We start from the raw sequence: 69,909 nt of genomic DNA, 5'->3' as shown, positions 1-69,909 counted from the left end.
GAAAACAGCGTGAGTGGAGAGGCAGTAGGGAGATTAAAAACAGCGCGAGTGGAGAGGCAGTTGGGAGATCGTAAACAGCGCGAGTGGAGAGGCAGACGGGAGATGGAAAATAGCGCGAGTGGAGAGGCAGTCGGGAGATTGAAAACAGTGGGAATGGAGAGGCAGTCGGAAGATTGAAAACAGCGCGAGTGGAGAGGCAGTCGGGAGATTGAATACAGTGCGTTTGGAGAGGCATACGGTAGATTGAAAACAGTGGGAATGGAGAGGCAGTCGGAAGATTGAAAACAGCGCGAGTGGAGAGGCAGTTGGGAGATTGAAAACAGTGCGAGTGGAGAGGCAGTCGGGAGATTGAAAACAGCCCGAGTGGAGAGGCAGGCGGGAGATTGAAATCTCCGCGAGTGGAGAGGCAGTCGGGAGATTGAAAACAGCGTGAGTGGAGAGGCAGTCGGGAGATTGAAAACAGCGCGAGTGGAGAGGCAGTCGGGAGATTGAAAACCGCCCGAGTGGAGAGGCAGTCGGGTGATGGAAAACAGCGCGAGTGGAGAGGCAGTCGGGAGATTGAAAACAGCGCGAGTGGAGAGGCAGTCGGGTGATGGAAAACAGCGCGAGTGGAGAGGCAGTCGCGAGATCGAAAACAGCCCGAGTGGAGAGGCAGTCGGGAGGTTGAAAACAGCCCGAGTGGAGAGGCAGTCCGTTGATGGAAAACAGCACGAGTGGAGAGGCAATCGGGAGATTGGAAACAGCCCGAGTGTAGAGGCAGTCGGGAGATTGAAGACAGCGGGAATGGAGAGGCAGTCGGGGGATTGAAAAGAGCGGGAATGGAGAGGCAGTCATGAGATTGAAAACAACGCGAGTGGAGAGGCAGTCGGGAGATCGTAAACAGCGCGAGTGGAAAGGCAGTCGGGAGATCGAAAAAAAGCGGGATTGGAGAGGTAGTCGGAAGACTGAATACAGCACGTCTGGAGAGGCAGTCGGGAGATTGAAAACAGCGGGAATGGAGATGCCGTCGGGAGATTGAAAACAGCCCGAGTGGAGAGGCAGACGGGAGATGGAAAATAGCCCGAGTGGAGAGGCAGTCGGGAGATTGAAAACAGCCTGAGTGGAGAGGCAGTCGGGAAATCGAAAAGAGCGCGAGTGGAGAGGCAGTCGGAAAATCGAAAAGAGCGCGAGTGGAGAGGCAGTCGGGAGATGGAAAACAGTGCGTTTGGAGAGGCATACGGGATATTGAAAACAGCGGGAATGGAGAGGCAGTCGGGAGATTGAAAACAGCATGAGTGGAGAGGCAGTCGGGAGATTGGAAAGAGCGCGAGTGGAGAGGCAGTCGGGAGATTGGAAACAGCGCGAGTGGAGAGGCAGTCGGGAGATCGTAAACATCGCGAGTGGAGAGGCAGTCGGGAGATTGAAAACAGCTGTAGTGGGGAGGCAGTCGGGAAATTGAAAGCAGCCCGAATGGAGAGGCAGTCGGGTGATGGAAAACAGCGTGAGTGGAGAGGCAGTTGGGAGATCGTAAACAGCGCGAGTGGAGAGGCAGACAGGAGATGGAAAATAGCGTGAGTGGAGAGGCAGTCGGGAGATTGAAAACAGCGCGAGTGGAGAGGCAGTCGGGAGATTGAAAACCGCACGAGTGGAGAGGCAGTCGGGTGATGGAAAACAGCGCGAGTGGAGAGGCAGTCGGGAGATTGAAAACAGCGCGAGTGGAGAGGCAGTCGGGTGATGGAAAACAGCGCGAGTGGAGAGGCAGTCGCGAGATCGAAAACAGCCCAAGTGGAGAGGCAGTCGGGAGGTTGAAAACATCCCGAGTGGAGAGGCAGTCCGTTGATGGAAAACAGCACGAGTGGAGAGGCAATCGGGAGATTGGAAACAGCCCGAGTGTAGAGGCAGTCGGGAGATTGAAGACAGCGGGAATGGAGAGGCAGTCGGGGGATTGAAAAGAGCGGGAATGGAGAGGCAGTCATGAGATTGAAAACAACGCGAGTGGAGAGGCAGTCGGGAGATTGAAAACAGCCCGAGTGTAGAGGCAGTCGGGAGATTGAAGACAGCGGGAATGGAGAGGCAGTCGGGGGATTGAAAAGAGCGGGAATGGAGAGGCAGTCATGAGATTGAAAACAACGCGAGTGGAGAGGCAGTCGGGAGATTGGAAACAGCGCGAGTGCAGAGGCAGTCGGGAGATTGGAAACAGCGCGAGTGGAGAGGCAGTCGGGAGATCGTAAACATCGCGAGTGGAGAGGCAGTCGGGAGATTAAAAACAGCTGTAGTGGGGAGGCAGTCGGGAAATTGAAAGCAGCCCGAGTGGAGAGGCAGTCGGGTGATGGAAAACAGCGTGAGTGGAGAGGCGGTCGGGAGATTAAAAACAGCGCGAGTGGAGAGGCAGTTGGGAGATCGTAAACAGCGCGAGTGGAGAGGCAGACGGGAGATGGAAAATAGCGCGAGTGGAGAGGCAGTCGGGAGATTGAAAACAGTGGGAATGGAGAGGCAGTCGGAAGATTGAAAACAGCGCGAGTGGAGAGGCAGTCGGGAGATTGAAAACAGCCCGAGTGGAGAGGCAGGCAGGAGATTGAAATCTGCGCGAGTGGAGAGGCAGTCGGGAGATTGAAAACAGCGTGAGTGGAGAGGCAGTCGGGAGATTGAAAACAGCATGAGTGGAGAGGCAGTCGGGAGATTGGAAAGAGCGCGAGTGGAGAGGCAGTCGGGAGATTGGAAACAGCGCGAGTGGAGAGGCAGTCGGGAGATCGTAAACATCGCGAGTGGAGAGGCAGTCGGGAGATTGAAAACAGCTGTAGTGGGGAGGCAGTCGTGAAATTGAAAGCAGCCCGAATGGAGAGGCAGTCGGGTGATGGAAAACAGCGTGAGTGGAGAGGCAGTTGGGAGATCGTAAACAGCGCGAGTGGACAGGCAGACAGGAGATGGAAAATAGCGCGAGTGGAGAGGCAGTCGGGAGATTGAATACAGTGCGTTTGGAGAGGCAGTCGGGAGATTGAAAACGGCCCGAGTGGAGAGGCAGGCAGGAGATTGAAATCTGCGCGAGTGGAGAGGCAGTCGGGAGATTGAAAACAGCGTGAGTGGAGAGGCAGTCGGGAGATTGAAAACAGCGCGAGTGGAGAGGCAGTCGGGAGATTGAAAACCGCACGAGTGGAGAGGCAGTCGGGAGATTGAAAACAGCGCGAGTGGAGAGGCAGTCGGGTGATGGAAAACAGCGCGAGTGGAGAGGCAGTCGCGAGATCGAAAACAGCCCAAGTGGAGAGGCAGTCGGGAGGTTGAAAACAGCCCGACTGGAGAGGCAGTCCGTTGATGGAAAACAGCACGAGTGGAGAGGCAATCAGGAGATTGGAAACAGCCCGAGTGTAGAGGCAGTCGGGAGATTGAAGACAGCGGGAATGGAGAGGCAGTCGGGGGATTGAAAAGAGCGGGAATGGAGAGGCAGTCATGAGATTGAAAACAACGCGAGTGGAGAGGCAGTCGGGAGATCGTAAACAGCGCGGGTGGAAAGGCAGTCGGGAGATTGAAAACAGCGGGAATGGAGATGCCGTCGGGAGATTGACAACAGCCCGAGTGGAGAGGCAGACGGGAGATTGAAATCTGCGCGAGTGGAGAGGCAGTTGGGATATTGAAAACAGCCCGAGTGGAGAGGCAGTCGGGAGATTGAAAACAGCCTGAGTGGAGAGGCAGTCAGGAAATCGAAAAGAGCGCGAGTGGAGAGGCAGTCGGGAAATCGAAAAGAGCGCGAGTGGAGAGGCAGTTGGGAGATTGAAAACAGCGTGAGTGGAGTGGCAGTCGGGAGATTGAAATCTGCGCGAGTGGAGAGGCAGTTGGGATATTGAAAACAGTGCGAGTGGAGAGGCAGTCGGGAGATTGAAAACAGCCCGAGTGGAGAGGCAGGCGGGAGATTGAAATCTCCGCGAGTGGAGAGGCAGTCGGGAGATTGAAAACAGCGTGAGTGGAGAGGCAGTCGGGAGATTGAAAACAGCGCGAGTGGAGAGGCAGTCGGGAGATTGAAAACCGCCCGAGTGGAGAGGCAGTCGGGTGATGGAAAACAGCGCGAGTGGAGAGGCAGTCGGGAGATTGAAAACAGCGCGAGTGGAGAGGCAGTCGGGTGATGGAAAACAGCGCGAGTGGAGAGGCAGTCGCGAGATCGAAAACAGCCCGAGTGGAGAGGCAGTCGGGAGGTTGAAAACAGCCCGAGTGGAGAGGCAGTCCGTTGATGGAAAACAGCACGAGTGGAGAGGCAATCGGGAGATTGGAAACAGCCCGAGTGTAGAGGCAGTCGGGAGATTGAAGACAGCGGGAATGGAGAGGCAGTCGGGGGATTGAAAAGAGCGGGAATGGAGAGGCAGTCATGAGATTGAAAACAACGCGAGTGGAGAGGCAGTCGGGAGATCGTAAACAGCGCGAGTGGAAAGGCAGTCGGGAGATCGAAAAAAAGCGGGATTGGAGAGGTAGTCGGAAGACTGAATACAGCACGTCTGGAGAGGCAGTCGGGAGATTGAAAACAGCGGGAATGGAGATGCCGTCGGGAGATTGAAAACAGCCCGAGTGGAGAGGCAGACGGGAGATGGAAAATAGCCCGAGTGGAGAGGCAGTCGGGAGATTGAAAACAGCCTGAGTGGAGAGGCAGTCGGGAAATCGAAAAGAGCGCGAGTGGAGAGGCAGTCGGAAAATCGAAAAGAGCGCGAGTGGAGAGGCAGTCGGGAGATGGAAAACAGTGCGTTTGGAGAGGCATACGGGATATTGAAAACAGCGGGAATGGAGAGGCAGTCGGGAGATTGAAAACAGCATGAGTGGAGAGGCAGTCGGGAGATTGGAAAGAGCGCGAGTGGAGAGGCAGTCGGGAGATTGGAAACAGCGCGAGTGGAGAGGCAGTCGGGAGATCGTAAACATCGCGAGTGGAGAGGCAGTCGGGAGATTGAAAACAGCTGTAGTGGGGAGGCAGTCGGGAAATTGAAAGCAGCCCGAATGGAGAGGCAGTCGGGTGATGGAAAACAGCGTGAGTGGAGAGGCAGTTGGGAGATCGTAAACAGCGCGAGTGGAGAGGCAGACAGGAGATGGAAAATAGCGTGAGTGGAGAGGCAGTCGGGAGATTGAAAACAGCGCGAGTGGAGAGGCAGTCGGGAGATTGAAAACCGCACGAGTGGAGAGGCAGTCGGGTGATGGAAAACAGCGCGAGTGGAGAGGCAGTCGGGAGATTGAAAACAGCGCGAGTGGAGAGGCAGTCGGGTGATGGAAAACAGCGCGAGTGGAGAGGCAGTCGCGAGATCGAAAACAGCCCAAGTGGAGAGGCAGTCGGGAGGTTGAAAACATCCCGAGTGGAGAGGCAGTCCGTTGATGGAAAACAGCACGAGTGGAGAGGCAATCGGGAGATTGGAAACAGCCCGAGTGTAGAGGCAGTCGGGAGATTGAAGACAGCGGGAATGGAGAGGCAGTCGGGGGATTGAAAAGAGCGGGAATGGAGAGGCAGTCATGAGATTGAAAACAACGCGAGTGGAGAGGCAGTCGGGAGATTGAAAACAGCCCGAGTGTAGAGGCAGTCGGGAGATTGAAGACAGCGGGAATGGAGAGGCAGTCGGGGGATTGAAAAGAGCGGGAATGGAGAGGCAGTCATGAGATTGAAAACAACGCGAGTGGAGAGGCAGTCGGGAGATTGGAAACAGCGCGAGTGCAGAGGCAGTCGGGAGATTGGAAACAGCGCGAGTGGAGAGGCAGTCGGGAGATCGTAAACATCGCGAGTGGAGAGGCAGTCGGGAGATTAAAAACAGCTGTAGTGGGGAGGCAGTCGGGAAATTGAAAGCAGCCCGAGTGGAGAGGCAGTCGGGTGATGGAAAACAGCGTGAGTGGAGAGGCGGTCGGGAGATTAAAAACAGCGCGAGTGGAGAGGCAGTTGGGAGATCGTAAACAGCGCGAGTGGAGAGGCAGACGGGAGATGGAAAATAGCGCGAGTGGAGAGGCAGTCGGGAGATTGAAAACAGTGGGAATGGAGAGGCAGTCGGAAGATTGAAAACAGCGCGAGTGGAGAGGCAGTCGGGAGATTGAAAACAGCCCGAGTGGAGAGGCAGGCAGGAGATTGAAATCTGCGCGAGTGGAGAGGCAGTCGGGAGATTGAAAACAGCGTGAGTGGAGAGGCAGTCGGGAGATTGAAAACAGCATGAGTGGAGAGGCAGTCGGGAGATTGGAAAGAGCGCGAGTGGAGAGGCAGTCGGGAGATTGGAAACAGCGCGAGTGGAGAGGCAGTCGGGAGATCGTAAACATCGCGAGTGGAGAGGCAGTCGGGAGATTGAAAACAGCTGTAGTGGGGAGGCAGTCGTGAAATTGAAAGCAGCCCGAATGGAGAGGCAGTCGGGTGATGGAAAACAGCGTGAGTGGAGAGGCAGTTGGGAGATCGTAAACAGCGCGAGTGGACAGGCAGACAGGAGATGGAAAATAGCGCGAGTGGAGAGGCAGTCGGGAGATTGAATACAGTGCGTTTGGAGAGGCAGTCGGGAGATTGAAAACGGCCCGAGTGGAGAGGCAGGCAGGAGATTGAAATCTGCGCGAGTGGAGAGGCAGTCGGGAGATTGAAAACAGCGTGAGTGGAGAGGCAGTCGGGAGATTGAAAACAGCGCGAGTGGAGAGGCAGTCGGGAGATTGAAAACCGCACGAGTGGAGAGGCAGTCGGGAGATTGAAAACAGCGCGAGTGGAGAGGCAGTCGGGTGATGGAAAACAGCGCGAGTGGAGAGGCAGTCGCGAGATCGAAAACAGCCCAAGTGGAGAGGCAGTCGGGAGGTTGAAAACAGCCCGACTGGAGAGGCAGTCCGTTGATGGAAAACAGCACGAGTGGAGAGGCAATCAGGAGATTGGAAACAGCCCGAGTGTAGAGGCAGTCGGGAGATTGAAGACAGCGGGAATGGAGAGGCAGTCGGGGGATTGAAAAGAGCGGGAATGGAGAGGCAGTCATGAGATTGAAAACAACGCGAGTGGAGAGGCAGTCGGGAGATCGTAAACAGCGCGGGTGGAAAGGCAGTCGGGAGATTGAAAACAGCGGGAATGGAGATGCCGTCGGGAGATTGACAACAGCCCGAGTGGAGAGGCAGACGGGAGATTGAAATCTGCGCGAGTGGAGAGGCAGTTGGGATATTGAAAACAGCCCGAGTGGAGAGGCAGTCGGGAGATTGAAAACAGCCTGAGTGGAGAGGCAGTCAGGAAATCGAAAAGAGCGCGAGTGGAGAGGCAGTCGGGAAATCGAAAAGAGCGCGAGTGGAGAGGCAGTTGGGAGATTGAAAACAGCGTGAGTGGAGTGGCAGTCGGGAGATTGAAATCTGCGCGAGTGGAGAGGCAGTTGGGATATTGAAAACAGCGCGAGTGGAGACGCAGTCGGGAGATTGAAAAATGCCTGAGTGGAGAGGCAGGCAGGAGATTGAAAACAGCAGTAGTGGGGAGTCAATCGGGAGATTGAAAGCAGCGCGAGTGGAGAGGCAGTCGGGAGATTGAAAACAGCTATAGTGGGGAGTCAGTCGGGAGATTGAAAGCAGCGCGAGTGGAGAGGCAGTCGGGAGATGGAAAATAGCACGAGTGGAGAGGAAATCGGGAGATTGGAAACAGCGCAAGTGGAGAGGCAGTCGGGAGATTGGAAACAGCGCGAGTGGAGAGGCAGTCGGGAGATTAAAAACAGCGCGAGTGGTGAGGCAGTCAGGAGATTGGAAACAGCGCGAGTGGATAGGCAGTCGGGAGATTAAAAACAGCCTGAGTGGAGAAGCAGACGGGAGATCGTAAACAGCCCGAGCGGAGAGGCAGTCGGGAGATTGGACAGAGCGCGAATGGAGAGGCAGTCGGGAGATCGGAAACAGCGCGAGTGGAGAGGCAGTCGGGAGTTGAAAAGAGCGCGAGTGGAGAGGCAGTCAGGAGATTGAAAACAGCGCGAGTGGAGAGGCAGTCGGGAGATTGAACACAGCGTGAGTGGACAGCCAGTCGGGAGATAGAAAACAGCGCGAGTGGAGAGGCAGTCGGGAGATTGAAAACAGCGCGAGTGGAGAGGCAGTTGGGAGATTGAAAACAGCGCGAGTGGAGAGGCAGTCGGGAGATGGAAAACAGCGCGAGTGGAGAGGTAGTCGGGAGATTGAAAACAGCGCGAGTGGAGAGTCAGTCGGGTGATGGAAAACAGCGCGAGTGGAGAGGCAGTCGCGAGATCGAAAACAGCCCGAGTGGAGAGGCAGTCGGGAGGTTGAAAACAGCCCGAGTGGAGAGGCAGTCCGTTGATGGAAAACAGCCCGAGTGGAGAGGCAGACGGGAGATGGAAAATAGCCCGAGTGGAGAGGCAGTGGGGAGATTGAAAACAGCCTGAGTGAAGAGGCAGTCGGGAAATCGAAAAGAGCGTGAGTGGAGAGGCAGTTGGGAAATCGAAAAGAGCGCGAGTGGAGAGGCAGTCGGGAGATGGAAAACAGTGCGTTTGGAGAGGCATACGGGATATTAAAAACAGCGGGAATGGAGAGGCAGTCGGGAGATTGAAAACAGCGTGAGTGGAGAGGCAGTCGGGAGATTGGAAAGAGCGCGAGTGGAGAGGCAGTCGGGTGATTGGAAACAGCGCGAGTGGAGAGGCAGTCGGGAGATTGGAAACAGCGCGAGTGGAGAGGCAGTCGGGAGATCGTAAACATCGCGAGTGGAGAGGCAGTCGGGAGATTGAAAACAGCTGTAGTGGGGAGGCAGTCGGGAAATTGAAAGCAGCCCGAGTGGAGAGGCATACGGGATATTGAAAACAGCGGGAATGGAGAGGCAGTCGGGAGATTGAAAACAGCGTGAGTGGAGAGGCAGTCGGGAGATTGGAAAGAGCTGTAGTGGGGAGGCAGTCGGGAAATTGAAAGCAGCCCGAGTGGAGAGGCAGTCGGGTGATGGAAAACAGCGTGAGTGGAGAGGCAGTCGGGAGATTAAAAACAGCGCGAGTGGAGAGGCAGTTGGGAGATCGTAAACAGCGCGAGTGGAGAGGCAGACGGGAGATGGAAAATAGCGCGAGTGGAGAGGCAGTGGGGAGATTGAAAACAGTGGGAATGGAGAGGCAGTCGGAAGATTGAAAACAGCGCGAGTGGAGAGGCAGTCGGGAGATTGAATACAGTGCGTTTGGAGAGGCATACGGTAGATTGAAAACAGTGGGAATGGAGAGGCAGTCGGAAGATTGAAAACAGCGCGAGTGGAGACGTAGTCGGGAGATTGAAAACAGCGCGAGTGGAGAGTCAGTCGGGTGATGGAAAACAGCGCGAGTGGAGAGGCAGTCGCGAGATCGAAAACAGCCCGAGTGGAGAGGCAGTCGGGAGGTTGAAAACAGCCCGAGTGGAGAGGCAGTCCGTTGATGGAAAACAGCCCGAGTGGAGAGGCAGACGGGAGATGGAAAATAGCCCGAGTGGAGAGGCAGTCGGGAGATTGAAAACAGCCTGAGTGAAGAGGCAGTCGGGAAATCGAAAAGAGCGCGAGTGGAGAGGCAGTCGGGAAATCGAAAAGAGCGCGAGTGGAGAGGCAGTCGGGAGATGGAAAACAGTGCGTTTGGAGAGGCATACGGGATATTAAAAACAGCGGGAATGGAGAGGCAGTCGGGAGATTGAAAACAGCGTGAGTGGAGAGGCAGTCGGGAGATTGGAAAGAGCGCGAGTGGAGAGGCAGTCGGGTGATTGGAAACAGCGCGAGTGCAGAGGTAGTCGGGAGATTGGAAACAGCGCGAGTGGAGAGGCAGTCGAGAGATCGTAAACATCGCGAGTGGAGAGGCAGTCGGGAGATTGAAAACAGCTGTAGTGGGGAGCCAGTCGGGAAATTGAAAGCAGCCCGAGTGGAGAGGCAGTCGGGTGATGGAAAACAGCGTGAGTGGAGAGGCAGTCGGGAGATTGAAAACAGTGGGAATGGAGAGGCAGTCGGAAGATTGAAAACAGTGGGAATGGAGAGGAAGTCGGAAGATTGAAAACAGCGCCAGTGGAGAGGCAGTCGGGAGATTGAATACAGTGCGTTTGGAGAGGCATACGGTAGATTGAAAACAGTGGGAATGCAGAGGCAGTCGGAAGATTGAAAACAGCGCGAGTGGAGAGGCAGTCGGGAGATTGAAAACAGCACGACTGGAGAGGCAGTCGGGAGATTGAAAACAGCCCGAGTGGAGAGGCAGGCAGGAGATTGAAATCTGCGCGAGTGGAGAGGCAGTCGGGAGATTGAAAACCGCCCGAGTGGAGAGGCAGTCGGGTGATGGAAAACAGCGCGAGTGGAGAGGCAGTCGGGTGATGGAAAACAGCGCGAGTGGAGAGGCAGTCAGGAGATTGAAAACAGCGCGAGTGGAGAGGCAGTCGGGAGATTGAAAACCGCCCGAGTGGAGAGGCAGTCGGGTGATGGAAAACAGCGCGAGTGGAGAGGCAGTCGGGTGATGGAAAACAGCGCGAGTGGAGAGGCAGTCGCGAGATCGAAAACAGCCCGAGTGGAGAGGCAGTCGGGAGGTTGAAAACAGCCCGAGTGGAGAGGCAGTCCGTTGATGGAAAACAGCACGAGTGGAGAGGCAATTGGGAGATTGGAAACAGCCCGAGTGTAGAGGCAGTCGGGAGATTGAAGACAGCGGGAATGGAGAGGCAGTCGGGGGATTGAAAAGAGCGGGAATGGAGAGGCAGTCATGAGATTGAAAACAACGCGAGTGGAGAGGCAGTCGGGAGATCGTAAACAGCGCGAGTGGAAAGGCAGTCGGGAGATTGAAAAAAAGCGGGATTGGAGAGGTAGTCGGAAGACTGAATACAGCACGTCTGGAGAGACAGTCGGGAGATTGAAAACAGCGGGAATGGAGATGCAGTCGGGAGATTGAAAACAGCCCGAGTGGAGAGGCAGACGGGAGATGGAAAATAGCCCGAGTGGAGAGGCAGTCGGGAGATTGAAAACAGCCTGAGTGGAGAGGCAGTCGGGAAATCGAAAAGAGCGCGAGTGGAGAGGCAGTCGGGAAATCGAAAAGAGCGCGAGTGGAGAAGCAGTCGGGAGATGGAAAACAGTGCGTTTGGAGAGGCATACGGGATATTGAAAACAGCGGGAATGGAGAGGCAGTCGGGAGATTGAAAACAGCATGAGTGGAGAGGCAGTCGGGAGATTGGAAAGAGCGCGAGTGGAGAGGCAGTCGGGAGATTGGAAACAGCGCGAGTGGAGAGGCAGTCGGGAGATCGTAAACATCGCGAGTGGAGAGGCAGTCGGGAGATTGAAAACAGCTGTAGTGCGGAGGCAGTCGGGAAATTGAAAGCAGCCCGAATGGAGAGGCAGTCCGTTGATGGAAAACAGCGCGAGTGGAAAGGCACTCGCGAATTCGGAAACAGCGCGAGTGGAGAGGCAGTCGGGAGATTGAACACAGCGTGAGTGGAGAGGCAGTCGGGAGATGGAAAACAGCGCGAATGGAGAGGCAGTCAGGAGATTGAAAACAGCCCGAGTGGAGAATCAGTCGGGAGATTGAAAACAGCGCGAGTGGAGAGGCAGTCGGGAGATTGAACACAGCGTGAGTGGACATCCAGTCGGGAGATTGAAAACAGCGCGAGTGGAGAGGCAGTCGGGAGATTGAAAACAGCGCGAGTGGAGAGGCAGTCGGGAGATGGAAAACAGCGAGAGTGGAGAGGCAGTCGGGAGATTGAAATCTGCGCGAGTGGAGAGGCAGTCGGGAGATTGAAAACAGCGCGAGTGGAGAGGCAGTCAGGAGATTGAAAACAGCGTGAGTGGAAAGGCAGTCGGGAGATTGAAAACCGCCCGAGTGGAGAGGCAGTCAGGTGATGGAAAACAGCGCGAGTGGAGAGGTAGTCGGGAGATTGAAAACAGCGCGAGTGGAGAGTCAGTCGGGTGATGGAAAACAGCGCGAGTGGAGAGGCAGTCGGGAGGTTGAAAAGAGCCCAAGTGGAGAGGCAGTCCGTTGATGGAAAACAGACGGAGTGGAGAGGCAGACGGGAGATGGAAAATAGCCCGAGTGGAGAGGCAGTCGGGAGATTGAAAACAGCCTGAGTGGAGAGGCAGTCGGGAAATCGAAAAGAGCGCGAGTGGAGAAGCAGTCGGGAGATGGAAAACAGTGCGTTTGGAGAGGCATACGGGATATTAAAAACAGCGGGAATGGAGAGGCAGTCGGGAGATTGAAAACAGCGTGAGTGGAGCGGCAGTCGGGAGATTGGAAAGAGCGCGAGTGGAGAGGCAGTCGGGTGATTGGAAACAGCGCGAGTGGAGAGGCAGTCGGGAGATTGGAAACAGCGCGAGTGGAGAGGCAGTCGAGAGATCGTAAACATCGCGAGTGGAGAGGCAGTCGGGAGATTGAAAACAGCTGTAGTGGGGAGGCAGTCGGGAAATTGAAAGCAGCCCGAGTGGAGAGGCATACGGGATATTGAAAACAGCGGGAATGGAGAGGCAGTCGGGAGATTGAAAACAGCGTGAGTGGAGAGGCAGTCGGGAGATTGGAAAGAGCGCGAGTGGAGAGGCAGTCGGGTGATTGGAAACAGCGCGAGTGCAGAGGCAGTCGGGAGATTGGAAACAGCGCGAGTGGAGAGGCAGTCGGGAGATCGTAAACATCGCGAGTGGAGAGGCAGTCGGGAGATTGAAAACAGCTGTAGTGGGGAGGCAGTCGGGAAATTGAAAGCAGCTCGAGTGGAGAGGCAGTCGGGTGATGGAAAACAGCGTGAGTGGAGAGGCAGTAGGGAGATTAAAAACAGCGCGAGTGGAGAGGCAGTTGGGAGATCGTAAACAGCGCGAGTGGAGAGGCAGACGGGAGATGGAAAATAGCGCGAGTGGAGAGGCAGTCGGGAGATTGAAAACAGTGGGAATGGAGAGGCAGTCGGAAGATTGAAAACAGCGCGAGTGGAGAGGCAGTCGGGAGATTGAATACAGTGCGTTTGGAGAGGCATACGGTAGATTGAAAACAGTGGGAATGGAGAGGCAGTCGGAAGATTGAAAACAGCGCGAGTGGAGAGGCAGTTGGGAGATTGAAAACAGTGCGAGTGGAGAGGCAGTCGGGAGATTGAAAACAGCCCGAGTGGAGAGGCAGGCGGGAGATTGAAATCTCCGCGAGTGGAGAGGCAGTCGGGAGATTGAAAACAGCGTGAGTGGAGAGGCAGTCGGGAGATTGAAAACAGCGCGAGTGGAGAGGCAGTCGGGAGATTGAAAACCGCCCGAGTGGAGAGGCAGTCGGGTGATGGAAAACAGCGCGAGTGGAGAGGCAGTCGGGAGATTGAAAACAGCGCGAGTGGAGAGGCAGTCGGGTGATGGAAAACAGCGCGAGTGGAGAGGCAGTCGCGAGATCGAAAACAGCCCGAGTGGAGAGGCAGTCGGGAGGTTGAAAACAGCCCGAGTGGAGAGGCAGTCCGTTGATGGAAAACAGCACGAGTGGAGAGGCAATCGGGAGATTGGAAACAGCCCGAGTGTAGAGGCAGTCGGGAGATTGAAGACAGCGGGAATGGAGAGGCAGTCGGGGGATTGAAAAGAGCGGGAATGGAGAGGCAGTCATGAGATTGAAAACAACGCGAGTGGAGAGGCAGTCGGGAGATCGTAAACAGCGCGAGTGGAAAGGCAGTCGGGAGATTGAAAAAAAGCGGGATTGGAGAGGTAGTCGGAAGACTGAATACAGCACGTCTGGAGAGGCAGTCGGGAGATTGAAAACAGCGGGAATGGAGATGCCGTCGGGAGATTGAAAACAGCCCGAGTGGAGAGGCAGACGGGAGATGGAAAATAGCCCGAGTGGAGAGGCAGTCGGGAGATTGAAAACAGCCTGAGTGGAGAGGCAGTCGGGAAATCGAAAAGAGCGCGAGTGGAGAGGCAGTCGGAAAATCGAAAAGAGCGCGAGTGGAGAGGCAGTCGGGAGATGGAAAACAGTGCGTTTGGAGAGGCATACGGGATATTGAAAACAGCGGGAATGGAGAGGCAGTCGGGAGATTGAAAACAGCATGAGTGGAGAGGCAGTCGGGAGATTGGAAAGAGCGCGAGTGGAGAGGCAGTCGGGAGATTGGAAACAGCGCGAGTGGAGAGGCAGTCGGGAGATCGTAAACATCGCGAGTGGAGAGGCAGTCGGGAGATTGAAAACAGCTGTAGTGGGGAGGCAGTCGGGAAATTGAAAGCAGCCCGAATGGAGAGGCAGTCGGGTGATGGAAAACAGCGTGAGTGGAGAGGCAGTTGGGAGATCGTAAACAGCGCGAGTGGAGAGGCAGACAGGAGATGGAAAATAGCGTGAGTGGAGAGGCAGTCGGGAGATTGAAAACAGCGCGAGTGGAGAGGCAGTCGGGAGATTGAAAACCGCACGAGTGGAGAGGCAGTCGGGTGATGGAAAACAGCGCGAGTGGAGAGGCAGTCGGGAGATTGAAAACAGCGCGAGTGGAGAGGCAGTCGGGTGATGGAAAACAGCGCGAGTGGAGAGGCAGTCGCGAGATCGAAAACAGCCCAAGTGGAGAGGCAGTCGGGAGGTTGAAAACATCCCGAGTGGAGAGGCAGTCCGTTGATGGAAAACAGCACGAGTGGAGAGGCAATCGGGAGATTGGAAACAGCCCGAGTGTAGAGGCAGTCGGGAGATTGAAGACAGCGGGAATGGAGAGGCAGTCATGAGATTGAAAACAACGCGAGTGGAGAGGCAGTCGGGAGATTGAAAACAGCCCGAGTGTAGAGGCAGTCGGGAGATTGAAGACAGCGGGAATGGAGAGGCAGTCGGGGGATTGAAAAGAGCGGGAATGGAGAGGCAGTCATGAGATTGAAAACAACGCGAGTGGAGAGGCAGTCGGGAGATTGGAAACAGCGCGAGTGCAGAGGCAGTCGGGAGATTGGAAACAGCGCGAGTGGAGAGGCAGTCGGGAGATCGTAAACATCGCGAGTGGAGAGGCAGTCGGGAGATTAAAAACAGCTGTAGTGGGGAGGCAGTCGGGAAATTGAAAGCAGCCCGAGTGGAGAGGCAGTCGGGTGATGGAAAACAGCGTGAGTGGAGAGGCGGTCGGGAGATTAAAAACAGCGCGAGTGGAGAGGCAGTTGGGAGATCGTAAACAGCGCGAGTGGAGAGGCAGACGGGAGATGGAAAATAGCGCGAGTGGAGAGGCAGTCGGGAGATTGAAAACAGTGGGAATGGAGAGGCAGTCGGAAGATTGAAAACAGCGCGAGTGGAGAGGCAGTCGGGAGATTGAAAACAGCCCGAGTGGAGAGGCAGGCAGGAGATTGAAATCTGCGCGAGTGGAGAGGCAGTCGGGAGATTGAAAACAGCGTGAGTGGAGAGGCAGTCGGGAGATTGAAAACAGCATGAGTGGAGAGGCAGTCGGGAGATTGGAAAGAGCGCGAGTGGAGAGGCAGTCGGGAGATTGGAAACAGCGCGAGTGGAGAGGCAGTCGGGAGATCGTAAACATCGCGAGTGGAGAGGCAGTCGGGAGATTGAAAACAGCTGTAGTGGGGAGGCAGTCGTGAAATTGAAAGCAGCCCGAATGGAGAGGCAGTCGGGTGATGGAAAACAGCGTGAGTGGAGAGGCAGTTGGGAGATCGTAAACAGCGCGAGTGGACAGGCAGACAGGAGATGGAAAATAGCGCGAGTGGAGAGGCAGTCGGGAGATTGAATACAGTGCGTTTGGAGAGGCAGTCGGGAGATTGAAAAAGGCCCGAGTGGAGAGGCAGGCAGGAGATTGAAATCTGCGCGAGTGGAGAGGCAGTCGGGAGATTGAAAACAGCGTGAGTGGAGAGGCAGTCGGGAGATTGAAAACAGCGCGAGTGGAGAGGCAGTCGGGAGATTGAAAACCGCACGAGTGGAGAGGCAGTCGGGAGATTGAAAACAGCGCGAGTGGAGAGGCAGTCGGGTGATGGAAAACAGCGCGAGTGGAGAGGCAGTCGCGAGATCGAAAACAGCCCAAGTGGAGAGGCAGTCGGGAGGTTGAAAACAGCCCGACTGGAGAGGCAGTCCGTTGATGGAAAACAGCACGAGTGGAGAGGCAATCGGGAGATTGGAAACAGCCCGAGTGTAGAGGCAGTCGGGAGATTGAAGACAGCGGGAATGGAGAGGCAGTCGGGGGATTGAAAAGAGCGGGAATGGAGAGGCAGTCATGAGATTGAAAACAACGCGAGTGGAGAGGCAGTCGGGAGATCGTAAACAGCGCGGGTGGAAAGGCAGTCGGGAGATTGAAAACAGCGGGAATGGAGATGCCGTCGGGAGATTGACAACAGCCCGAGTGGAGAGGCAGACGGGAGATTGAAATCTGCGCGAGTGGAGAGGCAGTTGGGATATTGAAAACAGCCCGAGTGGAGAGGCAGTCGGGAGATTGAAAACAGCCTGAGTGGAGAGGCAGTCAGGAAATCGAAAAGAGCGCGAGTGGAGAGGCAGTCGGGAAATCGAAAAGAGCGCGAGTGGAGAGGCAGTTGGGAGATTGAAAACAGCGTGAGTGGAGTGGCAGTCGGGAGATTGAAATCTGCGCGAGTGGAGAGGCAGTTGGGATATTGAAAACAGCGCGAGTGGAGACGCAGTCGGGAGATTGAAAAATGCCTGAGTGGAGAGGCAGGCAGGAGATTGAAAACAGCTGTAGTGGGGAGTCAATCGGGAGATTGAAAGCAGCGCGAGTGGAGAGGCAGTCGGGAGATTGAAAACAGCTATAGTGGGGAGTCAGTCGGGAGATTGAAAGCAGCGCGAGTGGAGAGGCAGTCGGGAGATGGAAAATAGCACGAGTGGAGAGGAAATCGGTAGATTGGAAACAGCGCAAGTGGAGAGGCAGTCGGGAGATTGGAAACAGCGCGAGTGGAGAGGCAGTCGGGAGATTAAAAACAGCGCGAGTGGTGAGGCAGTCAGGAGATTGGAAACAGCGCGAGTGGATAGGCAGTCGGGAGATTAAAAACAGCCTGAGTGGAGAAGCAGACGGGAGATCGTAAACAGCCCGAGCGGAGAGGCAGTCGGGAGATTGGACAGAGCGCGAATGGAGAGGCAGTCGGGAGATTGGAAACAGCGCGAGTGGAGAGGCAGTCGGGAGTTGAAAAGAGCGCGAGTGGAGAGGCAGTCAGGAGATTGAAAACAGCGCGAGTGGAGAGGCAGTCGGGAGATTGAACACAGCGTGAGTGGACAGCCAGTCGGGAGATAGAAAACAGCGCGAGTGGAGAGGCAGTCGGGAGATTGAAAACAGCGCGAGTGGAGAGGCAGTTGGGAGATTGAAAACAGCGCGAGTGGAGAGGCAGTCGGGAGATGGAAAACAGCGCGAGTGGAGAGGTAGTCGGGAGATTGAAAACAGCGCGAGTGGAGAGTCAGTCGGGTGATGGAAAACAGCGCGAGTGGAGAGGCAGTCGCGAGATCGAAAACAGCCCGAGTGGAGAGGCAGTCGGGAGGTTGAAAAGAGCCCGAGTGGAGAGGCAGTCCGTTGATGGAAAACAGCCCGAGTGGAGAGGCAGACGGGAGATGGAAAATAGCCCGAGTGGAGAGGCAGTCGGGAGATTGAAAACAGCCTGAGTGAAGAGGCAGTCGGGAAATCGAAAAGAGCGCGAGTGGAGAGGCAGTTGGGAAATCGAAAAGAGCGCGAGTGGAGAGGCAGTCGGGAGATGGAAAACAGTGCGTTTGGAGAGGCATACGGGATATTAAAAACAGCGGGAATGGAGAGGCAGTCGGGAGATTGAAAACAGCGTGAGTGGAGAGGCAGTCGGGAGATTGGAAAGAGCGCGAGTGGAGAGGCAGTCGGGTGATTGGAAACAGCGCGAGTGGAGAGGCAGTCGGGAGATTGGAAACAGCGCGAGTGGAGAGGCAGTCGGGAGATCGTAAACATCGCGAGTGGAGAGGCAGTCGGGAGATTGAAAACAGCTGTAGTGGGGAGGCAGTCGGGAAATTGAAAGCAGCCCGAGTGGAGAGGCATACGGGATATTGAAAACAGCGGGAATGGAGAGGCAGTCGGGAGATTGAAAACAGCGTGAGTGGAGAGGCAGTCGGGAGATTGGAAAGAGCTGTAGTGGGGAGGCAGTCGGGAAATTGAAAGCAGCCCGAGTGGAGAGGCAGTCGGGTGATGGAAAACAGCGTGAGTGGAGAGGCAGTCGGGAGATTAAAAACAGCGCGAGTGGAGAGGCAGTTGGGAGATCGTAAACAGCGCGAGTGGAGAGGCAGACGGGAGATGGAAAATAGCGCGAGTGGAGAGGCAGTGGGGAGATTGAAAACAGTGGGAATGGAGAGGCAGTCGGAAGATTGAAAACAGCGCGAGTGGAGAGGCAGTCGGGAGATTGAATACAGTGCGTTTGGAGAGGCATACGGTAGATTGAAAACAGTGGGAATGGAGAGGCAGTCGGAAGATTGAAAACAGCGTGAGTGGAGAGGCAGTCGGGAGATTGAAAACAGCGCGAGTGGAGAGGCAGTCGGGAGATTGAAAACCGCCCGAGTGGAGAGGCAGTCGGGTGATGGAAAACAGCGCGAGTGGAGACGTAGTCGGGAGATTGAAAACAGCGCGAGTGGAGAGTCAGTCGGGTGATGGAAAACAGCGCGAGTGGAGAGGCAGTCGCGAGATCGAAAACAGCCCGAGTGGAGAGGCAGTCGGGAGGTTGAAAACAGCCCGAGTGGAGAGGCAGTCCGTTGATGGAAAACAGCCCGAGTGGAGAGGCAGACGGGAGATGGAAAATAGCCCGAGTGGAGAGGCAGTCGGGAGATTGAAAACAGCCTGAGTGAAGAGGCAGTCGGGAAATCGAAAAGAGCGCGAGTGGAGAGGCAGTCGGGAAATCGAAAAGAGCGCGAGTGGAGAGGCAGTCGGGAGATGGAAAACAGTGCGTTTGGAGAGGCATACGGGATATTAAAAACAGCGGGAATGGAGAGGCAGTCGGGAGATTGAAAACAGCGTGAGTGGAGAGGCAGTCGGGAGATTGGAAAGAGCGCGAGTGGAGAGGCAGTCGGGTGATTGGAAACAGCGCGAGTGCAGAGGTAGTCGGGAGATTGGAAACAGCGCGAGTGGAGAGGCAGTCGAGAGATCGTAAACATCGCGAGTGGAGAGGCAGTCGGGAGATTGAAAACAGCTGTAGTGGGGAGCCAGTCGGGAAATTGAAAGCAGCCCGAGTGGAGAGGCAGTCGGGTGATGGAAAACAGCGTGAGTGGAGAGGCAGTCGGGAGATTGAAAACAGTGGGAATGGAGAGGCAGTCGGAAGATTGAAAACAGTGGGAATGGAGAGGCAGTCGGAAGATTGAAAACAGCGCCAGTGGAGAGGCAGTCGGGAGATTGAATACAGTGCGTTTGGAGAGGCATACGGTAGATTGAAAACAGTGGGAATGCAGAGGCAGTCGGAAGATTGAAAACAGCGCGAGTGGAGAGGCAGTCGGGAGATTGAAAACAGCACGACTGGAGAGGCAGTCGGGAGATTGAAAACAGCCCGAGTGGAGAGGCAGGCAGGAGATTGAAATCTGCGCGAGTGGAGAGGCAGTCGGGAGATTGAAAACCGCCCGAGTGGAGAGGCAGTCGGGTGATGGAAAACAGCGCGAGTGGAGAGGCAGTCGGGTGATGGAAAACAGCGCGAGTGGAGAGGCAGTCAGGAGATTGAAAACAGCGCGAGTGGAGAGGCAGTCGGGAGATTGAAAACCGCCCGAGTGGAGAGGCAGTCGGGTGATGGAAAACAGCGCGAGTGGAGAGGCAGTCGGGTGATGGAAAACAGCGCGAGTGGAGAGGCAGTCGCGAGATCGAAAACAGCCCGAGTGGAGAGGCAGTCGGGAGGTTGAAAACAGCCCGAGTGGAGAGGCAGTCCGTTGATGGAAAACAGCACGAGTGGAGAGGCAATTGGGAGATTGGAAACAGCCCGAGTGTAGAGGCAGTCGGGAGATTGAAGACAGCGGGAATGGAGAGGCAGTCGGGGGATTGAAAAGAGCGGGAATGGAGAGGCAGTCATGAGATTGAAAACAACGCGAGTGGAGAGGCAGTCGGGAGATCGTAAACAGCGCGAGTGGAAAGGCAGTCGGGAGATTGAAAAAAAGCGGGATTGGAGAGGTAGTCGGAAGACTGAATACAGCACGTCTGGAGAGACAGTCGGGAGATTGAAAACAGCGGGAATGGAGATGCCGTCGGGAGATTGAAAACAGCCCGAGTGGAGAGGCAGACGGGAGATGGAAAATAGCCCGAGTGGAGAGGCAGTCGGGAGATTGAAAACAGCCTGAGTGGAGAGGCAGTCGGGAAATCGAAAAGAGCGCGAGTGGAGAGGCAGTCGGGAAATCGAAAAGAGCGCGAGTGGAGAAGCAGTCGGGAGATGGAAAACAGTGCGTTTGGAGAGGCATACGGGATATTGAAAACAGCGGGAATGGAGAGGCAGTCGGGAGATTGAAAACAGCATGAGTGGAGAGGCAGTCGGGAGATTGGAAAGAGCGCGAGTGGAGAGGCAGTCGGGAGATTGGAAACAGCGCGAGTGGAGAGGCAGTCGGGAGATCGTAAACATCGCGAGTGGAGAGGCAGTCGGGAGATTGAAAACAGCTGTAGTGCGGAGGCAGTCGGGAAATTGAAAGCAGCCCGAATGGAGAGGCAGTCGGGTGATGGAAAACAGCGTGAGTGGAGAGGCAGTCGGGAGATCGTAAACAGCGCGAGTGGACAGGCAGACAGGAGATGGAAAATAGCGCGAGTGGAGAGGCAGTCGGGAGATTGAATACAGTGCGTTTGGAGAGGCAGTCGGGAGATTGAAAACGGCCCGAGTGGAGAGGCAGGCAGGAGATTGAAATCTGCGCGAGTGGAGAGGCAGTCGGGAGATTGAAAACAGCGTGAGTGGAGAGGCAGTCGGGAGATTGAAAACAGCGCGAGTGGAGAGGCAGTCGGGAGATTGAAAACCGCACGAGTGGAGAGGCAGTCGGGTGATGGAAAACAGCGCGAGTGGAGAGGCAGTCGGGAGATTGAAAACAGCGCGAGTGGAGAGGCAGTCGGGAGATTGAAAACAGCGCGAGTGGAGAGGCAGTCGGGTGATGGAAAACAGCGCGAGTGGAGAGGCAGTCGCGAGATCGAAAACAGCCCGAGTGGAGAGGCAGTCGGGAGGTTGAAAACAGCCCGAGTGGAGAGGCAGTCCGTTGATGGAAAACAGCACGAGTGGAGAGGCAATCGGGAGATTGGAAACAGCCCGAGTGTAGAGGCAGTCGGGACATTGAAGACAGCGGGAATGGAGAGGCAGTCGGGGGATTGAAAAGAGCGGGAATGGAGAGGCAGTCATGAGATTGAAAACAACGCGAGTGGAGAGGCAGTCGGGAGATTGAACACAGCGTGAGTGGAGAGGCAGTCGGGAGATGGAAAACAGCGCGAATGGAGAGGCAGTCGCGAGATTGAAAACAGCGCGAGTGGAGAGGCAGTCGGGAGATTGAAAACAGCGCGAGTGGAGAGGCAGTCGGGAGATTGAAAACAGCGCGAGTGCAGAGGCAGTCGGGAAATGGAAAACAGCGAGAGTGGAGAGGCATTCGGGAGATTGAAATCTGCGCGAGTGGAGAGGCAGTCGGGAGATTGAAAACAGCGCGAGTGGAGACGCAGTCGGGAGATTGAAAACAGCCTGAGTGGAGAGGCAGGCAGGAGATTGAAATCTGCGCGAGTGGAGAGGCAGTCGGGAGATTGAAAACAGCTGTAGTGGGGAGTCAGTCGGGAGATTGAAAGCAGCGCGAGTGGAGAGGCAGTCGGGAGATGGAAAATAGCACGAGTGGAGAGGAAATCGGGAGATTGGAAACAGCGCGAGTGGAGAGGCAGTCGGGAGATTGGAAACAGCGCGAGTGGAGAGGCAGTCGGGAGATTCAAAACAGCCCGAGTGGAGAGGCAGTCGGGAGATTGAAATCTGCGCGAGTGGAGAGGCAGTCGGGAGATTGAAAACAACCCGAGTGGAGAGGCAGGCAGGAGATTGAAATCTGTGCGAGTGGAAAGGCAGTCGGGAGATTGAAAACAGCGCGAGTGGAGAGGCAGTCGGGAGATTGAAAACAGCGCGAGTGGAGAGGCAGTCGGGAGATTGAAAACAGCGCGAGTGGAGAGGCAGTCGGGAGATTGAAAACCGCACGAGTGGAGAGGCAGTCGGGTGATGGAAAACAGCGCGAGTGTAGAGGCAGTCGGGAGAATGAAGACAGCGGGAATGGAGAGGCAGTCGGGGGATTGAAAAGAGCGGGAATGGAGAGGCAGTCATGAGATTGAAAACAACGCGAGTGGAGAGGCAGTCGGGAGATTGAAAACAGCCCGAGTGGAGAGGCAGACGGGAGATCGTAAACAGCGCAAGTGGAGAGGCAGTCGCGAGATTGAAAACAGCGCGAGTGGAGAGGCAGTCGGGAGATTGAAAACAGCGCGAGTGGAGAGGCAGTCGGGAGATTGAAAACAGCGCGAGTGGAGAGGCAGTCGGGAAATGGAAAACAGCGAGAGTGGAGAGGCATTCGGGAGATTGAAATCTGCGCGAGTGGAGAGGCAGTCGGGAGATTGAAAACAGCGCGAGTGGAGACGCAGTCGGGACATTGAAAACAGCCTGAGTGGAGAGGCAGGCAGGAGATTGAAATCTGCGCGAGTGGAGAGGCAGTCAGGAGATTGAAAACAGCTGTAGTGGGGAGTCAGTCGGGAGATTGAAAGCAGCGCGAGTGGAGAGGCAGTCGGGAGATGGAAAATAGCACGAGTGGAGAGGAAATCGGGAGATTGGAAACAGCGCGAGTGGAGAGGCAGTCGGGAGATTGGAAACAGCCCGAGTGGAGAGGCAGTCGGGAGATTGGACAGAGCGCGAGTGGAGAGGCAGTCGGGAGATTGGAAACAGCGTGAGTGGAGAGGCAGTCGGGTGATGGAAAACAGCGCGAGTGGAGAGGCAGTTGGGAGAATGAAAACAGCGCGAGTGGAAAGGCAGTCGCGAGATCGGAAACAGCGCGAGTGGAGAGGCAGTCGGGAGATTGAACACAGCGTGAGTGCAGAGGCAGTCGGGAGATGGAAAACAGCGCGAATGGAGAGGCAGTCAGGAGATTGAAAACAGCCCGAGTGGAGGGGCAGTCGGGAGATTGAAAACAGCGTGAGTGGAGAGGCAGTCGGGAGATTGAACACAGCGTGAGTGGACAGGCAGTCGGGAGATAGAAAACAGCGCGAGTGGAGAGGCAGTCGGGAGATTGAAAACAGCGCGAGTGGAGAGGCAGTCGGGAGGTTGAAAACAGCGCGAGTGGAGAGGCAGTCGGGAGATGGAAAACAGCGAGAGTGGAGAGGCAGTCGGGAGATTGAAATCTGCGCGAGTGGAGAGGCAGTCGGGAGATTGAAAACAGCGCGAGTGGAGAGGCAGTCGGGAGATTGAAAACAGCGCGAGTGGAGAGGCAGTCGGGAGATTGAAAACAGCCCGAGTGGAGAGGCAGGCAGGAGATTGAAAACAGCGCGAGTGGAGACGCAGTCGGGAGATTGAAAACAGCCTGAGTGGAGAGGCAGGCAGGAGATTGAAATCTGCGCGAGTGGAGAGGCAGTCGGGAGATTGAAAACAGCTGTAGTGGGGAGTCAGTCGGGAGATTGAAAGCAGCGCGAGTGGAGAGGCAGTCGGGAGATGGAAAATAGCACGAGTGGAGAGGAAATCGGGAGATTGGAAACAGCGCGAGTGGAGAGGCAGTCGGGAGATTGGAAACAGCGCGAGTGGAGAGGCAGTCGGGAGATTCAAAACAGCCCGAGTGGAGAGGCAGTCGGGAGATTGAAATCTGCGCGAGTGGAGAGGCAGTCGGGAGATTGAAAACAACCCGAGTGGAGAGGCAGGCAGGAGATTGAAATCTGTGCGAGTGGAAAGGCAGTCGGGAGATTGAAAACAGCGCGAGTGGAGAGGCAGTCGGGAGATTGAAAACAGCGCGAGTGGAGAGGCAGTCGGGAGATTGAAAACAGCGCGAGTGGAGAGGCAGTCGGGAGATTGAAAACCGCACGAGTGGAGAGGCAGTCGGGTGATGGAAAACAGCGCGAGTGTAGAGGCAGTCGGGAGAATGAAGACAGCGGGAATGGAGAGGCAGTCGGGGGATTGAAAAGAGCGGGAATGGAGAGGCAGTCATGAGATTGAAAACAACGCGAGTGGAGAGGCAGTCGGGAGATTGAAAACAGCCCGAGTGGAGAGGCAGACGGGAGATCGTAAACAGCGCAAGTGGAGAGGCAGTCGCGAGATTGAAAACAGCGCGAGTGGAGAGGCAGTCGGGAGATTGAAAACAGCGCGAGTGGAGAGGCAGTCGGGAGATTGAAAACAGCGCGAGTGGAGAGGCAGTCGGGAAATGGAAAACAGCGAGAGTGGAGAGGCATTCGGGAGATTGAAATCTGCGCGAGTGGAGAGGCAGTCGGGAGATTGAAAACAGCGCGAGTGGAGACGCAGTCGGGACATTGAAAACAGCCTGAGTGGAGAGGCAGGCAGGAGATTGAAATCTGCGCGAGTGGAGAGGCAGTCAGGAGATTGAAAACAGCTGTAGTGGGGAGTCAGTCGGGAGATTGAAAGCAGCGCGAGTGGAGAGGCAGTCGGGAGATGGAAAATAGCACGAGTGGAGAGGAAATCGGGAGATTGGAAACAGCGCGAGTGGAGAGGCAGTCGGGAGATTGGAAACAGCCCGAGTGGAGAGGCAGTCGGGAGATTGGACAGAGCGCGAGTGGAGAGGCAGTCGGGAGATTGGAAACAGCGTGAGTGGAGAGGCAGTCGGGTGATGGAAAACAGCGCGAGTGGAGAGGCAGTTGGGAGAATGAAAACAGCGCGAGTGGAAAGGCAGTCGCGAGATCGGAAACAGCGCGAGTGGAGAGGCAGTCGGGAGATTGAACACAGCGTGAGTGCAGAGGCAGTCGGGAGATGGAAAACAGCGCGAATGGAGAGGCAGTCAGGAGATTGAAAACAGCCCGAGTGGAGGGGCAGTCGGGAGATTGAAAACAGCGTGAGTGGAGAGGCAGTCGGGAGATTGAACACAGCGTGAGTGGACAGGCAGTCGGGAGATAGAAAACAGCGCGAGTGGAGAGGCAGTCGGGAGATTGAAAACAGCGCGAGTGGAGAGGCAGTCGGGAGGTTGAAAACAGCGCGAGTGGAGAGGCAGTCGGGAGATGGAAAACAGCGAGAGTGGAGAGGCAGTCGGGAGATTGAAATCTGCGCGAGTGGAGAGGCAGTCGGGAGATTGAAAACAGCGCGAGTGGAGAGGCAGTCGGGAGATTGAAAACAGCGCGAGTGGAGAGGCAGTCGGGAGATTGAAAACAGCCCGAGTGGAGAGGCAGGCAGGAGATTGAAATCTGCGCGAGTGGAGAGGCAGTCGGGAGATTGAAAACAGCGCGAGTGGAGAGGCAGTCGGGAGATTGAAAATAGCACGAGTGGAGAGGAAATCGGGAGATTGGAAACAGCGCAAGTGGAGAGGCAGTCGGGAGAATGGAAACAGCGCGAGTGGAGAGGCAGTCGGGAGATTAAAAAGAGCCCGAGTGGTGAGGCAGTCGGGAGATTGGAAACAGCGCGAGTGGAGAGGCAGTCGGGAGATTAAAAACAGCCTGAGTGGAGAGGCAGACGGGAGATCGTAAACTGCCCGACTGGAGAGGCAGTCGGGAGATTGGACAGAGCGCGAGTGGAGAGGCAGTCGGGAGATTGGAAACAGCACGAGTGGAGAGGCAGTCGGGAGTTGAAAAGAGCGCGAGTGGAGAGGCAGTCGGGAGATTGAAAACAGCGTGAGTGGAGAGGCAGTCGGGTGATGGAAAACAGCGCGAGTGGAGAGGCAGTTGGGAGAATGAAAACAGCGCGAGTGGAAAGGCAGTCGCGAGATCGGAAACAGCGCGAGTGGAGAGGCAGTCGGGAGATTGAAAACAGCGCGAGTGGAGTGGCAGTCGGGAGATTGAACACAGCGTGAGTGGACAGGCAGTCGGGAGATTGAAAACAGCGCGAGTGGAGAGGCAGTCGGGAGATTGAAAACAGCGCGAGTGGAGAGGCAGTCGGGAGATGGAAAACAGCGAGAGTGGAGAGGCAGTCGGGAGATTGAAATCTGCGCGAGTGGAGAGGTAGTCGGGAGATTGAAAACAGCGCGAGTGGAGAGGCAGTCAGGAGATTGAAAACAGCCCGAGTGGAGAGGCAGGCAGGAGATTGAAATCTATGCGAGTGGAAAGGCAGTCGGGAGATTGAAAACAGCGCGAGTGGAGAGGCAGTCGGGAGATTGAAAACAGCGCGAGTGGAGAGGCAGTCGGGAGTTGGAAAATAGCACGAGTGGAGAGGAAATCGGGAGATTGGAAACAGCGCGAGTGGAGAGGCAGTCGGGAGATTGGAAACAGCGCGAGTGGAGAGGCAGTCGGGAGGTTAAAAACAGCGCAAGTGGAGAGGCAGTCGGGAGATCGTAAGCAGCGCGAGTGGAGAGGCAGACGGGAGATGGAAAATAGCGCGAGTGGAGAGGCAGACGGGAGATTGAAAACAGCGGGAATGGAGAGGCAGTCGGGAGATTGAAAACAGCGCGAGTGGAGAGGCAGTCGGGAGATTAAAAACAGCCCGAGTGGAGAGGCAGACGGGAGATTGAAAACAGCGGGAATGGAGAGGTTGTCGGATGACTGAAAACAGCGGGAATGGAGAGGCAGACGGGAGATTGAAAACAGCGGGAATGGAGAGGTCGTCGGATGACTGAAAACAGCGGGAATGGAGAGGCAGTCGAGAGACTGGAAACACCGCGAGTGGAGAGGCAGTCGGGAGATTGGAAACAGCCCGAGTGGACAGGCAGTCGGGAGATTGAAAACAGCGGGAATGGAGAGGCTGTCGGGAGATGGAATACAGCCCGAGTGGAGAGTCAGTCAGGAGATTGGAAACAGCGCGTTTAGAAAGGCAGTCGGGAGATTGAAAACAGCGCGAGTGGAGAGGCAGTCGGGAGATTGGAAACAGCGCGAGTGGAGAGGCAGTCGGGAGATTGAAAAGAGCTCGAGTGGAGAGGCAGTCGGACAATTGAAAACAGCCCGAGTGGACAGGCAGTCGGGAGATTGAAAACAGCGCGAGTGGAGAGGCAGTCGGGAGATTGAAAACAGCGCGAGTGGAGAGGCAGTCGGGAGATCGAAAGCAGCGCGAGTGGAGAGGCAGTCGGGAGATCGAAAGCAGCGCGAGTGGAGAGGCAGTCGGGAGATCGACAGCAGCGCGAGTGGAGAGGCTATCTTCAGGTTGGAAATAATGCGAATGGAGGGACAGTCGGGTGATTCGTTTTCCAAACCTCTCGTCCTGTGAACCCTCTCCCTTTTTATTTTCAAAGACCCCTCAACACCCAGAGTCATAGCACGCAGCAGAACACTGGTCGTGGTGAAGACCGTCACATCAGTTCCGTCCCCTCTTTCTCCAGTACTGGTGCCAGCCCCTAATGAGTCCAAGTTTTTCCCACATTCTTTGAGCCATGCATTCACCTCTCTGATCTGATTCAGGATATCCCAATTAGCCCGTGGCCCGGGTTGTAATCCAGGGGTTGTTACCTTGGTAGCAATGGACTTTTCAATTTCTCCCCCAGCTGTTAATACCCCCTTGGCACACCGTGTTGCTGATGGAGCAAAAAACATGCAAAGGGAGTCAAAGTATATGTCAGCTGTCACCCACTTTAATGACCGAAGAGGGGCTGAATGTCCCCCTCCTGTTTCTGGCTCAGGTATGGAGAGTGGACATTTGTGCACAAGGGTTGCTGCCTCATTAAATAGTAATGTCAGTGCCTTCAGCTCAGGAAAGAGGGAATATGTTGTTGAGGAAGCGCCCCCGTGTGTGTGTGTTTGTGGGGGTGGGTTTTGTGCAGAGTGAGAATGAAATCCCTGGGAGTCAATTATTGTCCCTCCCGGGCACTGGGACTAAAGTTGGGAACCCTAAGCCCCGCCCATTCATTGTCCCCCGCCATAAGATGGCGGCGGCGCATGCGTTTTGACCCACCCGGCCGCCTTCCTCTCACCCCGAAGATGGCGGCCGGTTACCATGGTAACACTGGCCGCCGGCCTCGGAGCCGGTTGTCTGCCCGCGTTGCTGTGGGGGGGAGTGGTTTATACAAAGAGTGTTACATTAGTCCTTTTAAACTCAAGGATCTCCTCCCTTAACCCCTAACAGTACTCGCTGAACGGTTTTTGTCATTCTCCTCAACTTCAGGGTCTTCCCTCCGGCTCCACTGCCCCCTCCTCCTCTTCCCCGGCGGCGGACTGAACGTGTGGACGGTGACGCCAACGCGCAGGGTGACTGACGGCTCTCTGAACCAATGGCGATCGTGGCTCGGGCCGGAGGACCCAGAGGTCCTCCGACCAATCGCGGAGTCCGGGGCGGGGAAACACTGGAGTTCCCTCCCCCTGCGAGCTGGGCACTCCCAGGCTTGCTGCAGAAACAGAGGGTGCTGGAGAAAGTCAGCAGGTCTGGCAGTCTCTGTGCAGAGGGGAAAACAGGGGCTAAGGTTTTGGGTCCAACGTTGACTCTTCCTTGGTGCTGAGGAAAAGTAGAAATGGAATGGGTCTTGTGTCAATTTTGTTTGTGTGGCTCTTGGTCCAGAGCAGGCGCAATGGGACAGGCTGCCCTCCTCCTTTTCCCTCAGGTACCGTCCCCATGCTGACCAAGGACCTGCGCTGGACTGGCCCCTGATTCTGCCCCGGCTAAAGCGCTGCAGCGGCTTGGCCGCGGCCGTCTGCGGTGCGGCCGGCCGTGCAGAAATCTCTCTCTGAGCGGCTGCTGTCCACGGCGTCGGAAGGATTTGCCGGCCAACCTGTCTTGGCCCACGTTACGAACGCCCCTCCCTGTAGCCATCGGGTCCTGAAGTAGGACTCTGGCCCGGAGCTTCTGGCCCAGAGACAAGGGGGGGTGGGTGCTCCTCACTTTTTTGGGGATGGACTACATTTCATTGTTAACAAAATGCGGATTTGTTGTGCAGGTTTTAAAAAGAAAAGATAAATTATTTGTGGAATTCGGAGGGGGTGGGGAAACATTAATTGTGATCTGGACTGAACGTTTTAATTTTTGGACGTAGAAACAAGGGGCCAATAGTGGGAATGCCATTGTTGTCGTTACCTGTAGAGGTTTACACCAAGATGGTGGTGGAGGACGAGCAGACAGACTCTTTAAGTGTCTAGGGTGTTGCCAGGACAAGAAAGTTATGAACTGGTGGAGTGTGTCCTAAATTGGGAGTGGGTGGGCGGGGGGGGGGGGCTAATGGGTAGGCTCTCTGAAAGAGGTAGAATACACAGCCAGCGAGGGGGTCAAAGTGGGGTAGGGTCCTGCGGAGAGTATAACCTCAATGAGGAGGGGGGGTGTTGGAATAGGGGTAGGCAGGAAAGAGTCTTAAATTGGAGGGAGGGGGCTGGTTCTCGAGGAAAGGGAAGGGCTGGAGGAAAGTTGCATAGAATTTAGAACGGTCTGTTGTGAATTTCTATCCTGCACTCACAGTGATGAGTTTTGTAAACTTTTGCAGGGTATCAGAAGGGGAGGATTTGCAGACGGGAAACTCAGACCAAAGATAAGGCCACGATTCGCTTGGTTTGTCAGGACCTGAATATCATCGGCCTTTGAATGTGGAAGGAGAAGTGTTTGCCTGTTCTGTCTGTAGGAAAAGGTTTCAAACATCAGTGTGACTGGAAAAGCACCGAGACACACACACATGAGTGAGAGTGTTTCCAGTGCACTGACTGTGGAAAGAGCTTTAACCAGTTACACAGCCTGAAAGAAACATCGCCATTCACAGCAGGGAGAGACCGGACACGTGTTCTCTGTGTATGGACGAGGCTGCAACTGATCTTCCAACCTGGATGGACACAAGGACACCCGCACCATGGAGAAACCGTGGAAATGCGCAGACTGTGGCAAGGGATTTCGTTCACCATCTGCGCTGGAGATTCATCGGCGCAGTCACACCGGGGAGAGGCCGTTCACCTGCTCCGAGTGCGGGAAGGGGTTCAGTGAATCGTCCACCCTGCAGACACACCGGCGGGTTCACACCGGGGAGAGGCCGTTCACCTGCAGCGTGTGCGGAAAGCGATTCGCTTGCTCCTCCCACCAGCTGACGCACCAGCGAGTCCACAACGCGGAGAGGCCGCACGCCTGCTCCGAGTGCGGGAAGGGCTTCAATTACCCCTCCCAGCTGAAAACCCACCGTCGGGTTCACACCGGGGAGAGGCCGTTCAGCTGCCCCGTGTGCGGGAAGGGGTTGACTCGGTTGGCCAGCCTGCAGACGCACCAGTTGGTTCACACGGGGGAGAGACCGTTCGTCTGCCCGGAGTGCGGGAAGGGGTTCAGCAACCCATCCATCCTGCGGAAACACCAGCGGGTTCACACGGGGGAGAGGCCATTCGCCTGCCCCGAGTGCGGGAAGGGATTCACCCAGTCGCAGCACCTGCTGACCCACCAGCGGCTCCACACCGGGGAGAGGCCCTTCGCCTGCTCGGAGTGCGGGAAGGGCTTCAGCGACTCGTCCAGCCTGCGGAAGCACCGGCGGGCCCACACTGGGGAGAGGCCCTTCGCCTGCCCCGAGTGCGGGAAGAGGTTCGCCCAGTCGTACAACCTGCTGACCCACCAGCGGCTCCACACCGGCGAGAGGCCCTTCGCCTGCTCGGAGTGCGGGAAGGGCTTCACCCAGCTGTCCCAGCTGCTGACCCACCGGCGGCTCCACACCGGGGAGAGGCCGTTCGCCTGCCCCGAGTGCGGGAGGGGGTTCAGGGACGCTAGCACCCTGCGGAAGCACCGGCGGCTTCACGGCTCAGCCCTCCGGCCTGCTGAGGCACCGCGGGGGTCGGTGGTCACAGCAGTCAAAGGACCCTGACTTTGGGGGAGCGGGGTGAGGGGGGGGGGTGAGGGGAAGGGGGGTGGGAGTAGCTGCCCACGCTCTGCAGAACTGGTGGTCCAGCAGTGCACTCGGCGCTGAGGAGAGACTGTTCGGCTGCCTGACAAGGTTGGGAACAGCATTCAAGCTGTTGATGCACCGGCTGGTTCACACTGAGGAGAGATCGTCCCACTGTGTGGGAAGGGGATTCACTTAAGTCACAAACTCTGGGCTGCTGTACCCACGAGTTCACAAGTGATCACAGGGCTGGACGCATTGGTCAATTAAGCTGGAAACAGTCTGCCCTGCCCTCTTTTACCAATTGGATACCTGATCTTATGCAGAATCTTAAACTTGAGAAAACAAAGTACGCTATAATAGGCTCCACTGATGGATTTTATGTAGCTTGGCGACATCTCCGAATTATTTTGAGGAACTACAGCTCTCTACTTTCATGTAGCTGACTCTAACTAGGCTGCATATGTCACATGACTGGGGAGGGTTTATTTTACACGGATGAGAACAGAAAACGCTGGACAAACTCAGCAGGTCTGGCAGCCACATCTGTGGAGGGGGGGAAACAGAGTTAACATTTCGAGTCCATTTATGACTCGAGAGTCACGCGGACCCGAAACGTTGACCCTGTTTTTCTTTCCACAGATGTGGCTGCCAGGACTGCTGAGTCTGTCCGGCGTTTTCAGTTTTTATTTCAAATTTCCAGCATCCGCAGAATTTTGCTTTTATCTTAAGTGATTCCAGGGGTTGGATTCTGCTGTTATTGCTGCTGTCAATCACATCCAGGACTGAACCAGGTTCATTCTGACAGTTGGAGTCTGTTTTTGCTGATGTCAATAATCCCAGTAACTGGGCCGGAGATTAATATTCTGGATATGTTAAATAAATCAGATGTGTTTAAACAATGAATGTGTCAGGTCCTTGTCTCTAAGATAGGGCGAGAGCAGAGATATGACTCATTGCCAATATGGTGCACCTCTATGAGGCTGTAATAAAAGCCTGTGGGATCCTTGTCTTTCTTAATGGGGGCACAGAACACGAAAGTAAGGACTTTATGGTGAATCTTCGTAAAGCTGCAGTTCATCCTCAGCTGGGCTATTGCGCCTCCAATTCTGGGGACCACGCTTTGGGAAGGTTGCGAAGGGATTAGAGAGAGTGCAGAAAAGATTGACGGGAATGGTTCCAGGGTTCACACTGGTGAAGCCAGAGCTGGAGTATTGTGTGCAGTTCTGGTCACCACATTACAGGAAGGACATAATAGCGCTGGAGAGAGTGCAGAGGAGGTTTACAACGATGTTGCCGGGGTTAGAAAAGTGTAGCTATGAGGAGAGATTGGATAGGTTGGGCTTATTTTCCTTAGAACGAAGAAGGCTGAGAGGTGACTTGATTGAGGTGCACAAAATTATGAGGGGAAGAGATAGAGTGGACAGGATAAAGTTGTTTCCCTTGGTGGAGAATTCCAGAACCAGGGGACATAGATTCAAGTTAAGTGGCAGAAGGTGTAGGGGGGACATGAGGAAGAACTTTTTTACGCAGAGGGTAGTGGGTGTCTACTATTTTGCTGCCTAAGTTGGTGGTAGAGGCAGAAACTTTAAACTCTTTTAAAAAGTACCTGGATCTGCACCTTAAGTGCTGTAAGCTGCAGGGCTATGGGCCGGGTGCAGGAAGGTGGGATTAGAAAGGGCACCTGGGTGTCCTCAGGCTGGCATGGACAAGATGGGCCGAATGGCCTCCTTCTGTGCTGTAACTTTTCTATGGTTCTATGGATGAGGAACTTTGGTTACGTGGATAGATTGGAAAAGCTGGGGCTGTTCTCGGAGAAGAGAAGATTTGGAGGAGATGTGACAGAGGTGTCCGGATAGAGTACGAAACACAAGAAAGAGGAGAAGGATTAGACCACACGGCCTGTTGAACCTGCTCCGCCATTCAATAAGATCGTGGCTGATCTCGGGCTTCAACTCCGCTTTCCCGTCTGCTCCCCATATCCCTTAATCTCCACCCTCCCCACCACCGAGAGACCAGAACTCTGTCTTATCCCAGCCTTAAACGTGTTCAACGGTGGAGCATCCGCAACCCCCTGGGGTGGAGAATTCCAAAGATTCACATCCTTTTCGAAGGTTCGCTAGGCTGATGCCGGGGATGGCAGGACTCGTAAGAGGAGAGATTGGTTTGACTGGGCCTGTATTCACTAGAGTTTAGAAGGATGAGAGGGGATCTGGTTGAAACGTATAAAATCCTAACAGGGCTGGACAGACTGGATGCAGGGAGGATGTTTCCCCTGGCTGGAGAGTCTGGACCTTGGGTCCACAGTCTCAGGATACAGTTCAGGCCATTTAGGACTGAGACGAGGAAAAATGTCTTCACTCAGAGGGAGGTCAACCTGTGGAATTCACTGCCACAGAAGGCTGCGGAGGCCGGGTCACTGAGTATTTTCAAGAAAGAAATTGATCATTTTTTGGATGTTAGGGGCATGGAGAGAAAGCGGGAATATGGTGTTGAGATAGAGGATCAGTCATGATCATACTGAATGGCGGAGCAGGCTCAAAGGGCCGAATGGCCCACTCCTGCTCCTAGTTTCTACGTTTCTCTGGGTAGAGAATTCCAAAGGTTCATGTCCCTTTGTGTGAAGTAATTTCCCCTCATCTCAGTCCTAAATGATTGACCCCTTGTCCTGTGAGTGAGCCTCAGTGTTTTACATTCCCCAACCAGCGAAAACAACCTCTCAGCATTTACACTATCAAGACCCTTCACAGTCTTGTACGTTTCAATGAGATTCCCCCCCCTCATTCTTCTGAACTCCAGAGAATATAAGCTAGATTTACTCAGCCTCTCATCATAGGACAACTCCCTCATCACAGGGACCCATCTAGTGAACCTTCACTGTACCACCTCTAATGCAAGTATATCCTTCCTTAAATATGGAGACCAAAACTGCACACTGTATTCCAGATGCGGTCTCACCAAAATCCTATACAATTGTAGCAAGACTTCTCTTATTCCTGGACTCCAGTCCCCTTGCACTGAAGGCAAACATGCTATTTGCCTTCCGAATTGCTTGCTGGACCTGCATGGTAACTTTGTGTTCCTTGTGGTTGGCTTTCTTATTGTTTATCGAAGGATGTGAACACGTTGGAGAGAGGTGTAGAAGAGGTTTACGAGAATGGTTCCAGGGATGAGACACTTCAGTTATGAGGAAAGATTGGAGACCGTTGGGGCTGTTTTCTTTGGCGAGGAGGAGGCTGAGAGGAGTCTTGATAGAAATTCTCAAAATAATGAGGGGCCTGGACAGAGTAGACCGGGAGAAACTGTTCCCGCTCGTAAACGGATCGAGATCCAGAGGGCACAGTTTTCGAGTGTTTTGCAAAAGCAACAAACGCGAGGTGAGAAAAAAATTCTTCACACAGCGAGTGGTTCGGGTCTGGAATGCACTGCCTGGAAGTGTGGCGGAGGCAGGTTCAATCGAGGCATTCAAGAGGGCATTGGGTGATTATCTAAATAGAAACAACGTGCAGGGTTACGGGGAAAAAGCAGGAGATCGGCACGAAGTTAAAATCCTCAGAGAGCCGGTGCAGACAAGATGGGCCGAATGGCCTCCTTCTGCACCATAACAATTCTGTGATTCTTTATGAGCAGTCTCAAGTCTCTCTGAACATAAACATTCATAAGGTTCCTGCCTTTTAAAAACATTCTGCTTTTCTGTTCTTACTGCCAAAGTGAATAACCTCACACTTCCTCACATTATACACCATCCGCCATCTTGTTGCACACTCATTTAACCTGTCCATATCTCTTTGCAGTCAGTGCCCTCCTCGCAGTTTACCTTTCCACCTAGCTTTGCTTTATCAGCAAACGTGGATATGTTACTCTCTGTCTATTCATGTAAGGCATTGACACAGATTGTAATTTGCTGAGGCCCAGCCCTGGTCCATGTGGCTTTCCACTAGGCACAGCCTGCCAACTTGAGAGTTCCCTGGATATGCCCAATCTTTGCTTCCTGCCTCTTAACTGAACCTCTGCCTATGCCAATGTGTTACCCCCACAACTCCATGCGCTCTTATCTTGGCCCATTAATTTTTGTGCGGCACTTTACTGAATGCCATTTGGAAATCCTGGTGTACCGCATCTACTGGTTCCCCTTTACCTATCCTGCTAAGGTACAGCCTCAAAAATCTTGCATAGATCTGTCAGGCCCTTTCATAAAACCATTTTGATTTTAACCGTACTCCGTATGAGTAGGTAGAAAATGTTCCCATTAGATTGAGAAGCAAAGGACACCAATTTAAGGTGATTAAGGGCAAACCTCTTTTACGCAGCCAGCGTTCAGGTTCTGGAACGCACTGACTGAGAGTGCAGTGGCAGCAGATTCAGTCGTGCTTTTCAAGAGGGAATCAGACAGTTGCCTCAAGGGAACATATTTGCGGGGCTAAGAGGTAAAAGGCATGGCAGGAGGTGGGGGGGAAAGTAGAATTGGTCTTGGAGTGTGTTGGCAAGGTCTCCATGGAGAAAATGTTGAGGAAACTCCCCTGTGTGTTTGGGGGGGGGGGGGGGGGGGGGGGGTTTGTGCAGAGTGAGAATGAAATCCCTGGGAGTCAATGATTATCCCTCCCGGGCACTGGGACCAAAGTTGGGAACCATAAGCCCCGCCCACTCATTGTTTCCCTGCTTCAAGATGGCGGCGGCTGCGCATGCACCATGACCCACCCGGCCGCCTTCCTCTCACCCCAAAGATGGCGGCCGGTTGCCATGGTAACGCTGGCCGCCGGCCTCGGGACCGGTTGTCTGCCGGCGCTGCGGAGGGAGGGAGGGGGTGGTTTATAAAGAGAGCGTTACATTAAACCTTTTAAATGGAAGGATCTCCTCCCTTATCCCCCCAAAAAGTGCTCGCTGACCGGCTGAGCGGTTCCCGTCCTTCGCCTCGGCCTCTGGGTCTCTCCCCTCCGGCTCCATTTCCTCGTCCTCCACTCGGCGATTGGGCGGAACCGAACTTGTTGACGGTACGAAGACGTGCAGATGATTGACGAAGATTTGAGCCAATGGTATTCAGCTGACAGCCCGGAGGACCCGTCGGTCCTCCGACCAATCACAGAGGGTGGAAGGCTGGACTCCACCTCCCCCCCCCCCCACCCCCCGGGTTGACACCGTCACGAGCATGAGTGATAAAGCTCTGGACCAATGATGATCGGCCATTCAACCCCTCCGAATAACGTGCAGGCCCTTCAACCAATCACAGAGGGTGGGAGGCGGGACTTGTGCTGACATGCGCCCCGCGAGCTGGGCTTTCTTTCTGCAGAAGGTCCCAGTAAAGAGCTGCAATGGGAGGGGTAGATGATGGGTCATATCTGGTTTCAGTATCAACCAAAGGCAGATTTGCTTAGGATGGAAAGAAAATTAAAGAACCAATTTGTTAGAATTTGCAGGGAAAGTGCATTGTGATTTGCACCCAAACGTTTTGATATGTGTGAGTTACAATGAGTGAGGGCTCCTGGTGGGAAAAACTATTTTTATTATGCCTGGAAATCTGTGCAGAGACAGTGGTAGAGGTTTGGGGCAGAGTCCTGAAGTTTTGGGGTGGTGCAAAGAAGGCAGGGTGGTCAAGAATGGGTGGGCTGTGTCCTAAATGGGGAGCAATGGGCAGCCTCCCACCAAAGTGCCCAAGTGATGGGGGTCATAAGACATAGGAGCAGAAATTAGGCCATTCGGTCCATCGAGTCTGCTCCGCCATTCAATCATGGCTGATAAGTTTCTCAACCCCATTCTCCCGCCTTCTCCCCGTAACCTTTGATCCCCTTACCAATCAATAACCTATCTATCTTAGTCTTAAATACACTCAATGACCTGGCTTCCACAGCCTTCCGTGGCAATGAATTCCATAGATTCACCACTCTCTGGCTAAAGAAGTTTCTCCTCATCTCTGTTCTAAAAGGTCTTGCCTTTACTCTGAGGCTGTGCCCTCGGGTCCTAGTCTCTCCTACTAATGGAAACATCTTCCCCACGTCCACTCTATCCAGGCCTTTCAGTATTCTGTAAGTTTCAATCAGATCTCCCCTCATCCTTCTAAATTCCATCGAGTATAGACCCAGAGTCCTCAAACATTCCTCATATGTTAAGCCTTTCATTCCTGGGATCGTTCTCGTGAACCTCCTCTGGACCCTCTCCAGGGCCAGCACATCGTTCCTGAGATACGGGGCCCAAAATTGCTCACAATATTATAAATGTGATCTGACCAGAGCCTTATAAAGCCTCAGCAGCACATCCCTGCTTTTATATTCTAGTCCTCTCGAAATAAATGCCAACATTGCATTTGCCTTCCTAACTACCGATTCAACCTGCAAGTTAACCTTAAGAGAATCCTGTCCCTTTGCACTCCAGATTTCTGAATCCTCTCCCCATTTAGAAAATAGTCTATGCCTCTATTCTTCCTACCAAAGTGCATGACCTCACACTTACCCACGTTTTATTCCATCTGCCACTTCTTTGCCCATTCTCCTAACCTGTCCAAATCCTTCTGCAGCCTCCCCACCTCCTCAATACTACCTGTCCCTCCACCTATCTTTGTATCATCTGCAAACTTAGCCAGGATGCCCTCAGTTCCTTCATCTAGATCATTAATGTATGAAGTGAAAAGTTGTGGTACCAACACTGACCCTTGCGGAACTCCACTAGTCACCGGCCGCCATCCTGAGAAGGACCCCCTTATCCCCACTCTCTGCCTCCTGCCAGACAGCCAATCTTCTATCCATGCTGGTCAGAGTCAGGGTCAGAGTGAAGGAGGGTCCTGTAATGGAGGGGGTTGGGAGTAGGGTAGAGAGGGTGAGCGTCCCAAATTGAGCGGGCAGGGGGTGGCTCCAGGAGGGCAGAAAGGTTGGGGGGTGTTACAAAGAAACAGGGATTGTCTGTTGGGAATCTCTATCCTGTACTTTACAGTGATGACTTTTACAAACTCCTTTTACAGGCTCATCAGAGGGCAGGATTTGCAGACGGGAAACTCCAAGCAAACACCGGACCAAGAACTGACAGAGAGTCCCTGGATTCATCAGGACCTCGAGAGCCTTGATGTTTGGATGTGGAAAGAGATATGTTTGTCTGTTCCCGTCTGTGGGAAGAGATTTTGAATATCAGTGTGACTGGGAAAGTACCGAGACACAGACACACCCGAGTGAGAGTGTTTCCAGTGCACTGAGTGTGGAAAGACCTTTCACCAGCTACACAGCCTGAAAAAGCCATCTCACCATTCACAGCGGGGGGGAGACTGGACACATTTTCTGTCTGTGGACGAGGCTTCAATTAGCCATCCAACCTGGAGAGGCAGACGGTCACCAGCACCATGGGGAGACCGTGGAAATGTGGCGACTGCGGCAGCACCAGCGGGTTCACACCCTGGAGAGGCCATTCATCTGCTCGGAGTGTGGGAAGGGATTCACAGACTCATCCAACCTGCTGTCACGCCAGCGGGTTCACACTGAGAAGTCGTTCGCCTGCTCCGAGCGTGGCCAGGGGTTCACTCAGCTATCCAGGCTGCTGGCCCACCAAGGAATGCACACCGGGGAGAGGCCGTTCACCTGCTCTGCGCGCGGGAAGGGATTCACTCGAGTTGCGAACCTGTTGAGACACCGGCGGGTTCACACCGGGGAGAGGCCGTTCGCCTGCTCCGCGTGTGGGAAAGGATTTACCCTGTTATCCAACCTGCAGACGCACCGGCGACTTCACTCCCGGGGAGAGGCCGTTCGCCTGCTCCGCGTGTGGGAAGGGGTTCGCTTGTTCGTCCAGCCTGCTGACCCACCAGCGGCGCAGCCACACCGACGAGAGACCTTACAAATGCACCGACTGCGGCCGTGGCTTCAAACGCCCTGATAACCTGATGCTCACGCTGAGGAGAGGCCGCACAGCCGCTCCCGCTGCCCCCCAAAAGGTTCAAAGCGTCGTCGGACCTGCTGAAACACTGGCGGGTTCACACTCGGGAGAGGCCATTCAGCTGCTCTGAGTGTGGGAAGGGATTTACCCTGTTATCCACACTGCTGAGGTACCGGCCAGTTCACAGCGGAGAGAGACCGTTCACCTGCTCCGAATGTGAGAAGGGATTTACTCGGTCATTCTACCTGCTGACACACCAGCGAGTTCACACCGGGGACTGGCTGATCTGCTCTGAATGTGGGAAGAGATTCACTCGGTTGTGTGACCTACTGGCACACCAGCCAGTTCCCACCGGGGGAGAGGCCGTTCACCTGCTCCAAGTGTGGGAAGGGATTCACCCAGCTCTCCAAGCTGCTGAGGCACCGGTGAGCCCACAGGTGATTCCGGGGGGGTTTGGACTCTGCTGTTATTTCTCCGTCAGTCACGCCCGGGGACCGGACCACGTCCATTCTGACAGCCGGGGTCTGTTTCTGTTGACGTTCTTCAGTCCAGTGATTGAGCTGGAGATGAATATTCTGGATACATTCCATAAATCTTCTACGTTTAAACAATCAGCGCGCCAGGTCCTTGTTGTCTCTAAGATAAGACGAGAGCTTAGGTCTGACTCGTTGCCAGGACAGTGCACCTTTTATGAGGCTGTTATTAAAAAGCCTGTGGGACCCTTGACTTTAGCCACGGAGGCTTTTGCTTTTGGCTTCTCCCGTTTTACCGGTGGTCACCATAATTATGTACAGACGTACGAATCAGGGGGAGGCCATTTGGCCCCTCGAGCCTGCTGCGCCATTTGATAAACTCGTGGCTGTCACAGAATCTTTCCGGTGCGGAAGGAGGCCCTTCGGCCCATCGGGTCTGTGCTGGCTCTCTGAAAGAGCGTTCTGCCTCCCCCCTGCTCCTATTCCTTATCCCCGTGAACCTTGCACGTTCTCTCTCTTTTTCAGGCAGCAATTCCAATTCCCTCTGGAACGCCTGGGTCGGATCCGTCCCTCCACCGGCCTCTCGGGAAGCCCGTTCCGGACTCCAGCCACCCCGATCTGATTGCCGCCTCGACATCACTTTCACGCCGACTCCCCCCCCCCCCCCCACTTCGACTCCCTTGTCCATCAAGAACCTGTCGAATTCGGCCTCCGAAATATTGGAAGGCCCGGCCTCTGCTCCTCCCTGGGGAAGAGAACTCCACAGACTCATCTCCCTCTCGAGAAAATCCCAGAATCACACAGCGCTGGAGAGGCCCTTCGGCCCATCGAGTCTGCACCGACACGTGAGAAACACCTGACCTACCTACCTAATCCCATTTACCAGCATTTGGCCCATAGCCTTGAATGTTATGACGTGCCAAGTGCTCATCCAGGTACTTTTTAAAGGATGTGAGGCAACCCGCCTCCACCACCCTCCCAGGCAGTGCATTCCAGACCGTCACCACCCTCTGGGTAAAAAAGTTTTTCCTCTCAGCCCCTCTAAACCTCCTGCCCCTCACCTTGAACTTGTGCCCCCTCAAGACTGACCCTTCAACTAAGGGGAACAGCTGCTCCCTATCCACCCTGTCCATGCCTCTCATAATCTTGTACATCTCGATCAGGTCACCCCTCAGTCTTCTCTGCTCCAACGAAAACAACCCAAGTCTATCTCCGCCTCTCCGTCTTAAATGGGAGACCCCCTCGTTTTTAAACTGTGTCCCCCCTACCCCAGGTCCAGTCTCTCCCGCAGGGGGATCCCGTCCCCTCGGCATCCAGCCCATCAGGTCGACTCAGGGACTGTGTTTGGCCGATTGTGGGTGATTGTTCTGCTCCACCTCCTCCTGTCAGTCCCCCATAACTCTTCTGGCCTGCTGCATTTCAGTCCTCTCCTCACTGAATCTTTCCAGCTGGGCTCAGGCCTTCCTAGTCCCCTCCTGCCGAGCAGCCCAGAATCCATCGCTTGCCTCACCACATTCCCCCTCTCTCTCTCTCTTTCTCCCTCCGCAGCAGATGATCAGACCATTCCAATCTCTTCCCCTGCTGCTTTCCCTTCGACGCTCCCGCAGTCATCAATGAAGCCTCCCCCCTGACCTCAGTCCCCGATGTACCGGTTCCCTGGTCTCGTAGATACTTTACGATCTGTCCACCGCATTTCTTCCGATTACTCCAGCAACTCGGTGGAGTAGGGGGGGTGGGTGGGGGCGGGGAGCGGGTCTCTCTATTAAATGATGTGGAAAATGGCAGCAAAAGCAACAGGATTTTCTCTGTGGTCTCGAATATCGTGTGCAGTTCTGGTCTCCCTATTTAAGGAAGGATGTGAAAGAGTTGGAGGTGGTTCAGAGGAGGTTCACTAGGTTGATACCTGGAATGAACGGGTTGTCTTATGAGTAAAGGTTGGACAGACTGGGGTTTAGAACATACAAAATAGGAACAGGAGTGGACCATTCGGCCCCTCAAGCCTGCTCCGCCAGTCAATAAGATCACGGCTGATCTATTTGTGTTTCGATGTCCACATTCCCATCTCACCCCCGATAACCTTTGATTCCCCGGCCTAACAAGAATCAATCTATCTCCGCCTTAAAAGTACTCAGTGACCTTGACTCCACCTCCACCTCCTAAGGCAGAGAATTCCAAAGTCGCACAAGCCTCTGAGAGAAAATATTTCTCCTCGTCTCTGTCCTAAAAGGGCGACCCCCTAATTTTAAACCAGTGCCCCCTAGTTCTGGACTCACCCACAAGAGGAAACATCCTTTCCACGTCCCCCTTGTCGAGAACGTTCAGGGTCTTGTTCACTTCAATCAAATCACCCCTCATTCTTCTAAACTCCAGTGGAAACAAGCCCAGTCCGTCCAACCTTTCCTCACAAGACAACCCACTCATTCCAGGTATCAACATAGTAAACCTCCTCTGAACCACCTCCAACACATTCACATCCTTAAATAAGGAGACCAGAACTGCACACAGTACTCGAGATGCGGTTTCACCAATGCCCTTTATAACTGAACGATAACATCCTTACTTTTATGTTCAGTCTCTCTTGTAATAAAGGATAACATTGCATGAGCCTTCTTCATTACTTGCTGTACCTGCATACTAACTTTTTGTGACTCATGTACTAGAATACCCAGATCCCTCTGCACCTCAGAATTATGCAGCTGTTCTCCAGTTAAGTAATACTCTGTTTTTTTATTCTTCCTGCCAAATTCTCATTCACAAGAGTGAGAGCTGACTTGATTGAAGTATGCAAGATCCTGAATGGCCCCTCCCCAACTCTTTCACTCCACAAACTCACTCCGCAGCCCCTCCCCAAATCCCTCACTCCACAAACTCACTCCGCAGCCCCTACCCCAACTCCTTCACTCCACAAACTCACTCCGCAGCCCCTCCCCAACTCTTTCACTCCACAAACTCACTCCGCAGCCCCTCCCCAACTCTTTCACTCCACAAACACACTCCGCAGCCCCTCCCCCAAAACCCTCACTCCACAAACTCACACCGCAGCCCCTTCCCCCAACTCCTTCACTCCACAAACTCACACCGCAGACCCTCCCCCAACTCCTTCACTCCGCAAACTCACACCGCAGCCCCTCCCCCAACTCCTTCACTCCACAAACTCACTCCGCAGCCCTCCCCCAAATCCCTCACTCCACAAACTCACTCCGCAGCCCCTACCCCAACTCTATCACTCCACAAACTCACTCCGCAGCCCCTCCCCCAACTCCTTCACTCTGCAGCCCCTCCCCAACTCTTTCACTCCACAAATACACTCCACAGCCCCTCCCCAACTCCTTCACTCCACAAACTCACTCCAAAGCCCCTCCCCCAAAACCCTCACTCCACAAACTCACACCGCAGCCCTCCCCCAACTCCTTCACTCCACAAATTCATACAGCAGCCCCTCCCCCAAATCCCTCACTCCGCAAACTCACTCCGCAGCCCCTCCCCCAACTCCTTCACTCCACAAACTCACTCCGCAGCCCCTCCCCCAACTCCTTCACTCCACAAACCCACACCGCAGCCCCTCCCCCAACTCCTTCACTCCGCAAACTCACTCCACAGCCCCTCCCCCAACTCCTTCACTCCACAAACTCACTCCGCAGACCCTCCCCAACTCCTTCACTCCACAAACTCACTCCGCAGCCCCTCCCCCAACTCCTTCACTCCGCAAACTCACTCCACAGCCCTCCCCCAACTGCTTCACTCCGTAAACTCACTCCGCAGCCCCTCGCCCAACTCCTTCACTCCACAAACTCACTCCGCAGCCCCTCCCCCAACTCCTTCATTCCACAAACTCACTCCGCAGCCCCTCCCCCAACTCCTTCACTCCTCAAACCACCAATCAGCAGCCTCCCTCCCCAAATCGCTCCCCCTCACGCACTCACTCAGCTGCCCCTCCCTCCCCCCACTCACTCAGTCGCGCCTGCTTCCCCCGCCCCTGATCCTGCTTAACCCATACCCCACCAGCCTCCAAGCCTCAGGCCACATTTCTCATCCCAAAGCTCTCTCCCCTTTTGGCTCAGGGCCTTGTGCCTCACTGCCCCTTGTGGCCAAGAATGGACGCTGCTCCACCCCATCTCAACACCCCTCCCCTCCCCGATCAAACCCCCCCCACCACCAACTCAGCCCCATTGAGGGATGTGACTCAGCCAAGCCCCCCAACCCTACCACTACCACCCCCAAATCTGGGATTCAGAAATCAGAGCCCACTCCACACACCCCAACACCTCCCCCCGCCCCACCCCACCAGCACGCGATCCTGTCCACTGTGCTCCGCACCCCCCCCCCCACCCCCCCCCCCCCCCCCCCCGCCGAACGCCCGCTGAACCCTACCAGCTTTGGCAAGGGAGCTCTCTCTTTCAGAGTGGCAAGGGACACAGTGATTCATTCACCCTCCGGACCCACCAGCGAGTTCACACCGGGGAGAGGCCGTTCACCCGCTCCGAGTGTGGGAAGGGGTTCGGTCGTTCAGTGTAATTTGTTTCCAAATTGAAGATTTTAGCAAGTGCAACATTCCGGACCATGACATGGGGGATTTTTGAACCCAAGGTTAACACCGATGTAAAGTTAGTCATTGCATTGATTCCAGCCACAGGACCCCTGAATTAAGGACAAAGGTCAGAGTGCCTCTTATTGCGGAATAACAGAATGTTTACAGCACAGACGTCCAGCCCATCATGTCCAGGCCAGCTCTTCTCCACAGCCGCACCCTTTCCCCGTAGCCTTGCAAATATTTTCCCTTCCTGGTCATGACCCCACTCCCTCCTGTGGGACTCGACTGAACTTGTCAGCACCACCGCCGCACTCTCGGGCAGTGCACCTGCGCTTCTGTGATCTCTCCACGTAACTGCAGTTCCTCACCCCCCGGGACCATCCTCGTGAATCTATCCTGCGCCCTCTCCGACGCCTTCACGCCCGCCCCGGAGTGTGCGTACAAACAGAAGTTACAAGGTCGGCTGTAAGACGAGGCGGGGTGGTCTTCCCAGCAGTGGCTGCCTGAGAAATAAGGGGCAAGTGGTGTTTGCGGGGGCGCAGGTCAGAACGTAAAATTCGCAGACCGGCCCTTAAAATACAGGGCGGGGATGTTCGCCCCTGTGGGGGGCGGGGTAAGGGTCCTGAGGGGAGTGTGAGGCAGCGAGTCAGTGAAGAGGAGAGGGGTGGGGGGTGTGTTGGGTTAGGGTAGGGCAGGACCTACCTTTCAAACTGGGGTGGTGGGGGCGGAGTCAAGGGGTGGGGGCAGGTTTCCAAAGAGCGGAAGGGTTGGGCGAACATTAAACAGGGGGTGAGAATCACGCCTCTCAAAGCTGGAGTTTTCTTTTACGCGATGGAAGGATTCGGCATGATCTGGACATGCAGGTGCCAACCTGGGATTCTTTTTTTTTACAAACAGGTTCACCTTGGACCTGTCAACGAGCGGGGCCCCTTCCAAGAAATGGCCCGACCTGTGTGGCTACTTGAGAAGGAGTTGTCTGCTCGCGTTGAACTGCAAAGCGCCTTCATTCATGAAAAGCTGGGAGACAGGAAAAAAAAGGCAGTCGCGTGGGAGAGAGGGGGAAAAAAAACTCAGGTTGCGAACCTGCTTGTTTTGATTTTAGTCTCGTCGGAGAATAAGCTGAGGGAGCGAGGCTACCTTGGCTGGCTCATCGCTCCCTCGACCTTGCCTGAAATTGTGTGCGGCTATCGACTCTCGCCTGAGTGTAACCGGCCTGTATTCTGACCTGCGAAGCTGAGGCCAGTGGTGAGGATGTCCAGGAGAGAGCTCTGGGCCGACAGCATCGAGATCCTGTGGACGTTATCCTTTATCTTATAATGCCCATCCTCCAAAGCCCATCTCTACAGAGAGAGAGAGAGAGAGAGTCTCTATCTGTTTGTCCTTTATTTCTCTGTGTGAGTGTCTGTGTGCGCGCAAGGGGAATTCCTGAGGAAGAGATGGATAATTATATTTTCCGATTATAATTGTGTGTCAACCAGTACTTGCAACATGTTAAAGGAAAGTTTTGTTTTAAAACAAATGAATCATTCTGAGTTTTTTAAAAGAGGTCTGATCAGAGTCTCTTTTCTTCTGGGGTACTGGAGGTAGCGGTACACGATTGGCCATTTTGGTGAGAAAATAAAACATTTAAATTAATGGCTAAGGTAAAAGCAAAATACTGCGGATGCTGGAAATCTGAAACAGAAATAGCTGGAAAAGCTCAGCAGGTCTGGGAGCATCTGCAGAGAGGGACACAGTTAACGTTTCATACGTCATACAGACTCGAAACGTTAACTGTGTTCCTCTCCGCGGATGTTGTCAGACCTGCTGAGTTTTTCCAGCTATTTTTGTGTTTGGTTTAAATTAACGGTATGGCCTGTGGAGCAGTGGGGCTGGATCATTCATGCGCTCCTCCCATCTGGCCGGAACAATGGAAACTAGGATTGTCTGTTGTGAATGTCTATCCCACAATTACAGTGACGACGTTTGGAAACTTGTGCAGGGTGTCAGAAGGGGAGGATTTGCAAACAGGAATCTCAGACCAAAGATTAGGCCAAGAACTGTCAAGAGCCAATCGATTCCTCAGGACCTGAAAATCATCGGCTGTTGAAGAAGAAATGTTTGTCCTTGGGAATATGGGGTTTCGAACATCAGGGGGACTGGAAAAGGAGTGACACGCACGCACCCGAGTGAGAGTGTTTCCAGTGCACTGACTGTGGAAAGAGCTTTAACCAGTTACACAGCCTGAAAAAAACATCTCATCATTCACAGTGAGGAGAGACTGTACACGTGTTCTGTGCGTGGTCAAGGCTTCAACTGATCATCCCACCTGGAGAGTCACAAGGACACCTGCACCATGGAGAAACCGTGGAAATGTGGGGACTGTGGGAAGGGGATTCAGTTCCCATCTACGCTGGAAACTCGTCGATGCATTCACACTGGGGAGAGGCCGTTCACCTGCTCCGTGTGTGGCAAGGGATACAGTCATTCATCCCACCCTGTGGACACACCAGCGAGTTCACACCGGGGAGAGATTGTTCACCTGCTCTGGGTGTGGGAAGGGATTCACTCAGTCATCCAACCTGCTGAGACACCAGCAAGTTCACAAGTGATTCCAGAGCTTGGATTCTGCTGTTATTGCTGCTGTTAATCACATCCAGGACTGAACCATGTTCATTCTGACGTTTGGGGTCTGTTTCTGCTGATGTTAATACATCCAAGGACTGATCTAGAGATTAATATTCTGGATATGTTAAATAAATTACCGGTTTTTAACCAATCAGTGTGTCAAGTCCCTGTTGTCTCTAAGGTCAGACGAGAGCTTATATACGACTCATTGCCAGTACGGTGCACCTTATTGAGGCTGTAATAAAAGCCTGTGGGATCCTTGACTTTATTGATGGAGGCACAGAACACGAAAGCAAGGACGTTATGGTGAACCTTCGTAAAGCTGCAGTTCAGCCTCAGCTGGGCTATTGCGTCTCCAATTCTGGGGAGCACACTCTGGGGAGGGTGTGAAAGCATTAGGAGGGTGCAGGATTCACGAGGATGGTTCCAGGGATGAGGAACTTCAGTTACGTGGATAGATCGCAGAAGCGCGACGCACTGCCTGAGATTGTGGTGGTGACAAGTTCAGTCGAGGCCTACAGGAGGGAGTGGGGGAATTACCAGAAAGGAAAATATTTGTAAGGCTACGGGGAAAGGGTGCGGGAGTGGAGAAGAGCTGGCCTGGACACGACGGGCTGGATGTCTGTGCTGCAAACATTCTGTCATTCCGCAATAAGAGGCACTCTGACCTTTGTCCTTAATTCAGGGTCTTGTGACTGAAATCAATTGTCAATTGGAAATGTTCAAGATTAGAAACGGGAGATGCTGGAAATACTGGGGTCTGTTGGGAGAAAGACACCGGAGTTAACATTTCAGGTTTGCCTCCCTTCGTCAGAAGTGGAAACTTTTCCGGACTGAGATTGAGGGGTGTTGAGGGGTATGAATTGTGTCAAAGCACAGATCAGCTGCAGTCTAACCGAAAGGCAGGAGAGGAGCCGAATGGCTTCGGAGAGACTCGGGGTGTGCTGGCACAAGGCATGCAGGAGGTTGGCATGCAGGCCCGGCAAGAAATTCGGAAGGTGAGTTGGCCTTCAGTGCAAGGGGGTGGCAGGACAATAATGAAGAAGTCTTGCTTCAGTTGAACAGGGTTTTGGTGAGCCCACACGTGGACTACTGTGCACAGTTTTTGGTCTCCACCTTTCAGCAAGGGTTTACCTGTGGGAGGTACGATTGGGAAATTTGCAGGTGACACAAAAATCGGCAGCGTCGTTGACAGTGACAATCGGTAGCTGTTGTTCTCCAGGGTGATATCAATGGTTTGGTTAAGTGAGCGGAAATGTGGTGAATGGAATTCAATGCAGAGAAGTGTGAGGTAATGTCTTTGGTGGGGGGGATGTGGGGGCAGGTGGGCGGGCGGCGGGGGGAGGTGGCAAACCAAGCAAAGGAATACTCAGTAAATGGGAGGATGGTGAGAGGGGTTGAGGAAGTGAGAGACCTAGGAGTGCATGTCCACAGATCCCTGAAGGCAGCAGGACAAGGTGGTAAAAGAAAGCACGTGGAATGCTGTCCTTTATTGGACAGAGATATTGAACACAAAAGCAGGGACGAAACGGTGCATAAAACACCGGTTAGGCCACAACTGGAATTTTTTGTGTGCAGTCTCGTCACCACGTTACAAGGAAGGACATCATTGCTCTGGAGAGAGCACACAGCAGACTTACAGGCGTATTGCCGGGGCTGGAAAATTGCAGCTTTGAGGAGAGATTGGGCAGGCAGGTGTTGTTTCCCTTAGAACAGAGGAAGCTGAGGGCGGGGTGGGGGGCGACCTGATTGAGTGTTTCTTCAGTCCGTTCTGCAGTTTTACTTGGAGCTGGTGTACTTGGTCGCCGCCTACGTCCCTGCCGACACGGCGTGCTTGGCCAGCTCCCCGGGCAGCAGCAGCGGGCGCACGGCGGGCTGGATCTCCCGGGGAGCTTATGGCACTGCGCTTGTTATAACGGGCCGGGCGGGAAGCTCGAAAATATCCTTCGCCATCGAGTTCCTGATGCTCATGGCCTTGGGGGAGGTGCTGGTGTTGGGGTAAACCTGCTTCGTCACTTGGTAGATGTAGGTGGAGTAACTCTCCCTCCTCAACCTCCACCACTTCTTCCCGCCCTTTGCTGGCTGTTTCTTTAAGGCTTTCTTGGCTCCCTTCTTGGGAGCTGGTTTCTTCTCATCAACCATCTTCAACTTCTACAAAATTATGAGGGGCCTGGATAGGGTAGGCAGGCAAGACTTGTTTCCCCCCACCCCCCGAGCAGAGATGTCAGTTACCAGGCGGCATAGATTGATGGTGGAAAGATTAGAGGGGACGTGAGGAAAAACCCTCTCAGCCAGAGGGTGGTGGGCGTCTGGACTTCGCTGCCTATATTGGTGGTCGAAGCTGGAACGCTCAACTTATTTAAAATACCTGGATCTGCAGCTGAAGAGCTTAAAGCTACAAGGCTACGGACCAGGTGCTGAAAAGTGGGATTAAAAATAAACAGGGAGCTTCTTTTTTCCTCTCTTTATGGCCAGCGCAGACAAGATGGGCAGAATGGCCTCTTTCTGCGCCATAACTTTTCTGTGGTTCTATTTAAGACTGGGACAGACGGACTTTTGATCTCTCGGGGAATTAAGGGATATAGAGAGCAGGCAGGAGAGTGGAGTTGAAGCCCAAGATCCGTCATGATCGTATTGAATGGTGGAGCGGACTCGACAGGCCGTGTGGTCTACCCTTAATCCTTGGGTTGGTGCCCCATTAAATTGTAATAACAGCACATCCAGGGCAGGAAAGAGGGAACATGTTGTTGAGGAAGCTCCCCTGTGTGTGTGTGTGTGTTTGGGGGGGGTGGGTTTTGTGCAGAGTGAGAATGAAATCCCTGGGAGTCAATGATTGTCCCTCCCGGGCACTGGGACTAAAGTTGGGAACCAGAAACCCCGCCCACTCATTCTTTCCCCTGCCACAAGATGGCTGCGGCGCATGCGCCCTCACCCACCCGGCTGCCTTCCTCTCAACCCCAAATGGCGGCCGGTTACCATGGTAACGCTGAACATCCGCCGGCACAGCTGCGGGTTGGTTTATACAGAGAGTGTTAAATTAGTGCTTTTAAATTAGAGGATCTCCTCCCTTGTCCGCCAAAGGTGCTCGCTGACTGGCTGAGCTGTTTCCGCCATTGTAGCTTTGCTCCGGCTCCACTTGCCCCTCTGCCATCCTCCCCCAAGCGCTGGGACAGGACTTGTGGACGTCACGATGACGTGCTTGATGATTGACTTGGATGTGGACCAATGGCGAGCGGTGCTGGGGCCGGAGGACTAGGCGGTCCTCCAACCAATCACGGTGGGCGGTGGCCGAGCTTCCGCCTCCGCCTCCGCCTCGCGCGAGTCCGGGATGATTGACGGAGATACGGAAGAATGGAGAGCGGGGTTCGTCCCGGAGGACCCAATCACAGAGGTCAGAGGCTGGGCCTCCCCCTCCAATTCGCCCAGCCTGGATGATGGACGGGGCTCTGGACCAATGGAAAGCGGGGTCGCTCCCGGAGGACCAAGCGATCCTCCAACCAATCACAGAGGGCGGGGGCTGAACTCCCCACCCTGCTAGTTGGGCGCTCCCAAGCTTGGAATGTGTCTCCTTTGTGCAGTGGGTTCCAGTTAGTCAGGAGGTGCAATTGGGATGTTGTGTTTGTCTTAACAAATTGCAAATTAGTTTACAATTTACAAAAATAATGTTGAATTACTTTTTAGAATTCGTACAGAAAATTAATGGTGATTTGGACCAAACATTTTGTCCTTTGTAAGGGAATTGACAAGGGTTCAATGGTTGGAATATTATGGGTAATATTTCTAGGTGTTTAAGATGGTGGTGGAGGATGATGGGCAGACTGCTCAAGCTGGTGTAAGGGCAGTATGGCAAAGAATGAGTCAGCTGGTTCCTAAATTTGGGGCAACGAGCCGTCTCCCAAAGAGGAAGAGGGAACATGTGCCCAGTGAGGGGCTGACAGAGTGGTCGGGCTCCCGAGGAGAGGGCAAGGCATGACCTCAAGAAAGAGGAGCGGTGGTGTCGGTGGGGGGGCTTGTCGGAGTGCGGTAGGGCAGGACAGCATCCTAAATTGGGAGGAAGGGACCGGTTCCCAAAGAGCACAAGGGTCGGAGGAATTCTGCATAGAAGTTTGAATTCTCTGCTGTATATTTCAATCCCGTACTGACTTTTGTAAACTCCTTTTACAGGACGTCAGATTTGCAGACGGAAAACTAAAACCAACAAATCACATGAAGAACTGGCAGAGTCACTCCAATCATCAAGACCTGCATGTAATTGGCCCTTGAATGCGGAAGGAGAAATGTTAGTGCATGGGAAAAGATTTCAAGCATCAGTGTGACTGGAAAAGCAACGAGGCACCCACACCCGAGTGAGAGTGTTCCGGTCAACGGACTGTGGAAAGAGTTTCAACCAGTTACTCAGACTTGAAAAGAAATCGCACCCTTCACAGTGTGGGGGTAATCATACACGTGTTCTGTCTGTGGACGAGGCTTCAACTGATTTGTCCCAACCTGGAGAGGCACAAGGACACTCGCAGCACAGAGAAACGCTTTAAGTGTGGAGACTGCGGGAAGGGATTCAATTACCCCTCCCTGCTGGAAAATCATCGACGCACTCACACTGGGGAGAAACCGTGGAAATGTGGGGACTGCGGGAAGGGATTCAATTACCCCTTCCTGCTGGAAAATCATCAACGCACTCACACTGGAGACAAACCGTGGAAATGTGAGGACTGCGGGAAGGGGTTCAATTACCCGTCCCTGCTGGAAAATCATCGGCGCACTCACACAGGAGAGAAACCGTGGAAATGTGAGGACTGCGGGAAGGGGTTCAATTACCCGTCCCTGCTGGAAAATCATCGGCGCATCCACTCCAGGGAGAATCCATTGACCTGCCACATGTGCGAGAAGAGATTCACTCGGCTAGCCAGCCTGCAGAAACACCAGCGGGTTCACACGGGGGAGAAGCCGTACGCCTGCCCTGACTGCGGGAAGGGATTCAGTGATTCATCCATCCTGCGGAGGCACCAGCGAGTTCACAACAGCGAGAGGCCGTTCGCCTGCAGCAGCTGCGGCAAGGCCTTCAGGGACTCCTCCACTCTGCTGAGACACCAGCGCGTTCACACCGGGGAGAGGCCGTTCCGCTGCTCCGAGTGTGGGAAGGCGTTCACTCAGTTGTCCAACCTGAGGACGCACCAACGGGCACACACCGGGGAGAGGCCGTTCGCCTGCCCCGAGTGCGGGAAGGGGTTCACTCAGTTATCTCACCTGCAGACTCACCAGCGCATCCACACCCGTGAGAGGCCGTACACCTGCTCCATGTGCGGGAAGGGATTCAGCGATTCGTCCGCCCTGCAGGAGCACCGGCGAGTTCACACCAGGGAGCGGCCGTTCACCTGCCCCGTGTGCGAGGAGGCGTTCACCTGCTCATCCAACCTGCTGAGGCATCAAAGCCGTCACACCGATTAGAGACTGTGGGAGCTCGCTGTAAAAATTTTCATTCCCACCGAGGAGAGGCGGTTCTGCTGTTGTTGCTGCGTGAAGAGGTTTAGGGAACCGTTGAATCCGCTGAGGCACCAGCGAGTTCACACCGGGGAGAGGCCGTTCACCTGCACCGTGTGTGGGAAGGGATTCACTCAGTCGTCCAACCTGATAACGCACACGCGACATCACACTGGAGAAAGGCCATTCACCTGCTCCGTGTGTGGGAAGGAATTCGCTCAGTCGTCCAGCCTGCTGAGCCACCAGCGGGTTCATAAATGATCACAGGGGTTGGATTCTGCTGTTATTGCTGCTGTTAATCACATCCAGGACTGAACCAGGTTCTTTCTGACACTTGGGGTCTGTTTCTGCTGATGTTAATGATCCCTGTAACTGGGCTGGAGTTTAATTTTCTGGATACGTTAAATAAATAAGCTGTGTTTAAATAAATAATTGTGTCAAGTCCTTTACTAAGATAGGACCAGAGCTTATATATGACTCATTGCCAATACGGCGCACCTTTATGAGGCTGTAGTAAAAGCCTGTGGGATCTTTGTCACCCAGCCTGCTGAGACATCAGCGACTACAGGGGTTGGATTCTGCTGTTATTGCTGCTGTTAATCACATCCAGGACTGAACCATGTTCATTTTGACAGCTAGGGTCTATTTCTTCTGAGGCCAATCATCCCCGTGACCGCGCTGGAGATTGATATTCTGGATATGATAAATAAATCAGCTGCGTTTAAAACAAAAATCAATGTGCCAAGTGCTTGTTGTCTCTTAAGATAAAAAAAGAGTTTTTATATGACTCATTGCCAGTACGGCTATTAAGTTTATTATAAGAGCAGGCCGTATCGTTGGGTTTATTATTGAAGGCGTGGAGCACAGAACAAGGAAGTTGCAGTGACATTAAAAACAGAAAATGCAGGAAAAACTCAGCAGATCTGGCAGCACCTGTGGGGAGAGAAACAGAACTAACGTTTCGAGTCCGTATGAGTCGTCTTCAGGGCTAAAGAGAAGTGGAAATGTGATGGATTTTACACTATTTAAGAGGAGGTGGAGCAGGTAGAGGAAAATAGAAGGCCAGGGGTAGGTGGGAGCTCAGGAGAGATTTAACAAAGATGTCATGGACACAGGACAAAGGGAGTGTAAATGGTAGTGTTAAAGACTAAAGAAGGTGCTGATGGTGGCGTAAAGGTAAGATAGCAGAATATGCTAATAGCAGAAGTCATGGTGAACCTTTGCAAAGCTGCAGTTCATCCTCAGCTGGGGTGTTGCATCCACTTCTGGGGGCCACACTTTGGGAAGAATGTGAAGGCATTAGGGAGGATGCAGAAAAGATGCATGAGTGGGAAGGGATTCACTCAGTCGTCCAGCCTGCTGAGGCATCAGTGAGTTCAGAAGTGATCACAGGGGTTGGATTCTGGTGTTATTGCTGCTGTCAATCACATCCAGGACTGAACCAGGTTCATTCTGAAATTGGGGTCTGTTTCTGCTGATGTTAATGATCCCTGTAACTGGGCTGGAGTTTAATTTTCTGGATATGTTAAATAAATTAGATGTGTTTAAAAAAATCATTGCGTCAAGTCCTTGTCTAAGATAGGACCAGAGCTTATATACGACTCATTGCCAATACAGTGCACCTTTATGAGGCTGTAATAAAAGTGGGATCCTTGTCTTTATTAACGGAGGCACAGAACATGAAAGCAAGGACGTTATGGTGAATCTTCCTAAAGCTCCAGTTCATCCTCAGCTGAGGTATTGTATCCAATTCTGGGGGGCTACACTTTGGGAAGGAAATGAAGGCATTAGAGAAGGTGCGGAAAAGATTCAAGAGACTGGTTCCAAGTATAATGAACTTCAGTTACGTAGATAGATTGGAGAAGCAGTGGACTCTTCGCAGAATCTTTATGGTGCAGAAGGAAGCCATTCAGCCCATTGAGTCTGCACTGGCTCTCTGAAAGAGCATCCCACCAAGTCCCACTCCCCTGCCTTATCCCCGTAACCTTGCACGTTCTCTCTTTTCAGGTAGCGATCCGATTCCCTTTTGAATACCTCGATCGAACCTGTCTCCACCACCCTCTCAGGAAGCTCTGCTGTTGTTGCAGAGGAGAAAATTGTGAGGAGGTTTGATGAAGGTATTCAAAATCATGGGGGGGTCTGGACGGAGCAGATGGAGGCAAAATGTTCCCATTGGTGGAAGGCTGGAGAAGCAAGGGGGGAAAGCGATTTAAGAGGGTTGGCAAATGAAGCCAGGGAGAAATTAGGAAAATTCTTTTTATGCAGCGAGGGCTTAGGATCCAGGATGCACGGGCTGAGGTTGTGGCGGAGGCAGGTTCAATACAGGCTTCCAAGGGGGAGGGAGCCTGGAGAGAAAGCATTTGCGGGGGTATGGGGAAAAGGTGGGGGGAGTAGAGCTGGTCTTGGGGAATGGCAGCATGGATACGATGGGCCAAATGTCCATGCTGTCACCATTCTTTTGCTCTATAATAAGAGGCATTGATTTTTTTTTAGACCGTAAGATGTAGGAGCAGACTTAGGCCATTCGGCCCATTGACTCTGCTCCTTCTTTCAATGAGATCGTGGCTGATCTGATAATCCTCAATGACACTTTCCTGCCTTTTCCCCAGAACCCACAATTCCCTGACTGTTTAAAAATCTGTCTATCTCAGCCTTTTGAGGAGGTGGTGGTGTAGTGGTATTGTTGCTGGACTAGTAATCCAGAGACTCAAGGCAATGCTCTGGGTTTGAATCCCACTGCAGCAAATGGGGAAATTTGAATTCAATAAAAATCTGGAATTAACAGTCTAATGATGACCATGAAACCGTTGTCGATTTTTGTAAAAACCCATCTGGTTCACTAATGTCCTTTAGGGAAGGAAATCTGCCCGTCCTTACCCGGTCTGGCCTACACGTGACTCTTAACCGCCCTCTGAAATGGCCGAGCACTCAGTTATATCAAACCGCTACAAAGTCACAAGAAAGGAATGAAACCGGACGGACCACCCGGAAACAACAATGGCACTAACAGCCCTGTCAACCCTGCAAAGTCCTCCTTACTAACATCTGGGGGCTAGTGTCAAAATTGGGAGAGCTGTCCCACAGACTAGCCAAGCAACAGCCTGACTCAGACAACCCAGGCTCCACCATCACCATCCCGGGGTATGTCCTGTCCCACCGGCAGGACAGGCCCAGAAGAGGTGGTGGCACAGTGGTAAACAGTCAGGAGGAAGCTACTCTGGGAGTCCTCAACATCGACTCTGGACCCCATGGAGTCTGATGGCATCAGGTCAAACATGGGCAAGGAAACCTCCTGCTGATTACCCTGTACCGCCCTCCCTCAGCTGATGAATCAGTCAGTGCTCCTCCATGTTGAACACCATTTAGAGGAAGGACTGAGGGTGGCAAGGGCGCAGAATGTACTCTGGGTAGGGGACTTCAATGTCCATCACCAAGAGTGGCTCGGTAGCACCACGACTGACCAAGATGGCCAAGTACTAAATGACATAGCTGCTAGACTGGGTCTGCGGCAGGTGGTGAGGGAACCAACAAGAGGGAGAAACATACTTGACCTCATCCTCACCAACCTGCCTGCCGCAGATGCATCTGCCCATGACAGTATCGGTGGGAGTGAACACCACACGGTCGTTGTGGAGACGATGTCCCGCCTTCACATTGAGGATACTCTCCATCATGTTGCGTGGCACAACCACTGTTCTAAATGGGATAGATTTTGAACAGATCTAGCAATTCATGACTGGGCATCCATGAGGCGCTCTGGGCCATCAGCAGCAGCAGAATTGTACTCAGACACAATCTGTAACCTCATGGCCCGGCATATCCCCCACTCTACCATTACCATCAAGCCAGGGGATCAACCCTGGTTCAGTGAAGAGTGCAGTAGGGCATGACAGGAGCAGCATCAGGCATACATAAAAATGAGGTGTCAATCTGGTGAAGCTATAAAGGAGGACGACTTGCGTGCCCAACAGCATAAGCAGCAAGTGATAGACAGAGCTAAGTGATCCCACAAACAACGGATCAGATCTAAACTCTGCAGTCCTGCCACGTCCAGACGTGAATGGTGGTGGACAATTAAACAACTCACTGGAGGAGGAGGCTTCACAAATATTCCCATCCTCAATGAAGGAGGGGCAAAAGATAAGGCTGAAGCATTTGCTACAACCTTCAGCCAGAAGTGCCGAGTGGATGGTCCATCTCAGCCTCCTCCGGAGGTCCCCAGCATCACAGATGCCAGACTTCAGCCAATTTGAATCGCTCCAAATGATATCAAGAAACGCCTGAAGGCACTGTATACAGCAAAGGCTATGGGCCCTGACAATATTCTGGCAATAGTACTGAAAACTTGTGCTCCAGAACTTGCCACGTCCCTAGTCAAGCTGTTTCAGTATAGCAATAACGCTGGCATCTACCCGGCTATGTTGCCCAGGTATGTCCTGTACATAGCAAGACAAATCCAACCTAGCCAATTACCGCCCCATCAGTCTACTCTCAATCATCTGTAAAGTAATGGAAGGAGTCATCAACAGTGCTATCTAGCAGTACTTGCTTCGCAATAACTTGCTCACTCAAGCCCAGTTTGGGTTCCGCCAGGGCCACTCAGCTCCTGACCTTATTACAGCCTTGATTCAGCTGAAAACAGCTGAGCTCCCAAGGTGAGGCGAGAGTGGCTGCCCTTGACATCAAGGCAGCATTTGACCGAGTGTGGCATCAAGGAGCCCTAGCAAAACTGAAGTCAATAGGAATCAGGGGGAAACTCTCTGCTGGTTGGAATCATACTTAGCACAAAGGAAGATGGTTGTGGTTGTTGGAGGTCAGTCATCTCAGTTCCCGGACATCACTGCAGGAGTTCCTCAGGGTAGTGTCCTCGGCCCAACCATCTTCAGCTGCTTCATCAATGACCTTCCTTCCATCATAAGGTCAGAAGTGGGGATGTTCACTGATGATTGTACAATGTTCAGCACCATTCGTGGCTCCTCAGATACTGAAGCAGTCCATGTCCAAATGCTGCAAGACCTGGACAATATCCAGGCTTGGGTTGACAAGTGGCAAGTAACATTCACACCACACAAGTGTCAGGAAATGACCATCTCCAACAAGAGAGAATCCGACCATCGCCCCTTGATATTCAATGGCATTACCATCACTGAATCCCCCACTATCAACATCCTGGGGGTTACCAATGACCAGAAACTGAACTGGACTAGCCATATAAATACTGTGGCTACAAGAGCAGGTCAGAAGCTAGGAATAGTGGGACGAGTAACTCACCTCCTGACTCCCCAAAGCCTGTCCACCATCTGCAAGGCACAAGTCAGGAGTGTGATGGAATACTCCCCACTTTCCTGGGTGAGTGCAGCTCCCACAACACTCAAGAAGCTGGACACCATCCAGGACAAAGCAGCTGCTCGATTGGCACCACATCCACAAACATTCACTCCCTCCACTACCAACGCACAGTAGCAGCCAGTGTGTACCATCTACAAGATAAACTGCAGGAGTTCACCAAGGCTCCTTCAACCTTTCAAACCCACAATCACTACCATCTAGAAGGACAAGGGCAGCGGATAAATGGAAACACCACCACCTGGAATTTCCCCTCCAAGTCACTCACCATCCTAACTTGGAAATATATCGACCGTTCCTTCACTGTCGCTGGGTCAAAATCTTGGAACTCCTTTCCTAACAGCACTGTGGGTGTACCTACATCACAAGGACAGCAGTGGTTCAAGTAGGCAGCTTATCATCATCTTCTCAAGGGCAACTAGGGACGGGCAATAAATGCTGGCCCAGCCAGCAAAGCTCACATCCCATTAATGAATTTTTAAAAATTGAATATATTTAACGACCCAGCTTCTACAGCCCTCTGCACCAAAGACTTCCACAGATTCACTATCCTCTGAGAGAAGAAATTCCTCCTCATCTCTGTTTTAAGTGGACACCCCCTTAATCTAAGATTATGCCCTCTGGCTCTCCCACAAGGGGAAACAACCTCTCAGCATCTACCCTGTCAGCCTAAGAATCTTATATGTTTCAATAAGGTCGCCTCTCATTCTTCTAAACTCCAATGAGTTCAGGCACAACCTACTCAATGCCTCATAAGAAAATCCCTCCATACCTAGGATCAACCTAGTGAACCTTCTCTGGACTGCCTCCAATGCCAGTATATCTTTCCTTAGATAAGGAGACCAAAACTGTTCACAGTGTTCTAGGTATGGTCTAACTAGTGCCTTGTATAGTTTTAGCAAACTTCCCTATTTTTATACTCCATTCCCTTTGAAATAAAGGCCAACATTTCATTTGCCTTCCCTATTGCCTGCTGAACTTGTATGTAAGCTTTTTGTGATTCATGCACAAGGACCCCAAATCCCTCTGTGCTGCAGCTTTCTGCAATCTTTCTCCACTTAAATACTATTCAGCTCTTCTATTCTTCCTGCCAAAATGCAAAACATCACTTTTTCGCACATTATATTCCATCTGCCAAGTTTTTGTTCATTCACTTAACCTGTCTATATCCCTCTGCAGACTCTTTGTGTCATCCTCATCGCTTGCCTTCCCGCCTATTTTTGTGTCATCCGCAAACTTGACATCATCCAAGTCATTAATTTTTATTGTAAATCATTGTGGCCACAGCACTGATCCCTGTGGCACTCCATTAGTTCTAGGTTGCCATTCGTAAAAATGCCCTCTTTATCCCAATTCTCTGTCTTCCATTAGTTAGCCAATCCTCTATCCATGCTAATATACCACCACCAAAACCATGGCTCTTATCTTACTAAGTAGCCTTATGTGCGGTGCCTTATTGAATGCATTTTGGAAATCCGAATATATTACATCTACTGGTTACCCTTTATCTATCCTGCTCGTTAGTTCCTCAAAGAATTCAAATAAATTTGTCGGGCATGATTTCCCCTTCATGAAGCCATGGTGACTCTGTTTGATTATATAATGCATTTCTAAATGCTCTGCTATTACATCCTTTATAATAGATTCCAACATTTTCCCAATGATGGATGTTAAGCTAACTGGCCTATTTTTTGTTTCCCTCCCTTTGTGAATAAGGGTGTTACATTGGCAGTTTTCCAATCCTTTGGGACTTTTCCAGAATCTAAGGATTCTTGGAAGATCACTGCCAGTGCATCCACTCTCTCTGCAGCTACTTCCTTTATTATCCTAGTATGCAAACCCTCAGGTCCAGGGGACTTATTGGCCTTTATCCCCATTAGTTTCTCTAGTGCTTTGTCTCTAGTGTATTGTATTTATTTCCTCCCCCCACCTTTTGCCCCATGATTATTTAGTATTTTTGGAATGCTATTAGTATCTTCTACTGTGGAGACTGATGCAAAGTATTTATTCAACTCCTTTGCTATTTCCTGGTTCCCCATTATTTCCTCAGCCTCATTCTCTAAGAGCCCTATGTTCACTCTCTCTTCCTTTTTATATATTTAAAGAAGCTCTTAATGTCCTTTTTTTTAACTTGCCAGCTTACCCTCAAAGTTTATTTTCTCCCTTTTTATTATTTTTTTGGTCATCTTTTGTTGGTTTTTAAAACTTTCCCAACCCTTTGACTTACCACTAATCTTTGCCACATTGTATGTTTTTTCTTTCAACTTGGTCAACCATGGTTGGTTTATCCCCTTCCTTGAATCTCCTTCCTCACTGGGATGTATCTTTGTTGTGAGTCATGAACTATTTTCTTAAACGTCTGCCATTGATCATCAGCTGTCTTTTCCCGGTCAACTCCAGCTAACTCTGCCCTCATTTCTTTGTAATTACCCTTATTTAAGTTTAACACAGTTGTTTCTGACCCTAGTTTCTCACTCTCAAACAGAATACCAATTTGATTTTCCCAATCGACATGAAGATTAAAATCGCCCATGATTAATGTACTGCCTTTTTCACATGCCCTCATTACCTCCTGATTTATTCTCTGTCCTAGTACAGCTGCTGTTAGCGGCCTGTAGACTAGTCCCACCAGTGCCTTCTCACCCTTGTTATTTCTTACCTCCACCCATATGGATTCTACATCTTCTGGTCCAAGGTCACCTCTTGCTATCTTACTTATTCCATTTCATACTAACAAAACTACCCCACCACCCTTTCCTTCCTGCTTGTCATTTTAAAACATCACATACCCCTGAATATTTAGTTCCCAACTTTGATCTCCTTGTAAGCATGTCTCCGTAATGGCTATAAGATCATGCCCATTAATTTCTATTTGTGCCGTTAATTCTTTTATTTTGTTCTGAATACTACGTAAGTAAAGATCCATTAATTTTGCCTTTTTACCATTTTTCCCCTATTGACCCTATTTGCTGCCTTTAGCTGAGGGACTAGCGACTGAAATTAATATGCAATAAAATAATTAAGTTTACACCTATGCTATGTTAAGCTTTCAGTCCAAAAATCTCCCAATTCATGGTCCAAAATGTTCCACTTACTAAAATCTTCAATTTGGAAAGCACCAACCGGTTCTCGTTACAATTGCGAATGACTTGCGTGTTCGGTGCAGTGAGATCTGTGTCAGTCACAGAAAGGATAGGGCCCTTAGTGAGGAATGGGAATTAGGTCTCACTGTACTTTTCAATGTTCTTTCACCTCTGATCCAACCTTTGTCCACCCTTTTCACCTGGGGTTGGCGGTGGGGTGGGGGTGGTGGAGGGGAGGAAGGTGGCAATGAGCACATTTCAGAAAGGTAAGGTTTGGCACGACATTAAACGTGAATTTCAAAGTACAGTTGAGGCATGGAGAAAAGGAACAACTTGCGGAGCAAAAATGAAGCATTGCCAAAGCGATAAATTGATCATTTTGGGGAGAAAGAAACCGGAGTTAGCATTCCAGGTTTGCCTCCCTTCGTCAGAAGTGGAAAATTTTCCGGACTGAGATTGATAAGATCTCCACTGGGCGAGAGGCGTCGAGGGGTATGAAGCGAAGGTGGGTGAATTGTGTCAAAGCACAGGTCAGCTGCGGTCCAACTGAAAGGCAGCAGAGGAGCTGAATGACCTCAAAGAGACTCGGGGTGTGCTGGCACAAGGCACGCAGGAAGTTAGCATGCAGGCTCGGCAAGAAATTCAGAAGGCAAATGGCATGTTGACCTTTAGTACAAGGGGGTTGGAGCACAGGAATAAAGAAGACTTGCTACAATTGTACAAGATTTTGGAGAGTTATGAAGATAGATTGGAGAGGTTGGGACTGTTCTCCTTGGAGAGGGGAAGGATAAGAAGAGATTTGATAGAGGTGTTTAAAATCATGAGGAGTGGATAGAGTAGATCGGGAGAATCTGTTCCACCCGTAAAAGGATTGAGAACGAGAGGGCACAGATTTAAAGTGATTTGCAAAAGAAGCCAGTGTGATGTGAGGAAAAACTTTTTCACACAGCGAATGGTTCGGGTCTGGAATGCACTGTCTGGGAGTGTGGCGGAGGCAGGTTCAACTGAGGCATTCAATAGGGCATTGGATGATTATTTGAATAGAAACAATGTGCCGGGATACAGTGAAAAGGCAGGAGAATGGGACTGAGTCACAATGACCATTCGAAGAGCCAGTGCAGACAAGATGGACCAAATCGCCTCCTTCTGTGCCCTAACACTGCTGTGATTCTGGAGGAGGTTACAGGGATAGGGAGGGTTGTAGGGGTTAAAGAAGGTAACAGGGAAAGGGTGGGTTGTAGGGGTTGGAGACGGTAACAGGGATAGGGAGGGCTGTAGAACCTGGAGGAGGTAACAGGGATAGGGTGGGATGTCGGGGTTGGAGAAGGTAAAAGGGATAGGGAGGGTTGTAGGGGTTGGAGAAGGTTACAAAGATAGGGAGGATTGTCGGGGCAGGAGGAGGTAACAGGGATAGGGATCTGGAGGAGTTAACAGGGATAGGGAGGGTTCTAGTGGTTGGAAACAGTAACAGGGATAGGGAGGGTCGTAGGACCTGGAGAAGGAGACAGGCATAGGGAGGGTTGCAGGGGTTGGAGAAGGTTACAGAGATAGGGAGGATTGTAGGGGCTGGAGGAGTTAACACGGATAGGGATGATTGTAGGGTCTGGGGGAGGTAACAGGGATAGGGGGGTTGTAGGGGTTGTAGAGGGTAACAGGCATAGGGAGGGTTGTTGGATTTGGAGAAGGTAACAGGGATAGGGAAGATTGTAGGGGTTGGAGACGGTAACAGAGATAGGAAGGGTTGGAGATGGTAATAGGGATAGGTATTGTTGTAGGACCTGGAGGAGTTAATAGGGACAGGGAGGGTTCTAGTGGTTGGAGACGGTAACAGGGATAGGGAGGGTCCTAGGACCTGGAGAAGGTAAAAGGGATATGGAGGGTCGTAGGGGTTTGAGACAGTAACAGGAATAGGGAGGTTTGTAGGGGTTGGAGGTTACAGAGATAGGGAGGGTTGTCGGGGTTGGAGAAGGTAACAGGTATAGGGAGGTTTGTAGGGTTTGGAGAAGGTAACAGTGATAGGGAGGGTTGTAGGGGTTGGAGAAGATAACAGGGATAGGGAGGGTCTAAGGACCTGGAGGAGGTAACAGGGATAGGGAGGTTTGAAGAGTTGGAGAAGATAACAGGGTTAGGGAGGATTGTAGAGGCTGGAGACGGTAACAGGGATAGGGAGGGCTGTAGACGATAACAGGGAAAGGGACGGGTGTAGGACCTGGAGGAGTTATCAGAGATAGGGAGGTTTCCAGTGGTTGGAAACGGTAACAGGGATAGGGATGGTCGTAGGACCTGGAAAAAGTCACAGGGATAGGGAGAGTTGTAGGGCTTGGAGACCTTATCAGGGATTGGGAGGGCTGTGGGGGTTCGAGAAGGTAACAGAGATAGGGAGGGTTGTAGGACGTGGAGGAGGTAACAGGGCTAGGGAGGGTTGACGCGCTGGAGAAGGTAACAGGGATAAGGGAGGGCTGTAGGAATTGGAGACGTTAACAGGGATATGGAGGGTTGTAGGGGTTGGAGACGGTATCAGGGATAATGAGGTTTGTTGGTGTTGGAGAAGGTAACAGGGATAGAGAGGGTTGTAGACGTTGGAGCTGGTAACAGGGATAGGGAGGTTTGTAGGGTTTGGAGTAGGTAAAAGCGATAGGGAAGGTTGTAGGGGTTGGAGAAGATAACAGGGATAGGGAGGGTTGTCAGGGGTGGTGAAGGTAACAGGGATAGGGAGGGTTGTAGGGGTTGTAGAGGGTAACAGGGATAGGGAGGGTTGTCGGGTTTGGAGAAGGTAACTGGGATAGAGAGGATTGTAGGGGTTGGAGACGGTAACAGGGATAGGGAGGGTTGTTGGGGTTGGAGACAGTAACAGGGATAGGAAGGGTTGGAGATGATAATCGGGATAGGTATTGTTGTAGGAACTGGAGGAGTTAATAGGGACAGGGAGGGTTCTAGTGGTTGGAGACGGTAACAGGGACAGGGAGGGTTCTAGGACCTGGAGAAGGTAATAGGGATAGGGAGGGTCGTAGGGGTTTGAGACAGTAACAGGGATAGGGAGGGGCGTAGAGGCTGTAGAAGGTAACAGGGATAGGGAGGGTTGTCGGGGTTGGAGAAGGTAACAGGGATAGGGAGGGCTGTAGGGGTTGGAGAAGGTAACAGGGATAGGGAAGGTTGTAGGGGTTGGAGAAGATTACAGAGAAGGGAAGGTTTCTAGGGGCTGGAGAAGGTAACAGGGATAGGGAGGGTCGTGGGACATGGAGGAGGTAACAGGGATAGGGAGGCTTGTAGGGGTCGGAGAAGGTAACAGGGTTAGGGATGTTTGTAGGGGTTGGAGACGGTAACAGGGATAGGGAGCGCTTTAGGACTTATTGGAGCTAACAGGGATAGGGAGGGTTGTAGCGGTTGGAGACGGTAACAGGGATAGGGAGGGCTGTAGGGGTTAGAGACGGCAACAGGAATTGGGAAGGTTGTAGGACCTCGAGGAGGAAAGAGGAATACGGAGGGTGTCGGGGTTGGAGACGGTAACAGGGATAGGGAGGGTTGTAGGGATTGAAGACGGTAACAGGGATAGGGAGGGTTGTAGGGGCTGGAGACGGTAACAGGAATAGGGATGGGTGTAGGACCTGGAGGAGGTAACAGGGATAGGGAGGGTTGTAGGGGCTGGAGTTGGTAACTGGGATAGGGAGGGTTGTAGGGATTGGAGAAGGTAACAGGGATAGGGGGGGTTGTAGGGGTCGGCGAAGGTAACAGGGATAGAGAGGGTTGTAGGCGTTGGAGCCGGTAACAGGAATAGGGATGGTTGTCGGGGTTGGAGAAGGTAACAGGGATAGGGAGGGTTGTAGGGGCTGGAGTTGGTAACTGGGATATGGAGGGTTGTAGGGATTGGAGAAGGTAACAGGGATAGGGAGGGTTGTCAGGATTGGAGAAGTTAACAGGGATAGGGAGGGTTGTAGGGGTTGGAGAGGGAAACAGGGTTAGGGAGGGTGGTCGGACCTGGAGAAGGTAACAGGGACAGGGGGGGTGGTAGGCGTTGGAGGAGGTAACAGGGAAAATGAGGGTTCTAGTGGTTGGGGACAATAAAAGGGATACGGAGGGTTGTAGGGGTTGGAGGAGTTTACAGATATAGGGAGGATTGTAGGGGCTGGAGGAGGTAACAGGGATAGGGAGGGTTGTAGTGGTTGGAGACGGTAACAGGGATAGGGAGGGTGGTTGAACCTGGAGAAGGTAACAGGGATAGTGAGGGTTGTAGGGGTTGGAGATGATAAAAGGGATAGGGAGGGTTGTCGGGTTTGGAGGAGTTTACAGAGATAGGGAGGATTGTAGGGGCTGGAGCAGGTAACAGGGATAGGGAGGGTTGTAGGACCAGGAGAAGGAAACACGGATAGGGAGGGTTGTAGGGGTTGGAGAAGGTTACAGAGACAGGGAAGATTGAAGGGGCTGGAGGAGGTAACAGGGATAGGGAGGATTGTAGGGGCTGGAGTTGTTAACAGGGATAGGGAAGGTTGTCGGGTTTGGAGAAGATAACAGGGATAGGGAGGTTTGTAGGGTTTGGAGAAAGTAACAGTGATAGGGAAGGTTGTAGGGGTTGGAGAAGATAACAGGGGTAGGTTAGGGTTGTCAGGGTTGGTGAAGGTAACAGGGATAGGGAGGGTTGTAGGGGTTGTAGAGGGTAACAGGGATAGGGAGGGTTGTCGGGTTTGGAGAAGGTAACTGGGATAGGGAGGATTGTAGGGGTTGGAGACGGTAACAGGGATAGGGAGGGTTGTTGGGGTTGGAGACAGTAACAGGGATAGGAAGGGTTGGAGATGATAATCGGGATAGGTATTGTTGTAGGAAGTGGAGGAGTTAATAGGGACAGGGAGGCTTCTAGTGGTTGGAGTCGGTAACAGGGATAGGGAGGGTTCTAGGACCTGGAGAAGGTAATAGGGATAGGGAGGGTCGTAGGGGTTTGAGACAGTAACAGGGATAGGGAGTGGCGTAGAGGCTGCAGAAGGTAACAGGGATAGGGAGGGTTGTCGGGGTTGGAGAAGGTAACAGGGATAGGGAGGGCTGTCAGGGTTGGTGAAGGTAACAGTGATAGGGAGGTTTGCAGGGGTTGTAGAGGGTAACAGGGATAGGGAGGGTTGTCAGGGTTGGTGAAGGTAACAGTGATAGGGAGGTTTGCAGGGGTTGTAGAGGGTAACAGGGATAGGGAGGGTTGTCGGGGTTGGAGAAGGTAACAGAGATAGGGAGGGTTGTAGGGTATGGAGGTTACAGAGATAGGGAGGGTTGTCGGGGTTGGAGTATGTAACAGGTATAGGGAGGTTTGTAGGGTTTGGAGAAGGTAACAGCGATAGGGAAGGTTGTAGGGGTTGGAGAAAATAACAGGGATAGGGAGGGTTGTCGGGGTTGGAGACGGTAACAGGGATAGGAAGGGTTGGAGATGGTAATCGGGATAGGTATTGTTGTAGGACCTGGAGGAGTTAATAGGGACAGGGAGGGTTCTAGTGGTTGGAGACGGTAACAGCGATAGGGAGGGTCCTAGGACCTGGAGAAGGTAAAAGGGATAGGGAGGGTCGTACGGGTTTGAGACAGTAACAGGGATAGGGAGGGGCGTAGAGGCTATAGAAGGTAACAGGGATAGGGAGGGTTGTCGGGGTTGGAGAAGGTAACAGGGATAGGGAGGGTTGTAGGGGTTGGAGAAGGTAACAGGGATAGGGAGGGTTGTAGGGGTTGGAGAAGATTACAGAGAAGGGAAGGTTTCTAGGGGCTGGAGAAGGTAACAGGGATAGGGAGGGTCGTGGGACATGGAGGAGGTAACAGGGATGGGGTACTTATAGGGGTCGGAGAAGGTAACAGGGATAGGGAGGGTTGTAGGGGCTGGAGTTGGTAACTGGGATAGGGAGGGTTGTAGGGATTGGAGAAGGTAATAGGGATAGTGTCGGTTCTAGTGGTTGGAGACAATAAAAGGGATAGGGAGGGTTGTAGGGTTTGGAGGAGCTTACAGATTTTGGGAAGATTGTAGGGGCTGCAGGAGGTAACAGGGATAGGGAGGGTTGTAGTGGTTAGAGACGGTAACAGGGATAGGGAGGGTGGTCGGACCTGGAGAATGTAACAGGGATAGTGAGGGTTGTAGGGGTTGGAGACGATAAAAGGGATAGGGAGGGTTGTAAGGGTTGGAGGAGTTTACAGAGATAGGGAGGATTGTAGGGGCTGGAGGAGGTAACAGGGATAGGGAGGATTGTAGGGGCTGGAGTAGTTAACAGGGAGAGGGAAGATTGTCGGGTTTGGAGAAGATAACAGCGATAGGGACGTTTGTAGAGTTTGGAGAAGGTAACAGCGATAGGGAAGGTTGTAGGGGTTGGAGAAGATAACAGGGATAGGGAGGGTTGTCAGGGTTGGTGAAGGTAACAGGGATACAGAGGGTTGTCGGGTTGGAGACAGTAACAGGGATAGGAAGGGTTGGAGATGATAATCGGGATAGGTATTGTTGTAGGAACTGGAGGAGTTAATAGGGACAGGGAGGGTTCTAGTGGTTGGAGACGGTAACAGGGATAGGGAGGGTTCTAGGACCTGGAGAAGGTAATAGGGATAGGGAGGGTCGTAGGGGTTTGAGACAGTAACAGGGATAGGGAGGGGCGTAGAGGCTGTAGAAGGTAACAGGGATAGGGAGGGTTGTCGGGGTTGGAGAAGGTAACAGGGATAGGGAGGGCTGTAGGGGTTGGAGAAGGTAACAGAGATAGGGAGGGTTGTAGGGTATGGAGGTTACAGAGATAGGGAGGGTTGTCGGGGTTGGAGAAGGTAACAGGGATAGGGAGGGTTGTCAGGATTGGAGAAGGTAACAGGGATAGGGAGGTTTGTAGGGGTTGGAGGAGGTAACAGGGATAGGGAAGGTTGTCGGGTATGGAGAAGATTACAGGGATAGGGAGGTTTGTAGGGTTTGGAGAAGGTAACAGCGATAGGGAGTGTTGTAGGGATTGGAGAAGATAACAGGGATAGGGAGGGTTGTCAGGGTTGGTAAAGGTAACAGGGATAGGGAGGGTTGTAGGGGTTAGAGACGGTAACAGGAATAGGGATAGTTGTAGGACCTGGAGGAGGTAACAGGGATAGGGAGGGTTGTAGGGGCTGGAGTTGGTAACTGGGATATGGAGGGTTGTAGGGATTGGAGAAGGTAACAGGGATAGAGAGGGTTGTCAGGATTGGAGAAGGTAACAGGGATAGGGAGAGTTGTAGGGGTTGGAGAGGTTAACACGGATAGGGAGGGTGGTCGGACCTGGAGAAGGTAACAGGGACAGGGGGGGTGGTAGGCGTTGGAGGAGGTAACAGGGAAAATGAAGGTTCTAGTGGTTGGAGACAATAAAAGGGATACGGAGGGTTGTAGGGTTTGGAGGAGTTTACAGATATAGGGAGGATTGTAGGGGCTGGAGGAGGTAACAGGGATAGGGAGGGTTGTAGTGGTCGGAGACGGTAACAGGGATAGGGAGGGTGGTTGGACCTGGAGAAGGTAACAGGGATAGTGAGGGTTGTAGGGGTTGGAGACGATAAAAGGGATAGGGAGGGTTGTAGGGGTTGGAGGAGTTTACAGAGATAGGGAGGATTGTAGGGGCTGGAGCAGGTAACAGGGATAGGGAGGGTTGTAGGACCTGGAGAAGGAAACACGGATAGGGAGGGTTGTAGGGGTTGGAGAAGGTTACAGAGACAGGGAAGATTGACAGGGCTGGAGGAGGTAACAGGGATAGGGAGGATTGTAGGGGCTGGAGTTGTTAACAGGGATAGGGAAGGTTGTCGGGTTTGGAGAAGATAACAGCGATAGGGAGGTTTGTAGGGTTTGGAGAAAGTAACAGCGATAGGGAAGGTTGTAGGGGTTGGAGAAGATAACAGGGATAGGGAGGGTTGTCAGGGTTGGTGAAGGTAACAGGGATAGGGAGGGTTGTAGGGGTTGTAGAGGGTAACAGGGATAGGGAGGGTTGTCGGGTTTGGAGAAGGTAACTGGGATAGGGAGGATTGTAGGGGTTGGAGACGGTAACAGGGATAGGGAAGGTTTCTAGGGGCTGGAGAAGGGAACAGGGATAGGGAGGGTCGTGGGACATGGAGGAGGTAACAGGGATAGGGAGGCTTGTAGGGGTCGGAGAAGGTAACAGGGTTAGGGATGTTTGTAGGGGTTGGAGACGGTAACAGGGATAGGGAGGGTTGTAGGGGTTGAAGACGGTAACAGGGATAGGGAGGGTTGTAGGGCCTGGAGACGGTAACAGGAATAGGGATGGGTGTAGGACCTGGAGGAGGTAACAGGGATAGGGAGGGTTGTAGGGGCTGGAGTTGGTAACTGGGATAGGGAGGGTTGTAGGGATTGGAGAAGGTAACAGGGATAGAGAGGGTTGTAGGCGTTGGAGCCGGTAACAGGAATAGGGATGGTTGTCGGGGTTGGAGAAGGTAACAGGGATAGGGAGCGTTATAGGGGTTAGAGTCGGTAACAGGAATAGGGATAGTTGTAGGACCTGGAGGAGGTAACAGGGATAGGGAGGGTTGTAGGGACTGGAGTTGGTAACTGGGATATGGAGGGTTGTAGGGATTGGAGAAGGTAACAGGGATAGGGAGGGTTGTCAGGATTGGAGAAGGTAACAGGGATAGGGAGGTTTGTAGGGGTTGGCGAGGGTAACAGGGATAGGGAGGGTGGTCGGACCTGGAGAAGGTAACAGGGACGGGGCGGTGGTAGGCGTTGGAGGAGGTAACAGGGATAGTGAGAGGTCTAGTGGTTGGAGACAATAAAAGGGATACGGATGGTTGTAGGGGTTGGAGGAGTTTGCAGATATAGGGAGGATTGTAGGGGCTGGAGGAGGTAACAGGGATAGGGAGGATTGTAGGGGTTGGAGTTGTTAACAGGGATAGGGAAGGTTGTCGGGTTTGGAGAAGATAACAGGGATAGGGAGGTTTGTAGGGTTTGGAGAAGGTAACAGCGATAGGGAGTGTTGTAGGGATTGGAGAAGATAACAGGGATAGGGAGGGTTGTAGGGGTTAGAGACGGTAACAGGAATAGGGATAGTTGTAGGACCTGGAGGAGGTAACAGGGATAGGGAGGGTTGTAGGGGCTGGAGTTGGTAACTGGGATATGGAGGGTTGTAGGGATTGGAGAAGGTAACAGGGATAGGGAGGGTTGTCAGAATTGGAGAAGGTAACAGGGATAGGGAGGGTTGTAGGGGTTGGAGAGGGTAACAGGGATAGGGAGGGTGGTCGGACCTGGAGAAGGTAACAGGGACGGGGGGGTGGTAGGCGTTGGAGGAGGTAACAGGGAAAATGAGGGTTCTAGTGGTTGGAGACAATAAAAAGGATACGGAGGGTTGTAGCGGTTGGAGGAGTTTACAGATATAGGGAGGATTGTAGGGGCTGGAGGAGGTAACAGGGATAGGGAGGGTTGTAGTGGTTGGAGACGGTAACAGGGATAGAGAGGGTGGTTGGACCTGGAGAAGGTAACAGGGATAGTGAGGGTTGTAGGGGTTGGAGACGATAAAAGGGATAGGGAGGGTTGTAAGGGTTGGAGGAGTTTACAGAGATAGGGAGGATTGTAGGGGCTGGAGGAGGTAACAGGGATAGGGAGGATTGTAGGGGCTGGAGTAGTTAACAGGGAGAGGGAAGATTGTCGGGTTTGGAGAAGATAACAGCGATAGGGACGTTTGTAGAGTTTGGAGAAGGTAACAGCGATAGGGAAGGTTGTAGGGGTTGGAGAAGATAACAGGGATAGGGAGGGTTGTCAGGGTTGGTGAAGGTAACAGGGATACAGAGGGTTGTCGGGTTGGAGACAGTAACAGGGATAGGAAGGGTTGGAGATGATAATCGGGATAGGTATTGTTGTAGGAACTGGAGGAGTTAATAGGGACAGGGAGGGTTCTAGTGGTTGGAGACGGTAACAGGGATAGGGAGGGTTCTAGGACCTGGAGAAGGTAATAGGGATAGGGAGGGTCGTAGGGGTTTGAGACAGTAACAGGGATAGGGAGGGGCGTAGAGGCTGTAGAAGGTAA

The 69,909-nt window shown here is 53.0% G+C and overlaps 1 protein-coding gene across 1 annotated transcript; it reads left to right on the top strand.

Moving 5' to 3' along the window:
- Positions 1–28,010: 28,010 nt before the first annotated feature.
- LOC144674891 (uncharacterized) lies at positions 28,011–53,046 on the top strand. The gene is made up of 9 exons (XM_078536035.1): positions 28,011–28,151; positions 29,553–30,520; positions 38,256–38,395; positions 38,442–38,779; positions 44,319–44,467; positions 46,843–47,026; positions 47,806–48,012; positions 50,382–51,459; positions 51,589–53,046. Exons 1-9 carry the CDS (start codon positions 28,011–28,013, stop codon positions 51,765–51,767), a joined length of 3,384 nt encoding a protein of 1,127 aa, XP_078392161.1. The 3' UTR covers positions 51,768–53,046.
- The last annotated feature ends 16,863 nt before the right edge of the window (positions 53,047–69,909 follow it).

Source organism: Cetorhinus maximus, unplaced genomic scaffold (genome assembly GCF_964194155.1).
Source record: "Cetorhinus maximus unplaced genomic scaffold, sCetMax3.hap1.1 HAP1_SCAFFOLD_852, whole genome shotgun sequence".
Taxonomy (NCBI): domain Eukaryota; kingdom Metazoa; phylum Chordata; class Chondrichthyes; order Lamniformes; family Cetorhinidae; genus Cetorhinus; species Cetorhinus maximus.
This window is presented reverse-complemented; position numbering and strand designations above follow the sequence as displayed.

Excerpts from the sequence above, each read along its gene's own strand:
- LOC144674891 (XM_078536035.1), top strand. The coding sequence starts at position 28,011 with ATGGCGATCGTGGCTCGGGCCGGAGGACCCAGAGGTCCTCCGACCAAT. Across the intron at positions 38,396-38,441 it reads TTACAAATGCACCGACTGCG|AGGCCGCACAGCCGCTCCCG; the intron begins GCCGTGGCTTCA and ends CACGCTGAGGAG. Across the intron at positions 48,013-50,381 it reads TGCTCATGGCCTTGGGGGAG|TGTTCCGGTCAACGGACTGT; the intron begins GTGCTGGTGTTG and ends CCCGAGTGAGAG.